This window comes from Ornithodoros turicata, chromosome 1, assembly GCF_037126465.1.
Source record: "Ornithodoros turicata isolate Travis chromosome 1, ASM3712646v1, whole genome shotgun sequence".
NCBI classification, from domain to species: domain Eukaryota; kingdom Metazoa; phylum Arthropoda; class Arachnida; order Ixodida; family Argasidae; genus Ornithodoros; species Ornithodoros turicata.
Genome location: NC_088201.1, coordinates 171,601,513 through 171,673,601, shown reverse-complemented (window position 1 = coordinate 171,673,601; position 72,089 = coordinate 171,601,513). Strand labels below are relative to the sequence as shown.

The window sequence follows — 72,089 nt, the reverse complement described above, 5'->3', positions numbered from 1 at the left end:
CAATACGTTGTAACGTCATCCGGCACCAATCCTAAATCCAATCCCTCAAAGCTTATGCAGCGAAAGACTGTGTCCCTGTTGTAGACCGTCAGAGAGCATCCCTATCAGGATTCCAAAGATGTGGAGTGTGTTTGCCCAGTCCGCTACATACCGCTGCTTACTATCATCCAAGCACACACACACACACACGTTCGAAAGACGAACAGCAGAGATGCTCCCGAGTGTACCGCAGGCGGGCAGCATCGCTTCCCACGTATTTAGCTTTTGGAGTTGGAACTGAAGCACAGCACGCAAAGATTCAGTTGAAGTATCCTGTTTCATTCACAAGGGTCTTCACGTTTTTGTTTTGACTGCGAAAACCCATCACAGCATGCGAAAGGCACTACATAATGTACACAACGTACACTGAATATGAAACTCGATGTCTAAGCTTCAGGTGCTGTTGTGCATGACGCAAACGTCACAAAACGCACACACGCGAACACAACACAAAGCTGGGTACATCTCGCCCGCATAGAAAAGCAGAAATAAGGTCGCCCTGCGACAGCACAGTGAAGCCAATAAAACCTGTAAAATGTCGGTGCCATGATGCGCAATTTCAAAATTGCACAGGGAGAAGCCAAGTAAACAACCAACAAGGCCAGCGCGTGCCGGCGTCACACGTCACTGTCTCTGGCCTCCACGGCTCTCGACCAATTAAATCCCGCTCGCTGTTTTCCCTAGCCTAGGGAGTCCGATCAGCGAGCTGCGCCGACGAAATCGGAGTTTTGCAGTCGTGAAATGCAACTAACTTAAACTGCGATTTGTGACTTGGTGCTCCGTCATGAGATCTCCGTTTAGCGCTAACTTAATCCGTGTTGGTGAAACCGGCCCTGTGACCAACTCTGGAGTTGGTCCTAGTCGGCCGACACCACAAACCACGACCAACTCGAGTTGGTCTGAAGTGGACGCCGACCGAAAACTTGGGAGAGTTGGTGGAGTTCTAGTCAATTGAAGTGAGGAGCATTGTCACGTGACGCTCGAAGGCGTCAAGCGATTTCGTTCCTGCCGTACTACCTAGCATGGGTTCAAACCCTACTTGGGAACATGTGACATTTCTCTTTTGTTATTTACTAGCGCATACAAACATATCAATAAGCATTTTATGGAGATACTGGCGATGTTCTGTCGAAATAAAATGACCTCGATTGGATTAGTGACAGTCGAAAAAAAGTAATCAGCGGTTGGATTTGAACCCATACACTCCAATTTCCGAACGGTTGCTTGTCAGTGGAGTTAGCGAGTTGGTACCTGTGAGACGGCACCGTCTTGAAGTTGGTCATAAGACGTTTGTTCGAGTTGGTGAAGAAAGTTGGCCCGTGTGAACGCCGGCTAAGGCGAACTGTTCTAAAGTGTGGAAAACTGCTGCAACGATTTATAGTTTGAGCATTCCAAAGCTCACGGTGGCCTGTGTTTATTTACTCTATTGGTGGTGCACAATTGATTTCCATAATTCAGCGTCGTTCAAAGCGTCTCATGTATCCGTGGTATCATACCAATCAATCTTTTGCAGGTCTTGAACTGTTTCAGGACAGCGCTGCCGAAGAGGGCAGCGAGGGTCTCTAGTGTTGCGAGGCCCGCTTCAAAGAGCAACTTGAAAAAATGCAGAAATCAGAAGATGATATTGTTCAAGTCAACGAGGATTGCGATTACCCTGCAGAGAGTTAAACTAAAACCGTCCTGCACCGGCAGGCCAAGTAAAGTTTCCAGCATTTTAACGCTTGTGAGTGAGTGTTTTGCTTAGTCTGTAATCTCAAAACTTTACCTTATAACATACCAAAGTGAGCCACTGCACATCATGCTATTAGTCCTGGTTCGGGTAAGGTAGTGGCGTACGCCCTTGCCTGTAACCATCCCCCTGGCGCTCAGGCTCAACTAAGTGCCGGCAGCGCTATCACGTGCTGCGATCATTAACGCAAATACAACATGTAACAAGAAGGCTTAGCCTTAGCAGTCAGCATAATATCATTCAGAATGTTAACCTGCCAGAAGGGTGCTGTGAAAGCTATCCATCTTTGTTTGATTGGGATAGCCTGGGAACAGCAGATTTATTATGTACTCCAAAAACGGAACCAACCGCATAACGAACTCAAGGCAAATCAGTGTGCAACGAGTGACATCGTTTTTGCTTACTCCTGATTTGAGACGATCACATAAGCCTTCTCGCGATCATTTATATGCGTGCCAACTGCTACAAATATCCACGAGAAAATACAAGATAGACGTGGTTCATCGAGGTGTTAGATTTCAAATTACATGTACACCACTGCACATACAATTTGAGCTCGATACGATTAGAGTAGATTGCCATTCCGGACGGATACCTGGGATCATGAAGGAAGGAAACACAGGAGCGGCCCTTCCGACATTTTGCCATTGGGATGGGCGTGCCAGCTTCGCACTGCATTCTGAGATGCTCCTGTCTACCATGTGACCGCTCACGTGACCCCGAGAGCATGCGCAGGCCAGCTGACAAAGCAGACGGCAGGAGTCGTGATTGTCTTGCAGTTATGCTTGCAGTTCAGATATCTGCATTTTTGACGAACGGCGCGCGTCCAGTTTTATTCGTGTGTGTTCGGTAGTTTACCCTCGGTTTACCCTTCTACTACGAGACCGGTCACGGTCTCCAGGCCAAGCACGCAGGACCAGAAACATCATTCCTGGCCACGTTTTGTGTATCTGTTGCTGAAGTGGTAAAGCATGCCAGTAATCAAACTTCTACAACAATGGAGAAAATCAAATGAACTCGCAGCTGTAGCCCAGCGCCAGTTTGTACAGGAACGATTCAAGATGACTCTCACAGACAGGAGTACGAAACAACCGGTAAACTACGTACTTACGAATGAAACCCAGACAACCAGCGATGTCCTGTGGATATCCTGTTCTAGTCGAAACGTCCTGGTCAACTCGAGACGACTTTGGAAAGTCCCCAGAATATCCTGGTGGGATTTGCCAATCTGCGAAAGTGATCCACAACGTACGTTTTGTCAGAACATCCTGTGGACATCCCTAAGAAATCGTTTCAGAACGCGGTCTACATTTACATATTTTTTGTATGTGGTGTCTCCAACGCAATCAAATTTTGCAATTACAGTGGTCTCCCGTTATTGCGCAAACTACGACTGCTTGTCCTATTTGTCACACGCAAAAAAAAAGAAAGGAAACAAGAAGTAATTTTTAAAAATATAGCTTAAGACGAACCACGTCGATCGGCCGATTTGATTGACGCGAATGTCGACGGAGAATTCGATCCTGTCTTCCAGAAGTGAATGGATTCTTCGGAATTTCTTTTAACACAAATGATTAGCCCGTTTCTAAAGCGGGCTTCACCTCACACACGCATGCACTGCGGGGGAGTCAACTTTACAGGCGCATTGCAAGGTGTTGCTTGCATGCATTCGCACAGCCGCATCTTCTTTTCTTTTTTTTTCTCGTCTGATTTTCTTCTCGAATTAAGCTTGATAGTCACGTACTTCGCATTTTACTTGATTTTTTCGCTGCAGAGCTTAGCAGCTCAGTTTCTTGCCAATCTTCTTTGTCTCCTTTGCAGAGACAATGTAAAAAGATGAAGTGTGCCACCTCATACAAAGTTAGAATTATACATAGCATTTACACGCAAATTGTGTGAACAGCATACACAGTTTTTAGATCTTTGCCAACCAAGCAGATGTTGCGACATTGCAACCCATTTTATCAGTGGTTATGACACACTGGAAATTTAGACTCAGCTGTTGTAATCTGAAGCACTTCTGTTAAGCTGAACCCATAAGACGAACAAATTTCTGAGGTCCCTTAGTGTCCATCTAAAAGGGAGACCACTGTACTGAGTCGGAGAGAATTAAAACAGAAAAAAACGGAAACCCCGGTGAGGTGGCACATCAAGGCAGATGTTCAATACAGTATAAAGTGAAAAAACGGAACCCGAGAAAGGGACAGAGGAGTGACGACACGTTCTCGAACACAGCAAACCCTTTAATGACAAGAATCATCTAATTACCCAACAACTTCCGAATTGGTGGCGAGGGGGCAACCGACGCCAGACTTACACAATTTCCCTTTGTGACAATCTCTTTGTATTCCTCTAACAGTCTGGCTACAGGGTCCCGAACAGAATCCAGGACACTTGTCTCGTCGAAAGCTGGGGAACAATTGTTACAAAGCCTAAGATGGGCGACAAGTTTGTCATTATGTGCCAGCTGGCCTTGCCCTTTTGCCATTAAGTTCAATACAGTATGTCTACCTTGTCAATATTTGTACATTTCTTTGCAACGGCCTTGGTGCAAATCCTATCATGCCAGTGATGTGAAGCCAGGTTGCAAGGCTTGGATCACGGGAGCACAGTTTCCTTAATCAAACTCCTGTAACTAAATGAGACCGTGCTTTCAACCATGAGACACAGCTTTTAACAGTTCACTCCCTTCACTTGTCACGAAGAAACATGAACACAGACTTTCCCCCTTTCGCCTGAAAAGGTGTACATATTGTTTACAATGTCAGGGGACAACTGCCCTCAGGCAGTAAGTGTGGGATGGTTTGACCTTGCCTGCCACAGAGGAGTGCTTTCTTGTCTCTCCCAACTTGCAGCTCCACATTTGGCACTTGCACATTAACTGAACACTTCCAAAGGCACGGTTCCAGTATTATGGCATATGTCAGCCTTGTGCAAAGAAAATTACCCAATAGCAACGTTATGTTAGCCTGGGGTACCAAAAACAGACATGCAGCCAATGGACAACTTATGTGAGCTGTGCAGCTTTGTACGACTTCGTCAACATCATTGTCAACGTGATTTTCAACTACCTGCTCTGTTCCAGTGTTCGAACATCCCAGACAACCGATGGCTAGAACTTTTTGTCTGCGACTCATCAGCAAAAGTTTTCTCATATGTTAGGTTCGCTATCCTTTGGCATACATTACAAATGAATCGTGCGCAACGATCAGGACAAATTGCTCCCCTTTTTGCAGATTAGATTTAATTTCTTCCCTTCTATTTTTGCAATAGTAAAGGCAAGTACGAAAAGTCTCGTTGCCGTATCTTATTCAGTATCTGGTTCCAACGTTTCGATGTGTCGGAAGTAAATGGTAGAGTGAAGTGCAGGTCGATCTATCCCAACTTGGTACTTCACCACGTTTTGAATGGTAGTTTTCACGTTTTCTAGCTGAAAGTCACTGGCATCCTCGTTGCTTTAGACCGGTGTTTGACGTGTCGAGCCGTGGCATGACCTGAATATGACAAGAACAATAAGATGACACCAGAAGCCATAGAGAGAGAGCAATCCTAGACTGAACCAATGCTACACAATACGATACACCGCATAGCAGCGCTTACAGTTGGCCTGATATTAAACAGCAGCGTTTAACATCAACATTACTGCGTTTCAATACTATCTGACACAGTTATTGACACAGAAAACGCATCACTTTCCATTTCCTTTTTCCGCGAAATGAGCATGTACGAATCATACAAGCGTAGTGGGAGCTGCCATATTTAATGTTCGCCGCAACGCCCCCACTTTTGTTAGGTGGATATCATATGCGTAAATATAAATTTATCTTTCTTTCCATCTTTCAGTCTGAAAAGAATTCATCAATTTGGTGTTCAAATTATGTTACACATGCTACCTAAATCGACCCGAGAGAGGGCTGAAGGGTAGAAATCAATTGTGTCTGTATTTACTGGCCCTTGGGGATCCAAATAGTGCAAAAAAATTTTAAAAAAATTCTGAGTCTGTAATTATAGCGTAATTAGATGACAACATATGTTGCCATTGGGTCCTCATGCTGTAAAAATTGCCATACACAGGCTTGCAATGGCATCCCTCTCTAACGTTACAAAATCGGTACAAAACGTTTATTACCACAAAATGGGTTTTCTGTCTGGGCTACAAGCATATATTTGAGTCACGGTGGGTTGTGGAATTCAGTGAAACATTGCCTTCCTGCAGCCACACACAAGAACATATTACATTTTTTGCAGCGTATCCGGCTTCTTTTTGTACACTTCTCCCTCCTGCATCGTGCCGAGCTGTGGAGTGGCACAAACTCGGGCAGGTGTAGTGCACTGGCCATTCTGCATGCAGTAAGTGGCAGGGGAACAATCTTTTTCTTTGGAGGCTCTTCTTCTTCTGTTTCACTGCTGTCGCAGTATTCCTGTGTTTGTATTTCCTGAGCCAGCAGTGTATTACAATCTCAAGCTTAAAATCTATAAATTCCAGGATCTTCCGCCTTGGTGTGCCTTCTGCAATAGCTTGGCTCTTGTATTGTAACCAAGAGTTCACACATGCCAGGTCAAGCAGGTGCATCAGCACACGCAATGTCCACCTTCTTGTTTTAGCCCTTGAGGGGTAGAATGACAGCATGCGGTCGCAAAGATCCACACCTCCCATGTTGGCATTATAGTCTCGCACTACAAAAGGTCTCTCCATGTCAATGTACTTGCGCTCCTTCTTGGACCACCTTTTGCACATGTCCCGTGGATGAACACCCGATGATGCAGACACGAGGAGTACACCCTTGTTGTCACACCACTGCACCAGTGCCATCTTCTCGTCTCTCCTGACAAACTGTAGTGATGACCCTCTGCCTCTTTTCTGCAGCTCCTTTTCAGAACATACATGTACAGCCTTGGGTACTCTTGATTTCACAGTTGTTCCTGTAGCAAAAATTCCTTTCTGCAGGAGGGCATCGATGAGTCGTATTGATGTAAACCATCTATAAAAAAACAGCTTGCTTCCCCTGGGTACAGTGCGGCACAGATCAAGCACAGAATTTCGAGACACGCCCAGTCCGTGGTCAGCAAAAGTCTCCTTTCCTGAGTAAATAATGAATTCATACACCACACCATTTGGACCCGCAAGGACAAAATTCTTGAGACCCACAGGGTTAGGTTTTCCGGGCACACACTGTTTAAGCTGCGTTCTGCCTGAAAACGGTATAATTTGTTCGTCGATACAAAACACCTTGGGTCGAGGCAGATTCTGACAAGCCTTCGTAATTCTGTCTATCACTGGGCGGCACCGCCACAACTTGTCCTTGCTCTTCGCATCACTTGTCAGCTTATCCTCATCAACCAGTGTAACATTGCTTCTTATCGAAAAGTATCTCTCCCTGGTAATATTTTCACCGATGATAGGGACAGCAGTGCCTCGCTTCCAAAAATATCTGATCCGAGGGTAGCCCAGGACCGACATGGGCAAGAAGCTCCTGTGAACTTTTTCATTTCTCTAGGTGTAAAATTTGGTGTAACACCTGTCCATTTTAGGACTTTGATATTCGTCTTCTGCCTCTAAAAGTCTCTCGTCTTGCCTCGTAAAAGTCATCCTTGACATACTGTGCGAAAATTCACTTGCTTTCCACCCCATATTTGCTGCACCTTGTTGATCAGCCAGGTTCGATGGGGGGATGGAAACCACAAAGTCAGAGTTCGTGGCATTCCACAGCAGTTGCCTTGTGTCAATGTCGTCGACTACGTCGGTACTATCGTCATCAGACGCGGAATCACTGCTCTCTTCGTTCTCAGCATGTTCTTCTTGCTGGCAAACTTCTTCGTCGGACGCCTCCCCAAGATCTGACGTGTCCGCTGCCGCAAGCCGCTCCAGCTGTTTCTCAGCATTGTCCACTGGAAGCCCTGACGAAGGAGATGATAGAATGCACTCATTAACTAACGAAATACAAGACACTAATTGTTAAAAAATAGTTAAGGTGATAATTTCACTTCCACTCCCATGTTACTAGACCCTCCATCTGAGAGCTCTTCCGCACGTTGAAACGCAGTGGCAACACATGCGCACGCCAAGACAAAGTTCACGTATGACGACCGACATTTAGCGTTTGCGACTAGAAATGGGTACGAATTTGATCCTAGTACGCTCACGTTCCACGCACAAGCAATAAAAAGCGACAGCACTATAGTGTAGAGTAAATATATCCACTTACTTCTTCGTCGGCCGTAGAATGACGCTACCCCGATCATCGCCATGATTGACTGCTCGCGCGCTCCCTGTTGACGCGAGATAGTGTGATGGAAACATGATAGATGGCTGTGGGAACGCTGTCCACAAGCGTTGCCGCTTGGAGTGAGCCTCCACGCCAACTTTCCTTACGGCAACGGGCCAAAACCCAATGGCAACGCTTGTTGCCGTGGGGTCGGAGGAGGTGTGGTTTGTCTGTTTGTAGCGCAATATACTGGGGTTTGGTTTGAATCTTTGAAACTATTTAACCCAGTCAACCACATCTGTCCTACGGATGTCCGGTTATTATCCCAGAACAAACTGCCTGAATCGATGTCCTATAGATCTCCGTAGGATACCCTTAAAGGATATCTAATGTCCCAAAATTATACAATGAACTACGGACGTCGGATGGACAGAGAACGTCGTGTGGGCATCCCTGTCAGAAGACTTCGCAGTGAAATTCGATTAGAATTAGTGCTGCCACTTCAATAAGCATTAATCTAGTGTACCTGATTCACAAGTTGGCGTTATTGGTACTTGTGATCCCAAAATGCAGTTCATTACCGCGACGCATTTTTGACTGGGGTAGGAGATCATGCACGAAATCGAGAGCAGCTCACGGCTGGCAACAGTGGGCAGGCGGCCGTGGCGGTTGGTTTTGACCAGTTTGCCCGTCGATGAGTGTGTCAGCTACACTAGTTGGTGCTTGTGCACGCTTCAGTTAAAGTATCGCTGAAGCAGCAACGTGTACGACAGGTAAGCTATGCAAAAACAGAACGGCGAGCAGACGCCGCTCATAGTCGTCTTCCACAACAGGTCAGGCACCAGGGAGCAATTGAGCTGGCCGCCATATTGCTGTCTCCAGGTTATCACAACACACAACAGCTGAGGACATCAGCTACGCATATGTCAAACAACAAACGGTGTTCGCTCAAGCGGTGGCATCGCTGATCGAGGTGGGTACTGGGTACACCTATCCTGTCAGAGTGCAATATATTTCGGGCAGCGAAGTGTTTTGAGGTAGTATTTCTGATTTGGGTTCAGAGGTTCATTTTGCGTTGTGACGTATGCATCTGCGTAGGTCTAGAACGACGGATGGAATTAACTGACAGTGACAAAATAAAGCTACGCTCAGTGTTGTAAAAGCTATAGCTAGGATGCTCCAGAAAAATCTTAAACCTGTTCTTTTGCAGTGAAGAAGTGAAAGCTGACTTACACGCCAACTACATTCCTCCAGTCTAAGGGACTGTAGCACTCGCAGATGTGCCGCTTTGAAGTTTGTTATTGTGTAATAAACGTTCTTTGTTCTGTATATGCTGTCTTTACTGTGTACCCACCACAAGTAAATAAAATAAAGAAATAAAATAAAATCATATACTACCTGTAGAACCCAATAAAATCCTGCCACAGCGTCCACAGGATAACCACAGTGCATCCCCCTACATGCCTCAAATTATCCAAAATGTGTCCTCTGTCCGTCGGCCAGGATGTCCTGTAGACCGGTTCGGGCGGTAACATTGAACAGACTATGTTTGTACAATTTCCATCCATGGGAAGTTTCCCGACGTCCTGCGGACGTCTGGTTATCCGAGGTCGTTACTCCATAGCACATCCTAAGGTTGTATATGGCTGACTGGGAATTTAGTGTTCTGCATGAACATCGTAAGTTTCAGGCATGCTAACCCCCGGTTTAAAAATATATTTGGAGGAGCACGGCTATAGCACGGCAGTCGATGCCATCGCCCCATCGCCACGATCATCATTATCGTGGTCACACAGCGTGGTGGACAGCTGTGGATGGCGCTGGAAACGAAAGTGAAGTTTGGCGGGCTCGTATGGTCCACTGTCGGGCACTGAGGTATTGCACTTTTTCCTTACAAGTTTTGTTATGAGTTACGGGTCCAAGGCCAAGCGGGAAATCAGTGGTCCACCGTCAATATCGCTAATAACTACAAGTAGCGTTTATATATTCATTAGAAGTTGGGTAATTTTCCATCGAATTTAAGATTAATCCTGCCGTCTGTTCGTGGAAATTATCTGCGATATGTATGGTTGCCGCTGTTGCCGCCTTTGTGTGACCTAGATAACTTTGTGCCTCGCCTCATGCAGTCGGTAATGCTCTGAACCAGAAGTGACTGCAGCGTCTCACCGAAGTGTGCATAATGCCGAAAGCAAAGCGGTATGTTTATGACGCTGCGCATCGTAAGGGTCAGGAGATCTTCAGAGCGTTTCTTGACGATAGAACTTCTCCGATTCCCACGACCAGCAGGCAGCAGCAGTCCTATGCAAATCCCGAGGCCGAAAGCGAATCTGATCGCCCACTTTCGTCAAGCGAAAGTTCACACGACGACGGCGGAGATTGGGGAACGCTTCATCTGCCCATTGTTGATCACCTCCAGATCCGCTGCCCGAGGAAATCAGAGGCCGTGATAGTGAACCAAGTGACGGTACAGCTCAGTTTGATGAACTTAATCGCTTAGCCAACGAGGACTGCTTTGATGAGGACGGAGACAGATTGCTCAGGCTATTGCAAATTTGGGCTGTGAAATATAATGAGACACAGGTGTCTGTTACTGCTCTGCTGAAATGCTTGAAAACCCATCCGTGTTATTCACATTTTCCCAGCGATGCGCGAAGACTTCTGAAGACCCCACGCGGGACTTCGTCCACGGTAGTGGCAATGAGTAATGGACGTCATGTTGTCAGCTCCAGCTAACAGCAACGACGACGAGGCAGTGGCGTCGACTGACTGCTCGTGGCGAGGTGACGATGAAGAGAATGGAAGAACAGACTGGCAGTTCGAGCCTGGACTTGGAACTGGGAGAATAAACCCTGAACACTCTCACGTTGTTGTCTGGTTGTAGGTCCGGGAGAGATTTAGCTGACGCGGTCGACAGGATACCCGACAGGATCACCCAACCTCACGCTCCTGGCAGGACAGGTGGACGGAGTGTTCCGGCCAACCTACGTCACTACTCGGACCACTCCGAAGCAGGGGCAGCACGGCGGACCGGACTTCTCGCCTACCGATCTAAGGCAACGGCAACCACCGTGGGCTGCGTGGCATCGGCTGCAGCAGCAGAATTCTTGTAGTGGCGGACAGGTGGCGAGTCCAGGGACAGGTGAGAACCTGAATTGATTTTCTCCCGAAGGACCAGGTCAATGGTGAGGACGAGGGGAATGGAAAGGGCAGAACAGGGTAGGGATCTCGCGTTGGAAGGGGCACATCAGACTGCATTGTCTCCTGGACATATGGAAGGGTTGACGGACTCTGAGCAGGACAGCATGCGTGGAGACCCTGTGAGGCAGAGTAGTGGTGAGATGGTAAATGCGACCGCTGATCTGGGGGCGGATCGAAGGGACTTGGAGGCGCTTAGGTTGCAGATTGAGTTGCAAAGGTTAAGGTTGGCGACAGTGCAGACAGAGGTGCAGGCTCGTGGGGAAAGCGCGGCTGGAGCTACGCGAAGGCGCATGGGCGAGTACACAGCAGAACTACGGGCTACCTTGCCCCCGATGCCCGATCTGGATGCCTTGGTGCCAGCATGGTTTCGTAACGCTGACGCGTTATGTAATTCCCTGGAAATTCCTGAGTCTGTGCAGGGCGCTGTTATTCTCCCTTTCTTGAATGAGCGGATGCGAGCTTTCGTGGCTTCCCAAACGGCCACAGAAATCCTAACCTATGTGCAGTTGAAGACGTTAATCCTTAAAGAGTTAAGGCTAACAGCGAACACGTACAAGCGTTTATTTAACAGCGCTACGAAGACGGCGGAAGAGTATTGGAATCAGTTTGCCACTAGGGTAGAGACGTTGTTCAGGTATTACTTGGACAGTCGAGGCGTCCAGACGCTGGATGACCTTAGGAAATTAATGTTATCAGACCGACTGAAGGAGGAAATGTGTGCGGAAATGCAAAGGTTTGTCTTGCAGGGTGAAGTAAATCAGTGGCTACGTCCTAGGGAGCTGGTTTCGGCTGTAGAAAATTTCTAGGAGTCGTGGCAGGATTTAGTTCACGCGAGAAGACGCGGTGGGGTCACACGAGATTATCCGAACGGTCATGCTAGGTTGAACAGGGATACCGCACGACCGCGTCGGACAGGGGACAGTGACGATGGGAACCTGAGACGCTGTTTCCAGTGCGGGAGGTCCGGCCACATGCGTAGGGCTTGCCCGGAGCTTCAGCGGGGATCGGAGGGGCAACGGTCTGTATCCCAGACGGGTGGTCCACGGAGGTTAGTCGCAAAGGTTGGGTTCCAGGGTACAGACGGAACAGTTCGGGATCGTGCGGACTGGGTGGACATTGCCATATAAGGTACAACGGTCACAGCCAGAGTAGACTCGGGCGCGGATGTAACGGTGGTGCACCCGAGAGATGTACCAGCGAAGTGTTGGGCACAAGCGGGGGGGGGGGGGGTGTTGTACAGTTAAAGGGTGCTTTCGGAGCTCCGGTTGAGGCAGAACTGCGATATTTGGATATCGCGCTGAAAGGGGAGAATGTGGTAGTGGAAGTTTCTCCTCAATGTAAGATATTGTGTGCGGTTACCAGTGAGTTGTCGGACGACGTTGGTGCTCTGACCACGCCGCAAGATTACGAGGAGCTCAACAGGGTTGTCCGAGGGGCCAAATCTGAAGCGGTGGAGATGGTGGTGATAGAACGCCAGGTGGAGGCAGGTGAAGGGATGGCCACGATGATTGAGTGCGTAGAATTGGTAAGCATTGAAGCGGCAAACGCGGACTTGAAACTGACTTGAAATTTCTTCGGAACTGTCAATAAATTGTGAGACAGTTTGAAGTGTCTCGAAGAAATTTCAAGTCAACCTTGTTTTCAAGAATAACTTCCGTCTTGATCGCCTCACGCCTTTCGTGAAACCTGAAGTTACTTGCAAGAATCACCGGAACAAATTTGTTCCCTGTTCTTCAAACGTTGTTTATCAGGTCCCCCTAGCTTGTGGTTTCTGTTATATTGGCCAGACAAACGTTGCTTAAATGATCGCTTGAGAGAGCATTCATTAAAAGTAAAAAATAAAGCTTCATATTCCGAAACTGCCAAGCATTTGGAGGAATGCTCAGATTGCTTCCCTCTATGGGATGAAACAATTGTAGAGGATTCTGAAGTGGACCCTCACAGAAGGCTTTTGAGAGAGACCCTATGCATAACTTCTAGTGGGAACTGTGTCAGCAACCCATCCATAATCCTCGGTACGGCCTTGAGCAGGCTTCTCGTTCTCCTGAACAGACCACCTATTTTGTCCTCCAACTGGTTATTTCTCTTCCCTCTGTTTGTGTATATATTCTTGTGTGTGTAGTAAAATTTTCAGCTGGGTTTGAGACTTCGTGTTGTGTCTGTCCCTTCGTGTTCCCTAGTCTTGAGATTTTACGTTATGTATGAAGATTTTTGTTTAGGTTTAATTTATACAAGCTTTCTCGTGGAGGACCACGCTTCCTCAGGTGCAAAGTGAAGTGGTAATTATCCAGGTAGAAGTGCCTCAGCTGGCACGTGAATATTTGCGTCAAATTTCTTTTTGTCCTAATTTTAAGGGCAAAGTGCAGCGGTTGTCTTGTAATCATGTAAATAAAGTAGTAAAGGCTCGCTAGTTCTGCCCCTGTTAATTCAGATAATTCAGCTTGTTTGGTAGGCCCCGTCAAACATACATGCATTTGTATTGAACCAAACGCTCGTTAATTCGTATTCGTACAAAATTTGATATGGATCACGTAATGCGGAGCCCATAACACATAATCGGCTCAGCTGGTTGTTCTGAGGAAAAGTGCAGCGCATTCCATTGGGAAAGGCCATCATTCGCTCCTTTTTTTTCCTCCTGTGGTGCATCATCATGTCTCGTAGTGTGCTAACCTTGTCATTCATAAGCTGTGCTTCCGCATTTTCCCTCTTTCCTCTTGACGGAGCACCATTTCCCCTTGGTCGCCCACACAATAACAAATTTTAAGTGATCAGCCGGTGCCTGCGCAGTCACTGTAGTTTTGCTGTGGTTGCATAGGGGCCCGACGCTGCGTCCAGTTGTCTTGGGTTGATGCACGTGCTTCCTGCGGGAATTTTGAAATATGGCTGACATTTTCTTTCACAAACTTGCCACTCCCGCACAGATATCTTACGAAAAACAGCCTTTCATAGACCAAAACAAACCTGCGTATGTGCAACATGTGTTTTCATTTTTCTTACATTTTTGAGTGCTAATTTCGAAAACACGGATAATTTGGAATTTTTTAATGGTTCCTTGGAATTAGATTTAACAATGATTTGTCACCTGTCAACAAAAATGTTGAAAGAATTGCCCGTTCGTCTTCTACTTGTGTGTTCTTGTCGAAGTCAACATATTGTGCCAACAAGTTCCAACCTGTGAATTGTTGTAATTCGCAGCTGAAGTTCATACAGAACCCCGTACGAAGAAACACAAGAACACTATGCCTATGTCTCACGAAGGTAGGTATGCTTTCAAGATGACTCATCAGGAACGAGTTAATCACTGTGTAGAGGAGGTGGAGTTCCTCTACGTGAGTCCCGACCGACGGTGATGGTATGCCACGGAGAGGCGATGACGGTGGCCTATCTCCATGGCCGCGCCGGTGGAACTGAGGCCGGTGCTCAAGGCGGGCGTGGCCATCTTCGTCGTTGTCCACGGCTCGCTACAGTGCCCCCCCCCCCTCAGACGCGGAGCTGCGATAAGAAAGATCGAAGAATCACGCCGACACAGGAGGGAGAGAGCAAGCGCTACCGTGGATGACGCGCACTACTGACCATGTTCATGGCACGGCACAGCACACGTGGCAGGAAGAGGTCGATGAGGGGCGAAGTCGTTGAAGTCGTGGACGGGCGCTGGGGTCGTCTGGAGTGCCGCAACCGGCACGGGAGCGAGAGCTCGTAGGGGCGATCCCAGGAATAGCGAGGCTGCGTTAGCGGGGTTGGCTGCCGAGACGCCGGCTGAAAACGTGCCGTGGCGTCGGCTGCCGTGACTGCCGAAACCGGCAGGCGAACACGTCGCTCTGGTGTCGCGGCCGGCAGCGGATGAGAGCCGAGATGCGTGAAATGAAGCGGTGGGTCGTGAGTGTGCCGGAGGCCGTGAATAGCGCAGGTCGGTCCCTGGAAGCCGTGAAGCGATGGTCAGTGGGCGGATGCGATGATCAGTGAGCGGTCAGGTCTTTGCGGGTCGGTCGGTCGAGCGGTGCGGGTCGGCGGGTCGGTCGGTCGTGGACAGAAGCGGTCGGCGTGTCGGGTGGGAGGCAAAGGGCGTTCGGGATGTGATCGTGTTGAGTCGAGTAATGATGATGATGGCTTCCAGGTATAGCGTGCCGTGGTAGTGCTCGCCGATGGTGTGGTCAGAAATTTGGGATGGTGAAGAGCCTAATTGCGCCGAACATGGTGTTTTTCGTTCGGGTCACCAAATGTAGAAGAGGTGGAGTTCCTCTACATGAGTCCCGACCGACGGTGATGGTATGCCACGGAGAGGCGATGACGGTGGCCTATCTCCATGGCCGCGCCGGTGGAACTGAGGCCGGTGCTCCAGGCGGGCGTGGCCATCTTCGTCATTGTCCACGGCCCGCTACAACTGGTTCGTGAGCAAGTGTGCTGCTACCACATGTCCATGAAGTTCCAGTATTCGCATTTGCAGAGAAATAATTTTGACAGATGGAATCTTGACACTGGTGTGAATGTGCAATTATTAATTATGTTTGACTTTTAAATTATGACACCATACGTTGCATTAGAATTTCAGCATCAAGTGATGCGAATCCTTAACATCATCCGGTTGACTCAGCAACAGCACACCGATGTGCTGGAAGTAATCTGCGGGCAACGAACTACTTGTCTTGATGAGGCATGTGCCTCCACTTCCCTCATCCAGGCACCGTTCAACACGTCAGAGGCACTTGAGAACTTCAACGATTCCTTAAGCGACAGGATACAGGGTCAGCTAGTGAGTATTTTTTTAGTAATCACCTTTAACATACTCTCTCAGTTGGCACTTCTCTTTCTGTATTCTAAACCACTCTTAAGGGAAGCATTATTCGCTGTAACATGTATTTTGGTGGAAATAATCTGATCATGCAAATTGTGTTTTAATATCCCCCATAAAATATATTGCCAAAATGATTTTTTACATAATAAATAAAAATGAAATAAAACTTAAACAAATCTGGAAACTGACATTTTTTAGGGACAGTTTGTTTAAAAAAAGACTTCTGGTTCTGCATTTTGGACAGGTGGCACAAAACAGGAACACTCCTGGTGTTACGTTGCTTAGTGTTACTTTTCTGGATCGTGGATCATTCACATGCTGAAACAATTGCTTCCGATTTCTTGCTGTTCCACATTATGAGGTGTGCATGTTGCCATATTCACAGCAGTCAGAGTATGTGGGTTTCATTAGTGTTTGTCATTAATGCAGGAACGGTGGGCGAGCAAGAGTAATATGCTGTTTTTAGGTCAAACCGCTCATAACAATGCAATTTCTGATTAACACTCAAATTATGATGCACCATAATTCTATCAAAGTGTACTACACAAGTGAAAACCTGCTTGAGTGAAGCACACCTCGTTATGATCTTACTGTAATAAGACCTCTTTGTGATAAGATAGTTCACTAAGACTGGATTACAGGGGCTCATGCAATCATCCATGGTGAAACTCACGTGCTCAAGTGATACTGATTACATCTGCTGCGGAAACATGTACTGTATGCAAGAGATTGGTTTGTGGTTTGGATTATATTGCAACAGAATGACCCAGGAAAGCAGTGAACAGGCACAGTGGTTTGTAGACCAATGTCTCTAGACCACGTTTTCCAGAATGTGTAAAAAAAACACAGGCAATTCTGTTCTCCATAGTATTTTCCTGTACCCATCCAGTAGTGAAGGTCCCTCTCACCTGACTTGACGATGGCTATGGGTTAGTTTAGATACTACCTTGCGGGCTTACTACGCCATTGCTGTGGTAGTGCGCATTTGCTTTCTGACCTATGGTCTTTACAAATCCCACAGATTAATGAATTTGCCCAGTTCGAGGGCACAGACATTGAGCAAGCAACAAGGAATATACTGACCTACTTACTCACTGACTCTGTGGCCATGGAATTTATTTGGCTTGGGCAGAAGGGTAAAAAGAAGTTCAGCCTCCTCAAGTTTCCTTCACTTATTTTTCGTAAGTATCAGTGTGTATGCATACAGGGATAGAAATTGCAGTCCTGCTTGCCTGTCATATTGTATGCATTGTGTGTGTGGTTGGACCTCTAAAGAATATGTACATAACAAAGTATTGGGTGTGACGTAGGCAGAGTTGTGCCTAACTCGTTACAAGTAACTCGTTACTTGGTAACGGTTACTTTTTTTGGTAACGAAGTAACAATTCAGTTACTTTTTCAAAAATGGTAATAGTAACGGAATCAGTTACAAAAATTGGTAACTCGTTACTGACGTTACTCGTTCCTTTTCTTCAGCGCGGGGGAGCACATTTCGGCACTCGTATGGCGCAATGCGTGCAGATTTGACCTGTGTGACCCACGACCACGTGTGACTCAAAGTATTATTGCAGTACCTCGCTGGATGTGTTGTTGACGTGCTGAATCGTCTTAAACGAAGGCCCTTGTCTGTTCTCTTGTTTCCGTAATCTCCGACCACCAGAATGGGCACCGAGAATGAACACCAATTGTGCTATGGCTGCAAAAAAACGCGTTTCGACTTCTCGCCTTTTCCTGTCTTTGCTAAGCTTCTGAGCGCCCTAAATTATGACGCAGCCCCTCGTCTGTTTTGGGGGACCGTTGGTGATCGGTGGAACGAAAACCGGTGTCTTTTCGTGTGTTTTCATAATCTTCGATCACCCCCACTTCGGAAATGTAAATTTCGAGTATCGGCTTCTTCTGAAGTGCAATTCCTCACTAATAAAGAGTTGAATGCAAGTGACGGCATGTTTGTTGGCTCCTTAAACTATGCGACGGTAACGTAAAAGTAACTCGTTATCTGTGAGTAACGAGAACTCGTTACTTTTATACGTTGGTAACGAGTTACGTATTTAGTTATTTTTTTCTGAAGCAATGAGTAACGGTATTTAGTTCCTTTTTTTTGGTAACGGGCACAAGTCTGGACGTAGGGAATGAAAATCCCTGTTGAAAAAACCAGTAAGATTTCAACTGGAAATGTTACTGGTCAGACCGGAAATGCCACTGGTCACACTGGAAATGCCACTGGTCACACTGGAAAAGACTGGATATCGGACTGGCAATACTGGAAACCAGTTGATACTGGTCACTGGATACACTGGATTTTCACTGGATACACTGGAAACCAGTGTACACTGGTCACTGGCAGTACTGGATTTTCACTGGATACACTGGAAACCAGTGTACACTGGTCACTGGCAGTACTGGATTTTCACTGGATACACTGGAAACCAGTGTACACTGGTCACTGGCAGTACTGGAGTTTCACTGGATACTGACTGTACTGGATTTTAACGGGGTACACTGGAAACCAGTCTACCGCACTGGAGTTTCACTGGGACAAGTGAAACTGGCGCTAGATATACTATAATCCAGTGTACACTGATTACAGATCATAGTCCCACTGGAGTAGTGTCCTATAGAGATCAGAGATGTGTTAGTTTTACTCATAACCTTCAAAAAGTAATTAGTCGCGTCACTTCTTTATAATGCATAACGCTAAATCGTTACTTTTGTACAGTATGCAGTTACTGGGTATTAGTCATTACATTGTCTTCAAGTTGTTAACAGAGTTACATTAGCCGTCAAGAATATAATGGCATTATACATTACACGCTGTACGCACACTTGGGTCTCGAAAACATAATGAATTACGCGCTGCCTCATTTTTGCAACGCATTACCGGTAATGCGCTACTTCAAACATGATATTACATGGTTAATCAATTATGCGCTAGTTGCAATCAATCCAAGTAAGTCGCCCTGATATGGAAGCTATGTGGATTTCTGAATCTTTGACGTCGAGACGTCAGCGTTGATAAACGAATCCCAGATGAATCTGGGATTCGTCAGTTTATCAACGCCAGCTCATTTCTTCGCTCCGATTTTATGTCGGCACAGTTCACATAGAATGCGGCCCAGGATGCATATTCCCCACGGCGTCAGTCGTGACGTTGCCCACTTCTGTGAAGTCGACAACAGCGAGCTCTTTCACCATCATCACCACCGTCGCTCAATTAAAAAACAAAAAAAAACAAAACGAAAACACTTGCTGGATTATCGAAACTCAAGGCATTCGTGATATTTCGTTATTCAACGGAATTTGTCGGCTTAATAACATAAAAACCAGCAGTGTTGAAAATTCAAGTCATTAAAGTCACCAAATCGTCGCTTGTTTCGGTTTCAAACCGCTGCGTCTAGCAACCATGAAGAAAGAGCACAAAGCAGCGTTCAGCGGGCTGCTGGCTTCCTCGTGGTTTCTTGTGTTCAACTCATGTCTATGTTATCGTTGAGTTTAATCGGCAAGATATACTGCATTTCGTGCGTGACGTTTGTTGTTGTGTTCGCTATTCGTCTGACGACGCAAAAGCTGTTGTGCCAGTGCCGTGACTACATGCCGTACAACTTGCCGGACCAGCCCGGACTAGGACCATGCCGGTAATGTATTATTTATTCGTTTCGTGTTACTTATTCACGTTAAACTAACACTAAGACGTTGTATTCTCGTCTTTTGTGTTTTTGCGTGCGCTACCACATATCTTCAATGCAGCGGGTGTATCTTCGCAGTATGGGTGCAGGATTCAGTTCCTCCTGCGCTTTGTCTGCATAAATGTGAGAGATATTTGTGTAAAAGAATATGGTGTTTCTCGTTGTGTATGTATGAACAGGAATTCGAAAGTAATCTTTCCGTTTCATTACGTTTATGTCGATTACGGTTGTTGCGTCGTTTCACCGTCAGTGCACAAATGGTGTTGCATTGTAGGATCAACAGATCTGGATGTGTATCATGGGTGGGCAGTTGCAAGCAATCAAAAAAGAAGAGCCTGGTAGTGTCCTGCTATGTTTTGAACTATCCATGTTCTAAAGCATTGAGGCTTTGTTAAGTGTGTCTTTGCAGTCTGTTCCAGTCTCAGAATAGTTATTTTCCACCGTATGTGTTGGTTTATCGACAATTTTTATCGCGCTGCCTTTGGCTGCTGAGAGCCATCAATCACTAACATATTTTTGCTCATTTAGCAAGTGCTAAAGAAGGTCAGAATGAATGAATGACCTTTTTATGCTGGAAATTACATATGTTGACAAATATAAGTCATCACTTGGACAGGTAACAGATGTTTGTTGATTGTTGCTGCACTGACAACAGATAAAACTGTTCCGTTTTGAAATATAGATCATGCTATTACTGCGAACAACCCAGAATCATTTTGTAATGTTTTCTTAATTGATGAGTGCACAGAGTGATTTAGTAGCTAGCTCAACTTTTGAGAAACTCTCACTGACCCTATTTCCTTTCAGAAATTGGTGTCTCATGTCAAGCACACACACAAGAAAAGGCGATGCAGCATTTGCAGCGCATCACTTCACGGTATATGTGAAAGCATACTTCGGCAAATAAGGTGAGCAACTATTCAATGTCTGTAACGTTTTAATTATGAGTGTTAATATGAGTTCCCATTAAGAACAATATTTGCATATTACGTGATGAAATTGTCAAACACACGTCTAGGAATGCATCAGAAGGACACCACGGGACGCTTCAGAGTCTGGATGTACCATATCTGATGAAAATCTTGCACCACAGAGGCTGCTCGATGGATGGATGGATGGATTACAACCCTGATGAAGCAGGGAAGTTCAAGGGAACAACAGGTGCACGACACTATCATTGCTGGACAAAATTGGTGAGTACAATATGCATTCATTGCGGAAATATGTATCCCTTATGGTTACAGCAGTGCATTTATTGTTAGATAAAAGTCATTATTAGGGACTTAATGAGGCGGAGGGCAGCCACCTCATCTCTGTATTTTTCGTGCCCTTATTTACACTTGGATGTTTGCCTTGCAGAGGTTGAACAGAAAGATGCCGCACAGGGAACGAGCATGTCACTCAAACTGTTTGACCAGAAAACCTGGAGCAAGAGGAAACTTCCGCACAAGACTACAAAAAAAAGTAGACTTAGAAGTCCATGTATACGGTGTGTTCTCTTTTTTGTTCTTTAGTGCGGTTTGATTATTAGTACTGTATGTTTGTTAGATAATCATTTCTTAAACAACATGTTTCTTCTTTGTAGGGAGAGCACCTTTGGTGGAAGAGGCTTGTCGGCCGACACTGTTATTTGGTACTTAAATATATTTTATCTATTTATATTACTACACAACAAAATCAGCCAATTTCAGGTATGCAAAGGAAGGACAAGTGCACACCACGCATTCCATCACTTATATTGTGCCCTGGTTCATTTCAAAACCTGCACCGGTTGTCATGCCTCCCTACATGCCATCACACACATTGCGTTCTGTTGTTGACAGTAAGGTTTTATGAATCTTGTTTGCTCATCATGTTGTAGAGGCAGTGAAACCTCCCCAGTACCGACGTTCGTGGGACCAACGCTTTAGTTCGCAAGACAGAGGTGTCCGCATGTGAGAGATACAAGACATTAGGGCCGTTGCTTTACGCCAGGAATTGTACATATAAATAATAGCCTGAAGTGTTGAAAATATCTCGAAGAAGTTTTGAAGAAATCTCGTAAATAAACATGTGCTCTAAATTCATGCGAAATCGAGTGGAAAAACTTCCAGTACGTTAAATGCTCAATTCGGGGAGAAATTGGGCTCAGCTACTCAAAAACTAGCTCTACTGGTTCGGTACAAATGGTTATGTAATTGCTGCCAAACAAGTTAGTGTGCATTCCTACAGATATCTCAGTGAGGGCAATTTGACGGGTAAAAATCGGATTTCACCGTAAAAAGGACACCTTGAATTGGCGGAAGAATCCGGTTAAACCCTGAAACTAATAATTATGCACCTTATGCAAAAAGTTCAAACTAGCCTTGTTAGAGAGAGGCGATAAAGTACCCAAAATGTGACTGCCTTCTCCATGAGGGATATACCATGGTCTGTCGATACCAAGTCACCATGTTAACAGTAATTGTTTTGCTGTAGCTGCTCCTGTGTGCCAAAATCACTTGCCATATGTATTTTTCTGTCATGTGCCATTTATAATTGCTGAACAAACTGGCATGTATCAGTCTCACTGATTGCATTTCGCATTGTACTGTGGATTCCAAAAATTAATTTTGAACCTGCGATATCATGAGTACCCGTGTAAGCTGCCTGTGCCTGCTTCCTGCCTTCACCAACAGAGGGGCACGGATCACTGCAACGTATCATGTCAATATTTCTCGGTCCACATTCAGTTTCTGAGGGTCGAAAAGACTAGGTGCACTTGTGGAGCCTTCATTTACCCTGTTTGGCCGGACTCCAGCATTCGCAGCCAAAACGTCTGGGTGGCGGGCAACAGACATGTACAATACAATATGGGATACAAACAAAACGCAATCATTGTTTGTATCTTGGCTGAAGTATATGGTGTACTGTATTCCAATTGGCAAATTGTATGCATTGCAATAGCTCGTGTTACATCAGCCTCTGAGTCTACGGGCACTTCATGCAACATATTCAAAAGCAACGAAGGATTGTGTGTCCAATATTTTCTTTCGTTGATACTCACTATGTGTACAAATTCCAGATTCACCTTGGGGTTGACAGTTTTGTTCCTGAGAACTTCATGTGCGTACAGCGGGGCAGAATCAACAACAAGTTAGTCAACAATTTGATGCAGCCTTTCTGGACACAAGATGGAACGGCGACTAGTTGCTATTCAGGGCAACCGTAGCAGAGAGCAGGCATTCATGCGCTCGTCACAGGCAACACCAGAGAAGTTGGACTCCATTACATAAGTAAGATCATGCTGCAGTTATTTTATATCATTCAATGAACGGTCAGGTTCTAGCCACAGTCAATTTGCAATTCTGCTTGAAATATTATCGCTTATACTGAACATCTCCCACATTTTCGTTTCAGATGGCATGCCACATTGAGGGCCACCAGACTGACCTTGTAAAAGAAGCAAAGCTAGAACTAGTCAGGTGAATCTTTGGAGATTTGGTTTTGGAGATGTTGCCCAGCAAGGCAAAAACAGAAAAGTGACACAATAAAGAAAATAAATCTGGGAATAGTGAATGAGTTCTTATGTATTTCTCGGTCTACACCACGATGCATGCAGATTAGGGCCAGACAAAACTGTTATGTGCCTCTCAGGATACGACACTGCGTGCAGAGCAGGATTTGCAAAAGCCGATGGGCCTGCACCCATGTGACCACACTGGACTCTCCAGTAAGACCAGTGTCCACACTGGACATTCCAGTAAGACCAGTGCCCACACTGGACCGTCCAGTAAGGCCAGTAATACTGGAATTTCCAGTAAGACCAGTGTCCAGACTGGGTTAATAATCCGGTATAACACTGGTTACTGGTTTCCAGTCTGTCCAGTATACTGGTTTTTTCAACAGGGATTTGGTGAGTTTGTGTGTCATTTCAGTGAAAGTCCCACTTCAATAACAAACACGATTCAATACTTCATGCAGTACAACTCACAGTGAACCACTTTGACCTTTTTATGTCCCAAATTTTCTTAGTGAGCAAGATGATCATTCATCAGTGCAAGCTTTGAGCCCATCAAATCATCTGGTTTGCAAAAATATGCTAATTCATTATGGGCTGGTACTCTTACTGCAGTATGCGCAGGTAAAAATGACAAGCCATTGAGGACCAAACGCAAACACTGGTGGCTCATGCCGCGAAATAAAAGAACGCAAGCTACCACACATTCAAAGTCTACGTCACTGGAATAGCCTTGTCTTGTCTATTTTGACTCAGTTCATGTGTTTTGTCTGTGTTCCCAAACTTAACTATTGCGACATATTAGGAGATGTCTTTTTCAGCAAGTCGTTCCTCGTTTTCTCGTGAATCAGCTTGACCTTGACAGTTCTGCTGTTTTACTACACCTACGTACTTTCTTTTGTATTCATTTTCCTACAATATTGTTGCTTATATTAACTGTGGTCATACTTACTCGTACTAAAATGTAGTTGCATGAACTGAAGCTCTTGCTTCACTTTTCAAACACCACACTTCATGACCGCGAATAAGTTCCATCTTTCGTGTCAAAAGGAGCTCACTTTTGAATCTGTTCAACTTCACAGAAGCCGTGAGAAGAAACAAAAAGCTTTCCACTGCCACACAATGCGAGGTAGAAAACTTCATCAAGTCGTGGCTCCGCCACGCGAAAGAAAAGCATCAAGCACTAAGAAGGCAGCATACTGATGAGGACGTAAAATAGAAAATGAAGATGACAGACAAAAACCCTGCTCCGGTCCCTCGTGTGTACCCTCCTTTAGAGTCGCCAAATGGGTCGCACAGTCGGGCACTGTTATATGAAATCGAACATGGTGCGGAAGTCGCGTCTTTGATATGTTTTTATTCCGTGCCGCGAAGCAACTGTTACTATAGCCGGCGTAGAGACGGGGAGAGATATAGAGAGATGTAGGAAGGATTGCATAAAGGACTGTGAGACAGGCGATTTTGTATGCCTCCTGGGCCGACTTGAGGGGAAAATGCGCGGGCATTCATCTGGAAAGTCTACCGGAAAACTAAAAGAAACCTTCGAACAGCATAGCTGGTACTGGTACTTCCAACCCGCATCACCTCCCAGCCTCGTTGTGGTGGCCTCTTTGATTAAACGTCTATTAAAAGTGGTCTATACTAGGTCTGTAATGGGCCTAGTATAGACCACTTGGTATATTATCTGAGGTCCTTTAAGCATTTTTTTTTTTTTTGGCCCTGTATACGGACAGGATGGTATACAGACAGGATGGTTGTCCAGGTAGAGAGGGGAACTATGAAGCCCCTTGCGCAGGCTTTCTTCGATACCGACTTTAATCAATTTGTGATCGGTTATTTTATTTTCCCTATTTATATAGACATACTACCAGCCCCCAATGGGAGCAAGGCCTGAGCGGACGAACTAATTGTAGAACATATACAACTTGTCAACACAACAAAACTGCAATATGACGCTATAGCTCATTCAACGCCCTCAAAGTGATCGGCGATGACACTAACCGCATGTGCCGGCAGGTGATTCCACTCGAAAAGGTACCTTTTCGAGTGGAATCGCCTGAGAGAAACTAAATTTTAAACAATCATTACGTGGTGAAAACTGTGGGGAATGGTGATAGTACCTTCCCCCAGGTCGCTGCTCAGATAAGTGCACGTATTGTGATGCCTGAACTTTGAATTTACCGTGCACTACCTCGTAAAAGAATTTTAGTCTATTGATTAGTGGGCCTGCTGCTCAGTGTTCTAATCGAGATTGTCTACGTAGACTCGTTATCGATGAGTTCCTTCCGTATGAGTTCAAAATCAACATCAGTGCTATAATATGCATTCTTTGTAGCTTTGTAGCCAAGTCCTCTGCGCATGGATCCTACAACGTGCATACATGTTCGAGTGCCAAACAGACACAGTTATTACAAACTGTCAGTTTCGCAGCAAAAGTTACACGCTTCCGGTTCCATCCTGATAAACTACGGTTTGACGTCTTCCGCCACGTGCCGTCAATTTAGGCTTTCCATCGCATATCATGAGCAATTGTTACTCGTATATATTTTTAATGTTGCGCACAGGTGCAAGGTACAAGGGGGACTCTTATTTGTGTGTGAGACAAGGCCGCAGTCTCGATGTTACTCGGTCGAAGTAGTAATCATTCAGCCCAAGTTTTGCGCAAAAATTCCACGACAAGTATTGCACTTTTTACTTTTAAATTATTTAAAATACTTTAAAGTTACTTTAAAATAGCTCATTTTAAAATAGTGCATAATCTGACTGAATGCAACACTTGTCGTGGATTTTCTACGCAAAACTTGAGTTGTAGAAAAAAAACAACTAAATAGAAAGAAAATAGACAGAGAGATGTCATTTATTTGAAAATCAACAACGCCATCTTGAAGAAATCACTCGACTGGCGACGGGCGACTGGGCATCGTTGGGCACGCCAGTTGCAGATACAGTTGGCAAGTAGTGATGGGCGATACTATCGTATCATTTGATACTATCGATAGCATTTGACTATCGATTGTTGAACTATCGAGTGAATCTTGATTTCGATACTATCGCGATAGTTTTTGGACTATCGATAGTTTCGCGACCGTTGTCAAATATAGATGGCGCTGCATTTAAAACCTCATCGAGCTCGCACGCAATCCAAGCCAAGCTAAAGCGACCCAACCGCGCTGTATTTTGCTGTTGCTCTCCCGTAGACCTTAGTTTTCTCGCGATAAATTTAAGACGAATAAAATGTTTGAAGGGGGTTGTTTTTAAAAAAGATACCCTGAAAATGTGAAATTTACAAATGCAATTCACCATTGCGCTTCCCTCGCAAATTGTGGATATTTTTTTCTTTTGTCCTGCACATTATTGATACTTTTCGTCGCTCGACTATAGTTTGAGACTATAGTTTGAGCCACGGCACCATTCAAGCGTGCATCAGCTACTGTTGTTGCTCAGCGCAGTTCCAGGCCATTATGGAGGTTTTTTAAAGTCTAACCATTAAGTCCCAAATTTCGTAGTTTCGACAGTTCCAAAGACTGTCATGGAACTATCGATAATAAGGAAGATTGACAAAATCAAAGAAATAATTTTGCTTCAAGTGTCAACTTTTGCGCAAGGGATATTTCATTGAACATAAGTAGAGTAGACAAGCGAGCTGGTGTATACGATTGAACGGAAACATCTCCGTGAGTCTGAGGAGCAACGAGGAGGGAAAACTACACAGGATGGACATGGGACAAGACGTCGTCGTCGGTTCTGGTCCCGTGTCCGTCCTGTGTCGTTTTCCCTCCTCGTTGCTCCTCAGACTCAAGGAGATGTTTCCGTTCAATAGGATATTTAATCTTTCGTAAAACGCATTTAGGTTGATATTTGTTCTGCTGCAATAAAAATACGCTTTTGAAAGGGGGATATGTTTATTGAAAAAAAGTTGGACAGGGTAGTGCTGCGTAGGCCGAATTGCTATTCCTTTAAAGAAAAAACAAGCTTTCTGCTCAGAAAAGCAACATTGTAAATTACGAGAAGTGCCAGCTCTCTCCGCTGTTGCAGTCAGTGCGCGCACATGCAATATACTACCGATATCATGTAATAGCAGGGAGGCAAAGCTGCAAAACCGCTCGTGCCTAATGCTCCCGCAGACAACTGTATTAAAATTCAACATCTTTACATGCAGTTTGAAATAAGCTTTATTGCTAAGTCATTTTTTTTTGTCCTGTGGCTCCATCACCACAGTGTATATCTGTGAGTGACATAGTGATATATTTTCACAGAGGCCACTGTTACCCCTTTCGGCTTTCACTTCAGTTCGAGCCTTCTCGGCGCTGCTTCCTTCACAAATGTTATCCATAATTGATTGCAAGTTTTCGCATTCAAAAAGTTACCAATTACAAGTTTCTGGCTGTGGAGAAAAAGTCTAAGAGACGTCACCACTGCTGAAAATAGAAACATAACTGCTGGAGAGTGCCACAAATACCTGACTACAAGGGCATTAAAGCAAAGCATTGAAATGATCAGGACAAGAATCCATATTTGCCCTGTTTGCTCCGGTATTCCGTTTTGCCCATTTATTGCCCTTGTTTCTTATACTCGAAACACGGAAAATTTTCTGCTAGTTCCCAGACTAAGAGCTCCACTATAAGAAATATATACTATACAGAACGGTAAGGAAACAGACGAGCTGGTGGCGGCGAACATCCATAACGAACCCTGAGATTGAAGGGTCACAAAAACGACACATATCTTAACCACCGCTAAAACTTTATTCGGAAAAAGTCCTGGACAAAAGTTTTATCTGTGTTTGGCATTTGTGTCTGTATAGTTTCTGTCCCCCAAAATCAGAGTTTTGTTATGGATTAAGTGTGTTATTATGAAGTGTGTGCAATATTTTCAGTACCTGTAAAGTTTGGCTTAGATTTGGACGTTGATTCTTCAGCCTCGCATTATATACACCAAAAAGAAGATGAAGGTGTTTAGATAGGTAAAGCACTATCAATAAAAGTTATAGCAGCACGACCCCCAAGATATTTCCCCATACATTATCCCGTGTGCAGTAATATCATGTGAGTCAGCTTGATATCAATCTCCGTCTGCTGTTGTTTCCAACCTAAAGACACCAGTGCAATGGAAAGGGTAAACAGCTTTGTTTTTGTTCTTTCTTTATTTTTTTATTTGTTGCAAAGTGTATGCAAAGGCTGAATCTGAAAGCAGTGCAACAAACGTGTATAATCAGCTTACCGAGTGAGTCTCTGGGAGGCTGGGCTTCTTTTTTTTCTTTTTCTTTCTTTCTTTTCCTTTTTTTTGTAGTTTCGTGTTGCGAATAAGGGAGTGACAGAGTAAAAGTGAAAGTGAGCATCGAACTGACTTGACGTGCGAGAGTCACCTGGTTACACCACAACTTTCCGTGCATTTGTTGGTGCACCCATAAGATGCCTCCCACCAAGAAACGTCAACGAAGCGAAATTTGGACTCATTTCGATAAAGTGGGTGGCACAACGGCGAAGTGTAAAATATACTTAACACAGTTTTCCTCGGCTGGCAATACATCTAACCTGCGGGACCACCTGAAGAGAACTCACCATCGCCTTTACATAGGACTGACAACGACGCAGGAAGCTTCAGAGGTGACAATTGATGAAAGTGTAAACGCTGGAGCATCTACATCTTTGCGGTCCGGTCCAGCGCTCTGTGCTGTATCCACATTGCATATTGAGGGCAGTGTAGCAGCAGCTGTTGCCAGCTCAACTGAACGACAGCCAAGCATCAGTGAGTATTTCAACCAGATTTGTGTCATGTTTTCCACTGGTCCGGCCACAATGCGTATCACGGACACTTTATTATTCATGATTGTTCGAGACTGCATGCCATTAGACACCGTCAGTTATGAAGGATTCAAGGCTTTTGTGAGGGAATTGAACCCGCACTGCTGCCTGCCTTCACGACGGGCTATCACGAAGCTACTTGACAGCAAATTCCAATCCGTGATGCTGTACTTGAAGACAAAGTTAGTGCTAAATATATCACTCTGACAAGTGACATCTGGAGTGACACCCTAAATACAAGGTCGTACATTGGACTGACAGTCCACTTCATTCTCTAAGGGAAGCTTGAGAGCAGTACTCCTCCAGTGAGAGGCCTGGCGGAGGCGCACACCGCAGATAACATCAAGAGCGTGCTTGAAAGTATTCTGAGTGAGTGGGGCATTTCCAATGACAAAGTGGTGTCGTGCATCACCGATGGAGCGGCAAACATAGTAAAAACTGCGGAGAATTTGTTTGGGAAGGGAAGGGACATCCACTGCTTCGCGCATATATTGAACTTAATGGCAAGCGAATCACTTCATGCGTGCACGAATGCGTCATCTCTAATCAACGAAGTGAAAATCCATAGTAACTTTCCTCAAACAAAGCGTGAAGGCTATGGATCTGCTGGGCTCAGAACAGAGGAAGAACGGCGTAGCGAACTCGGATGTGGTGAAACCGCTGCAAGACGTGAGTACCAGATGGAACTCTACGTACTACATGATAGTACGATACATGGAATTGCACAACTGTATTGTGCAAGTGCTGATGAACCTCAATGGACCGTCTATTCTTCTAAAAAAGAACGTTGACGAAATCAGTGAAATGGTTTTGCTTCTCAAGCCCTTTGAAGTTGTGACCAGAGAAATTTCGGCGGAGGCATACGTGCCCGTAAGCAAGGTGATTCCTCTCCTCAGGTGCATAAAGAACGGCATTGAGCAGTGCGTCGTAACGACGGAGACTTGTTCGGAACTAAAAGACGTCCTCATCAGAAGCTTGGAGAAGAGGTTTGGGAATGTGGAATCAAACAGGCTCGTATCCATTGCCACCTTGCTCGACCCTCGCTTTAAAAGACTACATTTTGAAAACAGTTTGGCTTGTGCAAGAGCCCTCAGCGTATTGAACGCAGAGCTGGAGATGCCGACTGTTGAGAGTGAATACGCACAGCGACCTTTACCAGTAAACCATGCAACTCCCGATGACATCTGGTCCTTCCACGACAACCTAGTAAGCAAAAATGTGACGACGCAGGAGGACACTCTCGAGGGACTCCTCGACTCCGTCAGACAGTACCTACAAACCCCGGTCATCGAACGCACGGAGGACCCGTTGGCATAGTGGAAAAGAAATAGAGACAGCTTCCCAAGTCTTCACTTGTTGTCGGAGAAGTACCTGTGTATTGTGGGCACATCAGTTCCTTCAGAAAGGGTATTCTCAAACGCGGGAAACACACTGACAGTGAAGCGGAATCGACTAAACGCAAAGCACGTTGAAAAGCTGATACTGATGGGGGTTTGTCTCTTGAAGAGTGAAAGAACGTGTGATGCATGAAAAACATGCTTCTTATGTGTCTTCATTTCTAATTGTGCGATTTTTTAAATTCTTTTCACCGTGTGCATAAGTCTGATCCGTGACTTCAATAAAGACGCTCGATATATCTATATATCACCCGACATATTTCATTTCGTTTTCATAGTCTGTGGTGCCTTTATGTGGGCTAATGTATTGCCTGAGCACTGTATTGCCCTGATGTTATATGAAGCACGAATTACATGTTTGGAGTGCCTTATAAATTACGTCACTGGCAACCTACAGTTCCGAGAACACCTTCAGCGGAATAACGGCTGCGCAGGGCTGATGGCATGTCTTCGCGTTTTTCGACAGAAGGAAAGGGCAAGTAAGCCATTTCTGTTTGTCTTCATCTCTATCAAAGACTGGTAGAAAATACATTGTTCATTTCACCTCATTCTAATCGTGTGAATGAACCCTGTGAATCATGGCAGTTACGTACACAACAAAAACGATCACGATGTGTGCCCATGTTCGCCGCTTGCACGCCCAGCGTCCAACTTTTGCAAGTTACTATCGATAGTTAAAACTATCGATATTCAAATGAGTGGTCGGCTCAACCATCGATAGTACAATCGATATCCTTTGGACGACTATCGCCCATCACTAGTGGCAAGCTAGTTGCAAGGTATCAGACCAGATGGCGCCACAGTCATGTCGATATGCCTTAAAGACAGAACAACAAAATATAGCGGCGGGTAAAAATGGCAACAAGAAAGGCACTGCAAAACAAGTCTAAACATGCGATATCACGTACATAACACTGTTCATCAGAGGGAAAGGCGAGCGCGGAGCTGGGCATCTGGCCGCTTATGCCTAACCGCGGTGTTTGGGCTCATGCCGGTTTGCGTGAACACAAAAAGAGTAGTAGCTCCTGGTAAAAATGCAACAAGACACTGCTAATCAACTATAAACATGCGGCGGTGGAGAAGTAGTCACGAGAACTACTCATGTGGAGAAAAGGCTTGAGACGACCGCAGAGCTATGTAAAAATGCGCCAAGACTAGACACATTGGAGAAAAGGCCTAACCGCTACGGCAAATCACTCACTGTTCACCCGTGGTGGCGATGGAGCGCCCGCTCCCGTCGACAGCCAGGCCACAGCTGACGCGGCCCGGCGACGGCGGAGCGACCGACAGCACGTCCTCTCCCTATGAGAGCCAGCGTTCGACTGACAGAAGCGCCTCTCTGCGACCGCTACGCATGCGCGCGCTCCTAGCGCCGCCTGCGTCGACGCGCGCTCCTAGTGCCAATTGCAGCGACTGCTAGTGAGGAGTGACACGTCGCTACCTGTGAGAGGCTAAGGGCGTTTATGTTTATTCGCTCGGAGCAGAACCCGAGCTGAGCGGAAGTGCGTCACCGAACCGGAAATCGATCGGTCGGGTGTAAAGCGAGGAGAAAATTAAATTCCATACGCGACTGAGCGACAACGGCTTTGCGCTTGCGCAGTATGTATTGCTGTGTCGTCTGCTTCCGTTGGTGTTCGTCGTAGGGCACCGTTTGTGTTAGTGGCTTGAAGGTTTCGCTTCTGTTTTTCTGATTTTGTGTTCCTTCTTTTTTCTTTTTGTACATCATTTCACGTTTCATTCCACGTTGCACGTAGTGTGTGGAAGACGACGACGACCGATTTTCTTGCCGTTCACGCGGGGCCACTCGCGCGTTCGTCCATCACGACGCTGGCTGCAAACTCTGCATCAAAGCCTGTGTTACATAAAGTTTCTCGACATCTGTCAGAGAGTTTTGCATTTTCAAGCACTAATTCCACAACTGGTTCGTGTGGTACGGCGGTCTAGATTGTCTTGATGAAAGCCACCTCAAAATTTCAAAATAGCCGCCGTCTTCTAGCTCAGGAATTGTGGGAAGGATCTGCGAGCTCGCCCTCCAAGCTCCGAGCGAAGCGAGCTGCCTCGGAGGTGACTCTGAGCGAATAACCAAACACAAAGCGGGCGGATCTGAGCCAATTCTCATACGCCCTCGAGCCCGATCTGTGACGACATATCCGCTCCGAGCGCCTCCGGGCGATTAAACATAAACGCCCCTAAGAGAGGAATGAACCCATGCACCCTCTGCGGGCCTGGCTCATTGGTCGTGACGTCAACCCATTGTTCCGAGGCTACATTTTTGTTTTTATTTTACTAACGGCCAACGCAACTCCTCGGGACAGGGCCCACCTGTAATGGAGCCACGGCATGATGACACCACCCAGGCATGCAGCTGCATGGTTCAAGGATGCGTACGGCTGCGCTCTAGACGGGAGACCTATTATTTATTGAATCACTATCTCAAGATTCTTTCCTATATCATACTATATTGATTCCTTATAAACAGACAAACTATTGCAGAAAAGTACATGCATGAAAGCTGATGATAGCAATTAAGCATTTTTATCCCAAAGACGTACAAATCAGACTTACCAAAATCAAGAAATAACAAAATATCCTAACAAGGAACACCATCAGTAACTAATAACAAGGACTAGGTACACAACAAATCAATCCAGAGCATCGGTAACGAGGAGCGCAGAACGATGTGTTCGTTCCGTCCGAGAGTTAGGCAGAGAACTGAATGATAATGCTTTCTTCCTGCTGAATAAAGTCGCACAATTATCCCCTTGTGGTTACTTTGCAAACTAATTTAATCACAAAATTATTAGGAATCATGCCATTGCTACTCCGGTTCAGATCAAGGGTGTGGCAGCACTATCGCCATCGTCAACACAAGAATGATAAACAAGAATATTTGGTGTCAAAGAAGATAAAAGACAGAGCTAGATGCACCAACCAAAGGAAAGCATGCATCGTAAGACGGAACAGGTATGCGCACGTCAGGACATTGCTCAACGAGCAGTGTCACACGAGGAAAAACTCCACAACCGCTAGACAGCAAAGGAGAGCAGGCACAGAGAAGGTACTTGAATAAAGTGGAAAACACTCTCCAGCATCAAACTATTTCTAAACACACACACTCCAGTTATTCCTAGAGTCCTCATCGTAAATCCGCTCGTCACAAAATCTACAGAAACGAACGCCCCCCAGCGGTGATGAGTCACACGTCCGTACCCAGTGGGAGGAAAACTGAAACACTTTTCCACTAACAGCCAACACAACAGCTACCGACAGAATCAAGCCGCGCCATCCACCCGTAAGCCGTTTGTACCCGCGAGAGTCCAAAAGAAGTGAATTCATTGCGCCCCCTGACGGCCCTGACGTCATCCCATTGTCTGAAGGCTGCACGGTATTTGCACGAAAGCCGAACGCAACAGCTCTGGACAAGGTCCACCAGAAACAGTAGAGACGCAGCATGGCTTATCACCCAGGCATGCAGCTGCATGTTTCAAGGACGCGTACAGCTGCACTGGACACAGCGGACCTGTTATTTATTGAATCACTATCCCAAGCTTATTTCCTTTATTCTACAATGATTCCATAAGAAATAGAAAAACTATTGCAGAAAAGCACAAAACACCATGCATGAAAGCTGATCGTAGCAATTAAGCATTTTAATCCCGAAGACTTGCTAAATGGGACTCACGAAAATCAGGAAAAACAAAATATCATAACAAGTAACACCATCGATGGCTATAACGACGAGCTCGGTGAGGCATATCCGTTCCATCTGATAGCGAGGCAGATAAGTGAACAATGCCGGTTTGTTCCTCCTGAATAAAAGCACGCACCTGTCACCCTTGCGGTTACTTTCTGAACTAATTTAATCGCGAAATTATTAAGAATCATACCAGCGCTACTCCCTTCAGATCAAGGACGTGGCAGCACTATCGTCATCGTCAAGACACGACCTCAGCAAGAACGTTTCTTGTCAAAAAGAAAAATACCGAACTACATCCGTCAACAAAAGGAAAGCATGCATCATATGCCAGAACACGTCTGGGCCTGTCAGGACGTTGCTCAACGAGCACTGTCACGCGAGGAGAAATGGCATATTTGCCAGACAACAATAGGAAACAAGCACAGAGAAACACTTCAACAAAGTGGAAAACACACTCTCCAGGATCAAACTATTTCTAAACAAAACAGTCAAACTTATTCAAAAACAGTCCTCATGGTAAATCCATCCAGAAATATGCACACCATCAGCCAACCTCCCATTTTCTGAAGCTACACTTTTTATCCAATACTACACTCCACTGCTACAGACACCTGAAACACAGAGTCACTCCATGACGTCATCACATCCTGTCTGAAGAGGTGTAGAGTGGTGCTAGGGAGCGGCAAAGACAAACCCTCCTATTATTTATTAAATCGCAAGATTATTTCCTTTGTCCTACACTTAATGATATTCACTCTTATATTAAAATTCAACAACAACAAAAAAGCACCATGCATAAAATCTGGTCGTAGCGATGAAGCATTTTCACCCCAAAGACAGAAAATTCCCTCGGTATTTTCAATCAATAGAAGCACAGCAGCAGTAAAATCCTCGCTCATTATGAGAACTGCTACCACTGCTCTTTCAAATAATAACTGAGCCCCTGGAATACTCAACATCATCGCCAGGCTTATGTAATGCATGGCGCTGAACCTCTTCTGTGATCATATACTCATTGTCTGAGGCTACACCTGCAAGACTGCGAACAAAAAGGCGCGAATGCCTGAGGGCAAAGTTCCATTCACGCGTGACTAGCCACTATACTGTCCACTAGACAGAACGCCGTTACGGGAACAGATATATGATGTGATTGAATTCCTACTATATCAATGATTTTCACTATTGCATTGCAGTTTAGAAAGACTATCACAAAAGTTCGTACTACACTTAGTAAGCTCAAGTGTAATTTTAGGAGCCTTAAAATTCTACTCATTATGGAAACTGTTCTATAATTGCGCTATTACTAAGATTACTATAAAAAAGCGCTCCAAGGTTTTTCTCTCTTCCCATTTCAGCCTACCGGGCCCTGTGATGCAGCGAAGCAGGCTGACATCTAAAGTAATTAATTCATCAAATACCCCTGAGGGAAGCTCTGTGGGAGTGCACGATCAAATTATAAACATATGCTCAGCGTGCAGCCACAGAGCTTCGGCTATTTTTCGTTTGTATATGCACTTGCTAGCTTGCACTGCGGCCTTCCAAGGTCGCGCAGTCACCGTGGAACACTGATGTCTTGCCAAGACACACTGTTAGCGCCGACCCAAGATCGTGTCAGTTCCCTGCGCCGGGCTGACGAGCTCCAAGTAGGGCGATACAGCTGTCCTCGGTTGGGAGCTCACGATCAAATTATAAACATATGCTAAGCGTGAAGCCACAGTGCTTCGGCTATTTTTCCTTTGTATATGTACTTGCTGGCATCATTAGAGAAACACTTGCCGTACGGTTGTAGTTTCCCATGATAAAGCGTGCTGAGCGATCTTGAATGGATTCTAGCATATTAGTAAGGTTATTCCTTCCGGGTTCCCAATACGAAGCAGTGTGCTCGAGTTTGGGACGCAAGAGGGATCTGTACCGGTGTAGTTTAACGTTTGAGTGGGCCATATAGAAAGTGCGACGAACGAAACCATGTGACTAACGAATAGTTCATATAAGAGCGACTGCAGAACACAAATGACAGAAGTCAGCGCAAAAACTGTTAATTACTGCCACATTCAATAAATATACACACAGCAATGTGTTGGAAAGAGGAAATGATTAGCCAAATCAGAAAGCTAAGGTACGAACAGGAAACAAGGCTAAGTAACGTAGCAATTAATTATACGTTTCGACATTTTTGAGCCGGAGCTGAAACGTAAGCACGCATGACTCATTTCGTAATCACACTGTCTAGACGAAGACGTTTTTTAAAGATGCAAGACGTCTGTTCATGGACAGCACAATAGAACACCAGATTAACCCCTCTGGAGTGTCAATTACCGTAACCATTCCTACCATCAGCGTCATGTAATTTTTGTTTATTCTTCAATATTGTAATGAGCATCTGAGGAGATTGATTTTCATCTCACACGACAAGAAAAAAGATATTTGCGAATTAGTGTAATAGTGTGAATAGTGGCGCCCCCGGGTTGTACCATCGTCGACCAGCAAGAACGTTCAACATGCTTCAAGTAGTAGTTTTCCTCACTGGCTGCTGTTTCATGACAACTGTCCATGCTGCTTGTAATAAGGCCCCTTTCGATGCCAAGAAAGTAAGTCCACGACCAAGTATGTAGTGTGCATCAGATATTACTACCTTTTCAGTAACATCAGGTTTCGAATATATTAAGTCATTTTCATGTTGAAATTACTGGCTAGTTTGGTCTTGGCAATTCTGACGCGTATTTTCCACTCACGCAACAGGAATGTGTCAGTCTGGCTCGTTCACAACGAGTGCGAATCCGTGATGGTTAAATAGAACGCTGTATTTTTCTAACCGGTCAAAATCTCGCACTTATAAGGATACGCGTTTCGTGGCAGCCTGTCCCCTATAACACCGTCATGAAATTCTACCAATGCTATATAATCGCACGTACATGAGGCCATAGGGTACAGACTTCAACCGAACTGGTATCAAGCATATGTATGTCTGTGCTTGTGGAGCATGCATGACGTTTCGATGGTTATCGAATTGGTGGTACTGGTTACGACGAGTGATTGGATGCGTTACCACCAGTAACCCTTGTTGGAAACAATTTCTCCGAGTGGTAATGCGATAGAGAGGGGTCCGGTCTTCCCAATGATACCAAATGTTTATTGCAGGATAATCACAACTGAAGACAGACAGTCAACTCAAGAATTGGGGTCGCGCGCCTATATAGGAAAAATAAACGGAAGAACGTTCCACAAGCCGTCTCACATTATGAGAACTATGGCGCGCTGCCTATTGACTCGGCCAGCGAGGTCCGGTCGAACCACAGGAAATATGGACGACTTACCCTGGTTCGTAGACGTAATGCTCCCGGGATAAAGATTATATCTGGTCGATGGCGCCTTGGAGACGGGCAAGTCTCAGCTACATGTGGCGGTGTCACCATGATGCCCGCTCCATCGTCACAACTCCTCCACCGTCGACCTAGAGATCACGAAGGCAAGCGCTGCTCCGCTGAGTTCATAAGCGAGCGGGCAGATTCTTTTCGTTTAAAACGGCATCCTTGACTACGATGGGGCTCGATTTCCAAGCAACTCCATGTGGGGGAGAGTTCATCGTGAGCACGCCACGTAGTGGCTATTCCATGAACTAATCCGGTTGCTCCGCCAATTCTGGTCATGATAAAAAAAAAAAAAGAAACAACCAAATGCTTCTGGTCTTTGCAATCGCATGAAATCCGTGCTAATTGCCACCCATTATTTCACGGATCACAAAGCCTCCATTTTCAGGAAAACCCAGTTTGCTTTAGTTGTTGATGTTAGACAGGCATCATGGTGTTTATCTCGGCGAAAACAAATAATAGGGAGAGCTTGAATTCGTGAGACGCATCACTAAATTATTTGCGCGCTTACATCGCAGAGGCTCTGTCACTCCTGCTATAAGGGGTTTTCGATATGTATATAATAAAGCGGTAATCTATATGAATGTAAGTGTCTAAGGACGACAGCCGCCGATTTTTCGTTATATAGCCTGTCCTTGTTCTGGCTCAGAATACGAACAGTCTCTCTTCGAAGTACAGGCGGCTCTCGTCCTGAAGGACTTCCCTTCACATTTTCTTACGGGTTCGCTGGATTTTCAACCCTTCTGCCGAATTTTATAGTTCAGATAAGAGCGACACAAGGGACTCAAATCAGTGAAAAAATTGTTAAATGCCGCCACATTCAAGAAATTTTCACAGAGCAGTGCGTTGGAAAGACGAAAATGATTAGAGAAGTGAGGAAGCCAATGTACGAAAAAGAAACAAGGCTAACGAAAGCAGGAATTAATTATGCGTTTCGGCATTTTTACGCAAGGGAAGAAATGTAAGCACGTATGACTCATTTTATAATCAGACTGTTTAGACGAAGCCCTTTTCTAAATATGCAAGACGCCTGTTCATGGACAGTACAATAGTACACCAGATTAACCAGTCTGGAGTTTCAATTACCACAACCATTCCTACCACGTCATGTAATTTTTGTTTCTTGTTCGATATTGTAATGAGCCTCTGAGGAGATTAATTTTCATCTCGCACGACAAGGCAAGAAAATATTTGCTAATTAGACTAGCCACTACAAATAGTGGCACTCCCAGGTTGTACCATCATCGACCAGCAAAAACCTTCAAGATGCTTCCTTCCCGTAGTAGTTTTCCTCACTGGCTGCTGTTTCGTGGCAACTGTCCACGCTGCTTGTAATAAGGGCCCTTTCGACGCCAAGAAAGTAAGTCTGCAACTTAGTATGTAGCGTGTCGCAGATCTTATTGCCTTTTCAGCAACATCAGGTTCTCGCACCTGCCATACATATCTTACGACACTAGGAAACAACCATCGTTTACTCTGAATACAGTAAACTGAGGTCACTTAGTCGATCAGCTCAGGAGTCGTCAGGATTATCTTTTTAACGCTCTCTTTTTTACAAGCTTTCCTGTTCACTGGCAGCTGGTAATTGATATCACGTATTGGTCAACGTCTTCGAGACACATCGCACCAGTAGTTTCGCACCGCCAAAAATGCCATGCGTCTGGGCTACTGTGAGCTATATGTAAATGCTCCGTCGGAAGCTTTTGTGGAGAACAAACTTGATCCAATGTCGTCTCCGTTCTGCTTGGAAGCGCAGGTAGAGGGAGGGGGGGGGGATAACGTTGGGTAGACGAGCAGGTAGAGCAGTTAGGATTTTACGTAACGCAATGTTTTTTTTGTTTGTTTTTTTTCTGCGACATTGCTGACGCTATTGCGCCAACCTTTAAACGAAGGATAGCGCATCTATTCAGATGCCAAGGGCTCTCCAACTACACATTGGGAAGTGCCGTTTTTTTTGGGGGGGGGGGATAATATGGGGAAGGTACAGCGATCTTGCTCCGCTGTGAATCTACGCCTGTCGCGCCATTTCCTTTCAAAATGCGAGCTCTACAAATATTTTACCGCATCATCCACGCCACCACACGCGTTGTTTACAGCACATAATCTTCCTCCTTTTTGTGACCCCACAAGGACGTCTGAAATACGCTCGGTGCAGTAAATATTGTCCTCCGTCGCCGTGCTTGCAAAGCGTTTAGCTGCTGCTCCATTTCCTTCGAAAATCACTGTCCTCGTGTCCTTAACTTCTGATCCGATGTGTTAGAAAAGAGGTATCTGTAATGTTGCGGAAGGTTTCCAGACACCACCGCAACAGTGATTAGTTAGCCATACGGGACTTCTATCATTGTGCCTTGCAAGAGGAAGGTATAGGCTGCGATTTTCCGTCACTTAGTTTATCCTAGCGCTTCGGCATGCGTAATCTCCTGCAGTCACACAATCCGGGTCGAACATTCCCACAGTAGCTGCAGAATCGCGGATAACTTGGCATGGCCGGTCGTTCACTACCATTCTGCACACATACGGTTCTACCAATTTCACGTCCTGGGCACCACCACTGACATATGGAAACGCAACTTTGTTTAGGCAGTTGCCTACATAATGTCCCAGTTCGTTGCATGCAAAATATAGCCGCTGTCTATAAGTCTCAATCGGCCTTGCAGTCTCGGAAGCAATCGATCCTTTGTTCTAGGGCTTTGGGGGTGGCTAGCCTAGCTTCACCCCCCGCTTCCTTTCTGTTGGCCTGACCTTCCATGCGTCGTGGGGTTAATCGGCTTCCAGGATCTACTTTCTGCACTTCGTTCATTTCCTGATTTGACACTTCTGAAGAATGACGCCGTGCAACTTTCGAAGAGCTGTGTACTCCTCAACGAGCGCTATGGCTTCCTGGACGTTTGTGCTGTCTAACCGATCCTGTACCGGGAACATCGCGGAATGCGGGCACAACGATAAAATTGCTCAAGCGCCAAGCACACACGAGCCCGTCGTAGTTCCCATATACCTTGGTGCTCTTTCACAATTCAGTTAGCTTTGCCTTAAGGTTGTACACAAATTCGGGGGAGGACTGATCTGCCTTTTTGACGGGGGTGCAGAAGTGCTGTTGAAACGCTTCCGTGGACAGCGAGAACTTTTGTAGGAGTGCAGACGTTGTCTTACCGTTGTTATCGACGTCGTCCTTTTTCAAGCGCGCAACTACTTTGGCGACCTCGCATGGGGGTGTTCTCAGAATCTTCGCCGGACAATACTCGAAGATAACTGACAACAAACCAATGTTCTCGTCGATATGGAATGGGTGCAAAATATCATTGATGCTGACTTCTTTTTTTTTTTTTCATTTCTGGGCACTGGTCCACTGGCTCCCTGTGTTTCGAGCCTTGGTTTTCTAATTCCATCTGTTCCAAAGCCAAATCGCACTCGCACTTCTCTCTTTCGACCCGTTCCTGTTCGGCCAATACTCTTTCAGCCTCTCATCATTGCCTCCTATACCTTGAATTATCACGATGAATGTTGGTTTCCGTTTCGCGTGTCCTGCACTGCCTTCTGATCCCTGGAGCAAAAGTAGCAGATCTGGTACGTGATGGAATGTAATTGTTCTGAGGCTGGAACATACAAAGGGTTGAACACAACAGAAGCGTCAAGTTGCCTGGGACAAAACAGTTTCAAATAAGGCAGTCGCCAGAAAGGCCAGACAGCATCGGTATTTGAACCACACCTCTCTCGATTACCGGTCGTGCGTCTCGACCAATTCGACCACGCGAGTTGCTGCCAGGCTTTTCCGACACTGTCTTGTTTTAAGTGCTACTCGTAACTTGTTGAGATCCATGATTCTCCGTCTCCGAGTGTCAATTTCCACTGAGACCCTAACTTTTTTGTATCGCTATAACACTTTTGCGCTTTTTATGACGCAGGGTATCAGATTTTGGCATACCGGCTGCTCACAGTCCGGCCATAATCAGAGCTGACAAACGCAGAACACTTACCCCTGGAGGAAGTTAGGGCTCGGCGGAGTCTATTCCAGCATTGCCAGCCAGTTGTTGTGAACCAGGTGTCCGAGTGGTAGCGTGAGGAAGGTAGATGATCGACGGTCCCGTTTCCATAAAAATGACAAGCGTTTATTGCACCATGATGTCAACTAGAGACAGGCGGGGAATTCAAGAATTGGGGTCTCGCGGTGATATAGAAACATAAACGGAAGGACGACATTTCTAAGCATTATGTACAAGTGCCCGTGCGTCAGGTGCGTTCCACAACCCGTCCTACAGTCTGGGAACTAGGGCGCGCTGCCCATTGTCTTGGCCAGCGAGGTCCGATTGGTCCGCGGGAAGAATGGGCGAGTTATCCCCGTTCGTAGACATAATCCTCCCGGAATAAAGGGTATGTGTGGACAATCGCCCCTTGGAGTCTCAGCTGCACGTAGCAATGCCGCCACTTTTCCTGCTCTGTCGCAACACCCAATTCAAAAACGTCGCCTTCATTGTGCTCATATTTGTCGAACACAGTGCGTGTACGACTTTCATCTTGAAGATCAAGCTATCTGTCTCATATTTCGCATGTACTTGAAATGCAAATATTCTACAGGGGTATCGTCCATGGCGCTGAAATGCCCAATTCATCATCATCAAATAAATTTCTTGTTTGTTCTACTGACAGAGTTATATCCTTCGAATGTTCTAGTGAATCACAAGGAAGGATACAACTTTCATATTTTCTGCTCAGTCCAAAGTCATCAAACAGAATAATCACACAAGCTGCATAAACACTGGAAACCCCACGTTATACTACTGCTTCGAAATGCTAACTCGTTCTAACGGATTCTGCTGTCATCCGTTCGGCAAACAATGTAAAGCAAAAACAATGACAGCGAGAGCTAGCACAAGATTTATAGATTGTAAGGAGGAAAAAGGAGAAGGAGAAAGGTGCTGACAGACCCCTCTCTGCCTGTCTTAATAACAAAGGTTCAACAATGCTGTTTACAGTCTGATGCAGACATTGTTTACTGAATTTTTGGATGGTATGTACACTGGAAAGATAAATACGTTACTTAACAATCTGGGCATTGCAGGGACAAATTAGCCAACAGAAATTGAAAGCATCAGGGCGCGATGAAAATGCAACAAATGAAGAAAAGACATCAGGGCGTGGTGCGCGCTTATAACTGCGCGGTCGTAAACTGTATCTATGGCGGGCTAGAAGGACCCAATCTAGGTTACCATATTGTAGCGGCCACTGCATACTGATGATGATGACAATGAGACTGCATCCTCAATGCGTTGTGCACCGCGCATTGGGAAACAGCCTGTCACTATAGAGTGAGAGACGATGACAGCGACATGACCAGAGGAAAAACCGCCAGTATGAAAAACGAAATCCTACAGGAGGCCCGAAGATTATGAATTTTTCACGGCTTTTATACTGGAGCACAGAAGCTCACTGCAGTTTCGATTTTGGGGGACCCCAAGATTGTGCTCTACTACTTTGCTATGAAAGCATCCATTTTCACTAAAGAAGAATATTATGACAGTTAATTGAAATTTGGACTAATTATTATCATAATATTATCTTTAGGTAGGGCAGTGCATTCAAAATTCTACTGCGACCCACCGAAAATGTGCGATGTCGCGTAGTGATCCGTCTCCCGCACTTTTCTCGATGTCACAAGCTTTTCCATTGCACTGAATGAACAGTAATATACAAACATGGAACTGCTGTTTAATTTGACAGTTAATAATGTCAGGGTGTTCCACTGGAGTATCACAAAAGGGGGAAAACGCACTGCAGTAGGAATAGCTGTCCCTATTCACTAAAGTGAGCTTGTTAGACTTCCAGGACCGCTAGCACGAGCTTTTTTGTGACACCGAATAGTCTGTTTAGTGGCATCTAACGACATCAATTCCGGAAGAAAACCGAAAGACACGAACGAAAACGACAAACCCGCATACACGTCACGATGTTCTCAAGTGTCTGAGTCGTTTGGCGATCTCCCAGGAATCTGTCACGACCTCCATTTCCCCCACGACACCCATGTGGGCCGGGACCTACAGTTTGTGTAGATCATCTCGGTGTAGACCGATCCTGAGGAATAGATGAAAAAATGAGAAATGATCCACGAAGTTGAGAAACTTTTGGCTAGTTTCTCGTGACTCACCGTGCATGAATAGCACTGCATTCTAGTTGGAATATATTACTGTGTGCATTGTGCTGTTGGACGTGTTTGCTTATTGTACTCGTAGTAGTCTTTACGAATTTGTTGCTTGAACCTGGCAGCAGGTTGTGTTTCAGGTCGATTCACTGACTGCTGTCTTCATCACTCTCTAATTTAGAGCATTATTGGACCCGGCACAGGAAAGTACTATCTGGTGAGATCGACATACGAACAAAATATATCCTGTTTGTATGTGGTTCCTCCTCCGGAAGGGACAACGTTCCCCACAGAATATTCGTTCGGGTACAAGGAAGGCAAGACATGGTGAGTACCACAGACGTACCAGCTATTAGGGAGTTTTAGTGCACCGGAAGCTGTTCACCATAACACGCCCGAAAACATAAGCCAATTACACTCTTTTATTGGAGCGAGTGACATCACATTGCTAAGCTTGGACTTGATACGTTCTTTGATCTGATCGTTTTCGTTGAATTCTTCTAATGCGCTAAAAGGCTCAATTACAGGTAGTCATTGGAGAAGGGACAGAAATTAAACGCACATGCAACCAATGTTCCACAAGATGTTCTTTCGCGTCTTGCAGAGGCTGGTCCTCAGGAATTCTTTCATCCGCAACCTTTATTCGGTTAAACTAGAAATGTGGGGCATACATACAGTGTACCTGCTCTCTAAAAAAAAAGTGACGTCATATACATTTAAAGCAGCTATTAGATTGCCTTTCAGAACAGTTCTCTTACGAGTAAAGTTTTCGTCCTCGCAGGACGCAGAGGGAGTTCCACTACACACTACATTCCAGGAGTAACGATGAGTCTCCAGTGACATCTTCATTTCCGTTTGAATCCTACATTAGATTCCTGTTTCTTTTTTTTTCTGTTAGCGCAGTGAAACAACTGTAGCTATGAGCGTACAGATGTGGACAGACGCAGGGAGAACAGCAGGAAGGAGTGTGGGGACACGGGGGCTCATTTATTTTGCATATCGCTATATGCACCTAGAGCAAGTCGACACCTGGGTCAATGGCTCCATCGTGCTTGATGGCTATGAGCCTCAAAGAGAAGGGCAAATGTGTGGTAAAAACATACGAGGTTCACTCTCGAAGCTGCTTCACACGTGGTAACCGCCGCGTTACTATTCGACGAAATTAGCGTGCAAAAAGGGTCTGATGCAGAGACATGCTGTTCCGTAAGGGTGAGGGCATCACCAATTGAGATCATTGGTGCAATAGACATGTAACCAAGACTCTGGAAGAGAATGGTTGCTAAGGCAGACTCAGATGACTTGAAGGAATGTACATAACGAGTCATAGATAAAAAGTCTGTCATTAAATATTGCAATTCCGACTTCTATTACTTTTTCAAATAATAATGCTCTTGAGCTTTGTACCAATTCACACGTACACTGTAAAAATTTCCGTAATTTCACTCACAGATGACTGCTAACTTTGTTGCCGATAAACTAGTTAGCGAAAAGAATCGTTTGGAGTGCACACTGTACAGCTCCCACAAGCGAAAATAATGAGATTTCCATTAAAGGGATATTAAACTGCAGAAAGCACAGTCCGGAACTGTGCTGTCTGCATCCCAAACAGATTTTATGAAGCATAGTTTACAGCACATATGCCGGCAACAGTTAGCAGTGACTTGTGCAGTAAAATTACGGAAAGTACAGTTACAGTTTACTTCGAAACAGAATACTCCGCCATGGGAGGGTGAGGGTGACTGAGCACTCCTCAATGCCACAGTGCAAGCCAGTGAATTATAATGAGGAAAAAAAACATTAAAGAAACAAGTAAATGACACTGGACGTGTTTTTAATTCAAAATTACAGATTAAGATGGCTTCTATGGCTGCACGCAGAGAAACAGATACTCATGGAACGATGCGACAGCACCAGAGGACACGTGTTTCGCCGTGTTTGCGGCTCGTCAGCTCTGGTTAGCTGCGCATCGTTCGGGATTGGCAAACCAGGGGTCACTCAGCGAGGTATTTACACCTGGGAGGGTGACTGAGCACTCCTCAATGCCACAGTGCAAGCCAGTGAATTATAATGAGGGAAAAAAGCAATTAAAGAAACATGTAAATGACGCTAGACGTGTTTTTAATTCAAAATTACAGATTAAGATGGCTTCTATGGCTGCATGCAGAGAAACAGATACTCATGGAACGACAGCACCAGAGGACACGTGTTTCGCCGTGTTTGCGGCTCGTCAGCTCTGCGTAGCTGCGCATCGTTCGGTATTGGCAAACCAGGGGTCACTCAGCGAGGGATTTACACCTGGGAGGGTGACTGAGCACTCCTCAATGCCACAGCCAATGCAAGAGCTGACTGTAACAAGTCGAGGTATTTTTGTAGCGTCAATCTCACTCTCTGGATACGAAGTGGACACTCATGCAGCGACTTTCTAATTATGGCTTCTAGTGGTTTGTGGTCAGATTCGACTGTGACAGTCACTTGCCCGAAGAGGTAATCGTGGAATCTTGAACAACCATGCACGATCGCCAACATCTCCTTTTCGATGTGTACGTACTTTTGTTGCGCTTCGGTTAGGGAACGAGAAGAGTACGCAGGAGGACGTTGCTGCTGGAGGAGTACCGCTCCAACACCGTACTGGCTGGAATCAACCGAAAGGGTCAGTGGCTCGCCGGATTTAAAATAAGCTAATACCGGGGCCTTTGTCAGTGCGTCTCGGAGTGATTGGAAGCTTTCTTCCTGTCTGTTCGTCCATTCCCAGTCCCTGCATTTGGAATAAACCTGGATACGAAATTAATCATCCCAAGAAAGGTTCGCAATTCTTTCACGTTGCTCGGCTGCGGCACAGCCCAGATGTCTTCCACGCGCCGGGGATCTAATGATAGTAAGTCCGGTGTCAGAATTTGTCCCAGGTATTTGACTTGTTGCTGACAGAAGTGGCACTTCTTCAAATTTAATTTCAGATTCAAATCTCGACAACCTTCGAAAAGTTTCCGCAAGCGTTCGTCGTGTTCCGCTTTTGTTCTGCCCCAAACCAGAACATCGTCCATGACGACCTCGACGCCCTCTAGATCCTGGAGTATCTTGCTCATGGCTCGCTGGAAGATCTCTGGCGCTGTACAAATTCCGAATGGCATTCCGCAGAAATCTGTATCTTCCGAACGGAGTGCTCATGGTGCACAAAAATGAGCTGTCCTTGTCTAGAGGGATTTGCTAGAATCCAAAGGAGGCATCAACCATCGAAAAATACTTTGCCCCACTCAAACGTGGGACAACGTCTTCTAACGTTGCCATTGGAAAGTGCTCCCTGAGCAGAGCTTGGTTGAGGTACGCAGGATCCAAGCAAATTCGAACCTTTTCCTTATTTGCTACGACGACCATGTTACTGGTCCATTCTGTAGGCTCAGTGACCTTGCATATCACGCCGTCTGCTTCCATATGGTCAAGCGTGTCTTTTACTTTGTCTTTTAATGCAACGGGAATTCTTCGCGCGGGCTTCACAACGCCTTTGACGTTTGGTTTCAGTCTCATGTGGTAGACTATTCCTTTGAGCTTGCCGAGGCCCTTAAAAACGTCCTCATCAGGCCGAGCAGCTTCGTACAATCCCAACTGGTTGTCCTCATGAACGCGGGTGGAGCGGACCATTCTACTGACCAGTCCCAGATGTTCAGATACCGTTCCACTCAATGTTGTAGGAACCTGGCGATCCACAACGAAGAACTCCGTGCTAAGGTCTTTTCCTTGAAATGGGATATGCAGTTGTATTCTGCCTTCAGCTTTTTCACTGTGTCCGAAGAACGTGCTCAGCGGCACGCTGCATTTGGATGCCTTCTTGTCTGTTATTTTCTTGAGCAGAACTGACGATATCACAGAACAGTTCGCTCCGGTATCCAACCTGCAGGACACGTTTGTTCCCTCGATAGTGACCTTTGCGGACCATATCTCGGTCTCATCAATTCTTTTCGATGATAGCGACTGAAGGAAATAGTCGGCTCTATCTTCATATTCCAGATGTCTTAATTCTTTCTGATGTTGCCTTCTTTGTCTCGGCGGTCGCCCAGGATTCTTCGTTCTGCAGACTGATGAAAAATGATTTTTCTTTCCGCGCTTCTTGCAGACTTTCCCTACCGCTGGACATTGGCCTCCTCTGTGCATACTGTAGCCACACTTGGAGCACGGTATCCTTCCACTCCTATTGTCCTGGACGGCGTTCACTTCAGACTTTTCTTCTTTTACTTTCTTGTCGCTTTGAATTTCTTGGGGTTGTTGATGACTGCGTTCCCGCTGCCTGCAGATTTCAACGACCTTCTCGTAAGGTGGGTTTTCATTGATAAGTTTTTGCTGAAGGGCTTTGTCTTGTGTGCCCAAAATAATGCGGCTTCTTAGCATGCGAGTTTCAAGACTGCCAAATTCACAGGTGGCTGCTAACACCCGAAGCTCTGTTATCCACTCGTCGAAGCGCTCCCCTTCCTTCTGGTCTCTCGAACCGAAAAGGAATTCTTGACAGGTGAGGTTTACTGTGGGCTTGCAATGTGCTTTGAATTTTTCTATCAGCTTCGCAACATCTGTACGTTCCTCTTCACTATCTAAGTGCAGCGTAGTATATATCTTCCTTCCATCTTCACCGATAATGACCAAGAAAGTTGCTGCATGTACCCCCTTTGGTTGAGCTTTCAACCCCATAGCCACAGAAAAAAGTTCGAACTCCCTTCGCCATAACTTCCACGAGTTCCAGAGGTCTTGTGTTGTGTCTAGTGCTTTTGGTGGCGGTAGCAGGCTTGACTTGCCGTGCCATCAGTTCTTATGACTCTTGTTCGAGTGCAGTCGGTGTCCCTGATTCTTGCTTATCCGTGGACGTCATTTGGCATCATCCTACTTGATATCCCTCACAGGAGTGGAGTCTTTGGTTCCGTTCTCTGTGGTCTTTTGCTGTTTCGTCGAAGTTTGCACCGCTGCCACCATGTAACAAGTGGAGGTGAAGTACAACGACTGACAAGAAATGAATGTCGCCCAGTCTGACATGCGCTTAAGAAGGCCTCTGTGCGGAGTCGGTAAACAAGTGGCGAGGGTAACACGCTGATAACGAGCTTGTGGTACGTGATGCTACAGCCTGCTACAATCTTAAGATTACAAGCTTCTTACACGGACGAGCCGCAAACACGGCGAAACACGTGTCCTCTGGTACTGTCGCATCGTTCCATGAGTATCTGTTTCTCTGCGTGCAGCCATAGAAGCCATCTTAATCTGTAATTTTGAATTAAAAACACGTCTAGCGCCATTTACTTGTTTCTTTAATGGCTTTTTTCCCTCATTTTAATTCACTGGCTTGCACTGTGGCATTGAGGAGTGCTCAGTCACCCTCCCAGGTGTAAATCCCTCGCTGAGTGACCCCTGGTTTGCCAATCCCGAACGATGCGCAGCTACCCAGAGCTGACGAACCGCAAACACGACGAAACACGTGTCCTCTGGTGCTGTCGCATCGTTCCATGAGTATCTCTTTCTCTGCGTGCAGCCATAGAAGCCATCTTAATCTGTAATTTTGAATTAAAAACACGTGCAGCCTCATTTACTTGTTTCTTTAATGGCTTTTCCCCTCATTATAATTCACTGGCTTGCACTGTGGCATTGAGGAGTGCTCAGTCACCCTCCCAGGTGTAAATCCCCCGCTGAGTGACCCCTGGTTTGCCAATCCCGAACGATGCGCAGCTACCCAGAGCTGACGAGCCGCAAACACGGCGAAACACGTGTCCTCTGGTGCTGTCGTTCCATGAGTATCTGTTGCTCTGCATGCAGCCATAGAAGCCATCTTAATCTGTAATTTTGAATTAAAAACACGTGTAGCGTCATTTACTTGTTTCTTTAATGGCTTTTTTCCCTCATTATAATTCACTGACTTGCACTGTGGTATTGAGGAGTGCTCGGTCACCCTCCCAGGTGTAAATCCCTCGCTGAGTGAGCCCTGGTTTGCCAATCCCGAACGATGCGCAGCTACCCAGAGCTGACGAGCCGCAAACACGGCGAAATACGTGTCCTCTGGTGCTGTCGCATCGTTCCATGAGTATCTCTTTCTCTGCGTGCAGCCATAGAAGCCATCTTAATCTCTAATTTTGAATTAAAAACACGTCCAGCGTCATGTACTTGTTTCTTTAATGGCTTTTTTCCCCTCATTTTATATATATATATATATATATATATATATATATTGATTCTAGAGAATCTAGAGAATCTCGGTTGATGAAATGGAGGTTCCAATTTTTTTTTTATAAAACGATTTTTATTTAGTTCATGGTCGTAGGCAAATGAGTAGGTCACTGCTGAGCTCTTGGCCGATCTTTCATGCATCTTTGCCCGAAAAGAAACTTCTCCATTAGCGCCACCTGTTTACGAATTATCCAACCGGGGGACCATCGTGAAACAGAAGGTATACTGCTTAGTATTTAGGAATGTAAAGGGACTGTCGCATCCGTTGTTTTCGATTCCGAAACTGTAGTGCCCTGTGACATTGCAGGTAGTATGCAGCAAAAGGACAGAGACGCACATAGAGGAAAACACAACACGACGACTGCAAACTCACAACTGAAGATTTATTCACAGAGGAGAACAACGTGAAAGGTTAGGGGAGGGGGATGTTTATGCGGAAAAAGGGGTCGCTCGGTTTTGAAGGTCAGCGTCCGCAGTGTTCCAAATGCTCCAATTCGGGGACTGTCAGGGCAATGGACGGGCAGCTTATACAGCTTTCCCTTCCAAGCTCGGTAATGAGGGAGGCTTCTATAATTAGTCAGATGTGTTCTATAATTAGGGTCAGTTGTGAGCTTGAAGTCATCGTGTTGTGTCTACCTCTATGTGTGTTCCTGTCCTTTTGCTGCATACTATTCGCAATGTCACGTTACCAACTACCCCAACTATCAACAGTGTTCACGGTTAGCTGCAGACGCGGTTGTGCAGCCGGGAGTGTAACATCATATTCCACGTGACATGGTGGCGTCAGAAGTCACACTGGTAAGCGAAAGTGTGCGAGTTTATCAGGGAACTTTTCACGTACTATATCACTTGCTCGGAGACAATCGCCTACGCAGCGCTCCCATTCGTGTGCCTGCCTTACGTCATGATGATGTTACTATCGCTGGGGATTTCTTAGCTACAGATGGAGCGCAAGCTCGTTTATTTATTATGTGACTATCTTGGAAGATAAGCGTAGATAAGGTCACCGTGGAGCGGTGCCCAACTTTAGCGTATTGGTCTCATGTACACGTTTCCGGCTGGGATAGTCCCTTTAAGTCGCATTAAGGATTTTTAGAGGTTTCCGTTTTTTTTCGCTATTTCCATACGCCTCAACAACTGTTTAACATTGCGTAGGCGTGGTGATTCAGTCGATACAGGTGGTAACAAAAAAATAAGCGAGGTAAAGAAACATTTGTAGTTCATGAACATTTTATTTTCTAATGTTGCAAGTGTCTGCCTTTAGGATATTTGTGAGAAAAGGGTTTGTTATAGAGAAGTGTTTCGTGTTCTGCGGTTAGCAACGCCGTGGGGTACTGATATTTCGGCTTTTGCTTTGCAGGGTACAGAAAAAGGGGACAGTAAATGGCGAGGGCCCAAATATTATTGACAGTGATGCAGGTAAGTCAGCCAAGCCTGATGCAGTAGACATCATTTAAGGTATTGTTCTCTGTGGAAGTCACACGGCGGCGCATAAAAAATTGGGTTCGAACTTTCCGATATACATTGTTGTTTCCCTCTCAACGAAATTGTTAATAGAGCTTGTTAGTATACCGTTACTGGAAGCTCGGTATACTACCGCGTCTACCGTAGCGGATTAACAGATGAGTTTCTGAGCCACACACGCTGTCTTTGCTTCGGGTAGGTACGGTAACTTAATAGTGACATTACTAAACGTACACTAAATTTACCCAATATCCCGCGCGTTGAAGCCTCGCGCTCGAAGCGTAAGAGTTTCTACATTTTTCAAGCAAACTTCCCAATCGGCCACCGCTGAGCCACTGTCAGAAAATCCAAGGCGATCATGGCATGCCAGACCACCGCTATGTTCACGTGGCGTCGCGTAAAGCTTCGGGCCTTGCTGTTTTCCAAAATAATCGTGAGCAATCTCTGAGTACAAGATTAGTACCGTTGGATTTGGTTGATCACTTAACGGGATTTCTAGAGTGAACGGTGCATGTTGTTCATGTCACTGATCTCAACCGTACGACAAGACAGCAAAATCAATCTATGTCGCGAACCAGCGCTTGATTGCGACATAACAATGACAAACTTTTGAGTACTGAATTGTTCGTCCGTAAGGAGGTCCAACCACCGACTTAGAATACGATATAAGTTTACCCTGAAGTTAACCTTGAATAGCCTATTTGTTAATAAACAATATGTTCTTTGGTCTTATGAACTACTGCTGTCCGCGACTTGTTCATTTTCAAATGTATGGCCTCGAGTGTGTTAATGTGTCAGCAGGATGTTTCACTTACCAGGTTTAGGTTTATTTCAGTCATTGGGGCAGTCAGTATTGGGGGCATTGAAACAGAAGGCCAAGAAGCGTGTCAGCGTCTAAAGCCCCGAAACAGAGAAGTTTTGAGCACGTTTACAGTTTACGTGCCATTTCATGTGGTGTTTTACAGTAATGCACAAAACTGGGCACTGGAATGTCTGGTAGAAAATGGAAGGGTACATTGAAATAAACTTAAAAGAGACAGAAGCGGAAGACCAAAATAAGAAAAGCGGGTATCATGGCAATAAAAAGGAGACAAAAGGAGAGAACCACAAAGACAAATCAAGTTCGCGTATCTCTGCCTACATATTACACTCTTGGGACAGACATACTCGGATACACATACACTAATACAGACGTTAGGCGAAATAAAATCCAGAAATAGTACGCTGTAGAAAGCTCTCATTAATCATACGGACACAGATGTGCCTCCGTATTGACTTCTCTTAACGTATGGTAATATTTGTGAAGAGAGGGAGTTTTATGCACCACTTCACCTGCGTGGTACAGAACAGATTTTTACGCACAAACAGATAGCCCTCGTTGTCGCATTAGTCGTTCTAGGCCAACCAACCTTCAGAATGGCCTGCTGCATGTTATGCGGTCAAGAGCGCCCCCTGTTTGTGCAAAAAAAAAAAAAAAACTCGGCTCTCCTGTGAAGAGGTGCTAGGGTACGGGACTTTACGTCTACATATGCACAAAATACGCAGAAATATTATGATGTCAGGAATGTTGTTCCTGAAGCTTTTGCATTCGTTGGAACTGCAGAAATTCCCAAATTGCCTAAAAAAGCCCTAGAGATGGACATGCCTTATTGACAGTTATAACGTGCATTTACGCGAGCACTCTGACATTTTTCGGTGGTCACCATAACCAACCTCGTATATAAAGTACACACACACATGAACAGTGCTGGACAAAATTTTACAGAATACGCTGCTGCGCAATCCTTCCTGAGAGTGGCACGCTAGCAACGAAATTCCCCATACGTTCCCGGCGTGCGTTCCCATTCGCTGGTAGCGCGTCACACTGAGGAAGGAGCGTGTTTTGTAAACTTTTGTCCAGCACTGTACACATATGCATTTTTACATGGCACCATTAAAACATGCTGTTTTGCATCGTGTAGCGTGTAGACGAAAACACGTGTGCGACGGACTTCTGTGTGGTACTAACGACTCCGGCGGCTGCCTCGACCACGCCCCTACACCGCAGTTTTGTCCACAGTTTGACGGCTGAACTTCACCACGACTGGCCCCGTCCCCCGGAAGTTATGGACCGCGACTTCACACTAATCGAGCTAAAGGCAGCGTTGAAGCTTGTGAACGACGCCTCGTCCCCTGGGCCCGATAAAATCACCTATGCCGCCCTACGAAACCTTGACGGGTGGTCACTCCAAGCTCTCCTTCATGTCTATAATACGTCTTGGCAACAAGGATCTTTACCACATACATGGAAGGAGGCATTGGTTGTTCCCATCCTGAAACCAGGCAAGCCCCCAAATTCCCTATCCTCCTTTCGCCCGGTGAGTCTGACAAGCTGTATGGGGAAACTGATGGAGAGAATGGTTTTGCATCGCCTCGACTGGTGGCGTGCGTTCCCTCACGAAATGGCTGGATTTCGTCGCCACCGAAGCTCCATGGATCCAGTTCTCGACCTAGTCTCCACAGTTCAACATGCTCGAGCCCATCGACGGATCGTCCGATCGGTCTTCCTCGACATCAAGCGCGCATATGATACCGTCTCGCACATTTGTGTGCTGCACGCCTTGCGCTCGTTTGGAGTATCCGGTCGGCTCTTCATCTGGCTCCAAGACTTCCTTACGGACCGAACTGTCGCTGTCCGTACGTCCCAAGGCCAAAGCCCTCAGCATCCTGTTCCTCAAGGAGTCCCCCAAGGAAGCATTCTCAGCCCGACACTCTTTAACGTGGTGATGGCCGGCCTACAATCAGTAATTCCTCGCAAAGTGTCGTTCTCCGTCTATGCAGATGACGTCGCCCTTTGGACAGTAGGAAAATCACGCCCGGCTCTCCAGCGCCGCCTGCAGCTCGCTTTAAACAATATCCATACGTACCTCACGCACCTCGGAATGGACCTTTCACCCGAAAAGTGTGTCGAGCTCCCTTTCACGCGTAAAGCTATGGCCAATTTCCCTCTTTGGCTTGGCTTAAAGAAGCTTGACCCGGTACGCTTTCACCGCTTCCTTGGCGTGGTAATTGACTCGGACTTGCGCTGGGCTCGGCACATTAAACATCTTGAAACTAAAGTGCAGCGATGGCTCCCCGCAATTCAACATCTTTCTGGCTCAGGATGGGGCTGTGATCAGCGTTCCCTGCTCGCGGTTCACGCGGCATTGGTGAGGGCAACTGTGCTTTACAGCCTTCCTATTCTGCACAGGATATCAACAACTTCGTTAAATACACTTCGGTCCCTGTTTGCTCGAAGCCTTCGTCGATGCCTCGGAGTTCCCAGAATGGCTGAAACACGGCAAGTACTGGCTGAAGCTGGTGAGCTCCCGATTGAAGTTCTCCGTGAACGGGAAACGGCTCGGCACTACCTCCGTTTCCGTGCTCACATTCCCCGCCACCCGCTACTCAGGAAAATTCGATACCGCCCTGAAAGCGACTTCTATCGAGTAGCGAAGAGGACACGCCAGACTCTCACTGGCTTCATAACTAAGGACACTATACCGCCGAAAGCCCCCTGGTCTCTAGCGGTACCGCCCACTTTTGTACGCCTCCCAAACCTTCTGGAAGGAAGAGATCAGGTCCCCCCTCAAGTCCTCCGAGCCCATTTTCATGCTCTGGTAGGCGCGAAGTTTTCTACGTTTACGGCAGCATATACTGATGGCGCATCCCAAAACAACAAGTCCGCCTCAGCCTTCGTCATTCCATCCGAAGGCGTCGTGCACGGAAGACGCCTCTCACATCCAACCTCCTCCACAGCTGCGGAGCTCTATGCCATTCATTTCTTTCTACAACACATCGCTGATTTTCCACCCCGGGAATGGGCAGTCTTTACAGACTCCAAATCTGCCCTTCAAGCAATTGAAAATTCCGGCATACGAGGCCCATCCGCACCCCTAGTCACAGACGTGCTAATGGCTTACCACACTATCTACGCCGCAGGCCACAGGCTAGTTCTCCAGTGGGTTCCAGCCCACTGTGGTGTCGTGGGGAACGAGCACGCCGACAGGGCCGCAGAAGCAGCACTCTCGTATCGGAAACGGACCCGTATTTTTCTGCTGAGAGGAAACCGCCGTTCCATTCTGCGACGCCTAGTGACACCCCTGGCTTCCCGCCAACGGACAACCGACATTCTTCCCCCCTCTATGTTGAACAGAGTTGATCCCACGCTCGCTTTCCGCATGCCACGAAACACCTCTCGTCAAGATGCTGCATTAATCCACCGAATGCGCCTCGATGTGGCCTTTACAGCTCAGTGGCGTTACCGCTTGAGGCAAGTTGACTCTCCCACCTGCTGCCACTGTGGTGCTCTTGAGGATCTGGAGCACATTCTTCTTCATTGCCCTCACTACGAACCTTCCCGAACCACACTCTCCGAGTCTCTTCCTCAGCTGGACTCTCGCCCTTTCTCCCTATCGAAATTGCTTGGTCCCTGGCCCAATCCAGCCCAGCAACGCTCTGCGCTCAAAGCTCTTCTGGCATTTCTGGACACCATCGGACTTCGATCATTATTGTGAAGGGGCTCGTTATTTTATTCCCCCTATTCCATCCAGCAATGGGGTAAAGTATCGCCTGTGGCGATGAAACTCCCCACTCTCCAAGGTCTAAAATAAAGTTGTTGTTGTTGTTGTTGTTGCTATTTTGCAAGTTTTTAATGGTGCCCGAATCGCACTCTCCGAGTCTCTTAGTCAGCTGGACCCTCGTCCCTTCTCCCTATCGAAATTGCTTGGTCCCTGGCCCAATCCATCCCAGGAACGATCTGCGCCCAAACCTCTTTTGACGTGTCTGAACACCATCGGACTTCGGTCGTTGTTGTAAAGGGGCTCATTATTTTATTCCCCACATCCCCACCAGCAATGGGGTAGAGTATCGCCTCTGGCGATGAACCTTCCCACTCTCCATTCTCAAAATAAAATTGTTGCTGTTGTTGCTGTTTTGCCAGTACCGCAAAAATGTGCGCTGCCTCGCTGAATGTTATTCCGACGAATGAGCCAGCTACCTAACTTCTCTATGTCGTGTGCAGACAACTCTTCCCTGTGCTGTTCGTAGCCTTCGAGAACGACGCTCACAGACAGCAATGCTTCATTTTCCTTTATTTCTTCATTGTTATCAAGCACAACTTGAACTCGATGACTGCTGCGTGCGTTCTGTTTTCAGAAGCTGTTTCTGAATGCTACTAGTGCTTACCGAATCCACTGCTTGCGTGGCACGAAGCAGCCTAAGAGCAGTCAAGTAGCTTCGATGTGTGGCTGGAACACGGGTTTCGGGCCGATGATGGCAAAGCAAGGGCATGGCAAACGTTCAAAAAAGCAGCCACATGGCACCGAAATATGACCTGATATGCAACCATATGGCGCCAAAATATGGCCTAATATGCAACCGTCACATTATGTGACGTCGTCAGGGGACCGTCATATTATGTGACGATCAGGAAGAAATATGCCGAAATCGGCAATTTTATGATACACGATACGTTGTAAAATTGTGGCGTTGTGATTGGTAATGTGTGGAGAAACGTTAGGAGGTACGTTAGAACGCAATAAAAAATACCCTTATTCTATAAACTGTCCGGCCCTGAAAGAACCGTTTTCCTTTCTTTTTTTTCTTTTTTTGTGCTAGGCGGCTAAGGCAACAGTGTTGAAACGCCGTACACTGCCATTGAGTATTGCATATAATTATCAAGTATGTTTTCTGTTAACAGGTTTTGGGGTTACTAATACCACATTGGTTTACTCCGACTACAACGAGTGCGACGTTGGACTTTTCCACGGAGAGAAAGTTGGGGGACCATGTAAGTTATTTTCTTCTTCTCGCGTCGTCTAGTATATTGAGACCAAATTATTATTTCCTGGCCCATTATTACACGGCAGAGATGCAGTCACATATGTACTTTACTAAAGCAGTGCAGCATCGGAATCAATAATAATCATCACCATAATAAAAAATATATCGTATTGCAACTACGTATGTTACCTTTACAACATGGCGCTCTCAAGTTTCACTTTTGCCCAGCCTCTTGGGGTGCAGCAAAGTATTGGCCACAGTTACGTAACAGATTTCGGGACTATACTAAAGGCGAACGATGGGGTAAACGGCCTCACTGTGAACGGCCAAACAACGCCGGTTTGTCTGGTTCGTGTGTCCTTGGCTTGCATGTCATCCACGATTCTTGAGCAATATATTCCTCGAACTAAGCCACATCGACGTTCATAAAAATAAATTAGGATTCACGAAGCACCAACATGAGAACAAAACATGTAATCTCGGGCTTTTAAGGCACCTTACTGTAGCTGTCTTTACATGAGGTGCAACATTGGCGGAGCGACGGAAAAGTGAATGTTATGCTTCTTTCATACTTCGTCGCACCTAATGGAGAGACATGCAAACTATTCGAAACTCGCACGCGGAATTGTGAAACTCCTACAAAATTTGCACTAACAACGTACCTCCTATAGGATACACCGAAGAGAACATTGATACCCTTCTCTTTCTTTTTTAAAGTTCGATGTAGGTTTTCTATCGTAAACTAAGGATAGTATGAGATACATTGTTTCTGAATGTGTGTTACACAGCCACTAATGACTGGTTACATAGAGTTCATTAACTATTTCATTAGGGGCTTTTGAGCAAAAGTGAGACTGCGGAATGGGAGACAATCCGAGGTATGGGTAGCGAAATCGTATCGGTAGGTACAAGTACAGGCGCTCTGTCTGCAGAAGACGATCGACCACCGCACGTGTTGGTGGTCGATGCTTGCACTGATGGTAATGATAATGCGTGACATTACGTCGCGAAACAACGACTTATCCGAAAACATGCAACGTAAATGGAAACATACACTAACCTGCGAAATATGCTGTTCCACGAACTTTATAACAGATACTATGGCATTCAAACGTCCTGAAACCTTGCAGATATCCACTGGCAGAAGTTCGACAAACCCAGCAAAAAAAAAAGAAAGAAAAAACAGGAAAAACAGAAAACATGCAGATCCGCGGTTTTTTAATAACATACAAAAAGACATGTGCAGTTGGATTCAGACCGTTAAACATGAAACGTTAAAACCGCATCTGAAGTCACTAGCGTAAAATAATTTAATATATTTAGCGTCGGAAATATTATTGTGGTTTTGATGATGGTAGCGTATTATATCCGAGCGATCTGCCTACTTGCCTCCCGGCATCTTGCTGGGTGTTGGGGGGGGGGGGGGTATTCTCTTCTGTGTTGTATGAGTAGAGAAGATGCAGAGGTACTACACTGTATGCATATGAACTATCTACGGTACATGTCACTGTACAACTTTCCTTCGCTGGGAAGTTGTTACCATTTTCTGTTACCCACACACGGACATAACCACGAACACAATGGACAACTGTCTGCTCTTACTCCGTGAGTATGTGCCAAAACGCGAACCCCACAGGACAGCCAAAAGGCCGCAATAGCATCTCTGAAAAGCGTTTTTTTTTTGTTAAATAAAATGTTTTACTGTACTTACTACTCTATTATTACTGCTCTATTACTATAGTACTCTTATTATTCCATTTTGCTCGTATTTTTCCACAACATTTGAAATGTTCTGCACTTATTTCTTAACGGTTGAATAAAAGTGTAATGGCTCTTAACATGTCGCTAGCAGAATTAATATAATTTATTTCTACACTATATACTACACTCTGTATTACTTCTTGTGTAGTAGATCCATTCGTCACGAAAACGACAGGTGGCTGCTTCGGATGCACCTTAAAACGTACGAGCTGCATTGGGGTCACGTTATGCCACATCTGGGTCTGATGCGTGCAAACCTGACGAAGAAAAACTTTGCTGCATGGGGAACACGAACTATTGTAGATCAGCGGATTCTAACATGGACTGTTCTAAAAAGCGTTTCAAATTATTTCAAAGTCACTCTGTTGATGCTGCATTATTGGCGACCACAACTCACCATGGTCCTACGCATCACATGTATCCGTGATTTCATATCAATGCTTTGCAGATGTTGAACTCTGGAAGCACAGCGATGCCAAAAAGGGAAGCGAGAGTCTTAAGTGCTGTCAGAAGTATTTCAGGAAGGAACTTGAGAAACAGGGGAAATCAAAAGAAGATTTTAAGAAGGTCGACAAACATTGCAAATACCCTGCGTAGGATTCAAGCAAGACCTTCATGTACGGACATGCCAAATAAAGGTTCCTGTATTTTAGCGTCTGTGTGTTTTGCTAAAAAACTACAATCTCAAAACGGAACGTCACCCCATTACATCACATAGCTAACACCGCAATGCATGTTATTGGTCCTGGTTCGGGGGAGACAGGGGCGTACCCCTTTTGCTGTAACCATTCCTACACGCATCACGCAGAAAGCAAATTCAGCCCTCTGAAGCCGGCCCAGGCACGCTGATCGTATCAATGGGGGATAAGAAACGAATCGCGAATTGGGGGAGAGTTGGTAAAAGTTCATTTCGGAAGCTGTGGTACAGGATAGGACAAAACACATTTAGGAACAATGGGATCAACATGACTGCGCACTCTCAACAAAGGACGGTCATTTAGGACATACATTGTAGGAAATGCAAATGTGAGCCTTGCTTTGCTGGTCTTGTGTAGGAATGCGGAGAAAACCGTGCGGAAGGAAATAGGAGTCTCTTATGCCTGCCATGTTCTGCGTTTTGTGTCCTCGTCTGTCTAACTACGAGGTAAATACCGGAAGTTACGTTGGTTAACATTCCCTCTCCGCTCCTCTGCTCGAACCTGCAGCGCGTTCGGCTTCTGCACGGTTCCTCCGGCTTGGAGGTGGAGTGAGGGGCGGTGGGACCCGCTCGAGCTTGGTGTATCGGGACGAACAGTCGAATACACTATATTGTTAGAACTAGTCATTGCATCAGAGCACCTTGCCTAGCTTTGCCGAACTTCGAAAGAAAATAAAAATGAAAAGTGAAATAGCCGGTGTGCGTGGAATGACAGACCGTTGAAACTGCGACTCGGCCACAAAATCGCCACAAAGGTTGTGGTATATCGGTAACCTTTCAGCTGTGAGCAACATGTGTACCGAGCATCTCCCTCCAAAACAGCGCATATTTTATTCAAATGAATTTGTTATGTAGCGGGAGCGCAGTCTCTCTGAAATGAGAGGTCACTCAGAGGAACACTGGGCTGACATCACCCGGCGTCTTTTCCCGGCACTCTTTGTTTTGACCTGCTCGTGTTTTCGAAAAGAACCGTTTCAAAAACGTGTTCGTTTCCATCCCGTTGCAATCGAGACTATAAGGGCCGGTTCAATATGGTGCATGCGGTGTTGTAGGAAAATATTTCTCTAGACGACGGCAACGACGACGGCAACTGCGTGGAGTGTCCTTCTTGTTTTGTTCGAAACGCAAGGGTGATAATGATGATGAAGATTCAGAGTTTAATTGCGCAAGGGCAGCTTACTCCATAATGCGCCAAGACAGATGTTGAGTATGTACTTAAACTGAAAGTATAATGATTATATTAAAACCAAAGAGAAATCAAAATAGCAATGTGAAAGTAATGGAACTGATTACAGTTTAGGCAGTTGGCCGATGTCCTTAAAAATTTTAAAAACACGTATGATCGGTAAGAGAGGTACATCCCCCAGCAAAAGACAGGGATGAATTAACAACTGAAAGTGGTAAAGCTCATTAAAATAATGATGGCGCTCTACCTCGTAAAGTAGGCATGTAACGAGTAGGTGGGTACAGTCAGCTGCTCCCCACAATGTATGCATTGTGGCGGCCCTTCCCCGCGCAACAAAAAAACATTGTGTCAGATGGGTATGGCCAAGCCTAAAAAGACTTAAAAAAATCCCCTGGGAGCGGTTTTCAACTCCGCAATGGAAGTTTCCAATTCTCTGCTTAATGAAGCCGAAATTTATTTTGCGGCTGTGAGGCTTGCTCGTTTGAAGAGCACAATATTTTTGGTAGTGAGGTACGTCCGAAATCTATTCCATGCACGGTTTTGAGGTTTACGAGCGTCCTCGGACTCACTCGTCCACTAGGGCTTTGGTCGTCGCGGTAGATGGTGAGACGTTTGTGGTATCGATTGAGTAGCTGCTTGTTGGATCACATTCGTGATTAGTTTACTGTCTTCCTCAATCCTTATCTCATCAAAAGGAATTAAAGGGACCGAAAAGTGAAAAATAACCCCCATATTTTTGCCCACTATCGTGTACAACATCGTTGTTTGATAAGACACAGAAAGCATTACTTCTCAATTCGGCATATTTTTTACGTATAAATATTTTGAAATTGCCGGAACATGGACGGTGCTGCCAGCGAACAGCGAAAAAGAGCAACTGAAGTTTCAGGTCCAGGGCTCCCAGGGGTTGGTCAACCCTTACCACGTGAGAGTTAATTTTGTAGAGATCATAGTTGACGCACATTATCTTAGAGCTAAACGCCATTTTAAAAATGACGCTCACTTCCATAGCTTTTACGTTAATGATGCACTCAGCTACTTCGCCGCTACCCTCTACGATCCGCCGCGACATCTGCAAGGCCATCTGTGTTGTCGCGTTTATTGTTTACGTCGTGGGTGGTCATGTTGGTCGCGCGAAGCAGGAAGTATAAGTGAATGACATGTTCGTGGCCGTTGTGTCACTTATTCGAGAGACCCACATATGCCTGGTGTAGTTTTGGTGTTGGGGGATGCAAAAATAATGTTCGTTCAGCATCGGCGGCGGACATTTTCTACCACAAGATTCAACAGGAGAGTGCGCGAAAACGAATGTGGTTCGAAACACTCGGTTATTGGATGTAGCGGTCGTGTCATGTGTGCTGAGCTCATTTTGCTGCCGATGACTACGAGTATGCCGTAGAAGGCGAATTGTGAAGACGTAACGAAGCACACTGATGCTCAGTACCCAGTGATTTTGGTTCACCGACGTGACGAGTTCAACACAACGTCTTAGGTACGTACAGGCGTCACACATGTATAAATTATAATATAGCGATGACGTATTCCATTTAACTTATGTTATCCTGCTTGTCACGTACTCAAAATTGTCAACATCAACAAATTTAATTTTAGGGGCCTTCCAGTGTTAAAGTGGCGCAAGACTGCTTCGTGTGTGTTCGATCCAGGCATTCAAGTTGACATGACAGAAATATCTGAAAGCAGGTATGCAAAGTCCACAGATGGAAGCACCGGATTTGTTGCAGACTTTGTGACATTTTTTGGAGTCTTTGGACAGATGCAGAACACTAGCATGACGTCAACAATAGGAGAAGAAACCGATGAGTACTACTAATTTGTTTGAAGTGTACAAGAATACTTCCTGTTGAGGTGTAGTTATGACTTTATGACTAGGGAACGCTAATTAATTTTCTAGAGATACATCCTCTACATTTGAATGCCCAATGAAACAGCGAACGTTCATTGTCTTTGAAGCCCCACTATTGGAATTGTTCAATGTGTGTCAGAGCTGTAGTGAGCAATGCAAGGTTACCACATCATATTGGTCCTAAATTTGCAGAGTTCCCCTATCTCGGACGCAACTGTCATTTCTCTTTATTGCTCTTCCGATCCTACCTTCTCAGAGATTAGTGTGGTTCACCATACACTGCATCGGCACTGCCTTTCCCTACTTATGCTTTCGGTTTCTTGTTCTGTTGCATAAATCTTCACTTGAGTTTGCAGCCATCACGCTGTCTATTGTGTTTGCCCCTCATCTATATTGATGTGCTATAACGGTATAGCACATCAACATGCCAACAACCTACCAATTACCACCAAACAACCTTGCCTAGTCCTACTTTTGGATGGAAACTACACGATGTGGTAACATCCACGGATATAAAGCTTTAGTCGACGGAGATTTGCTGTTTTTGTACAACCTTCATTGTACATTTCTTTTGTCTCACTTAGCTTGCCTGAAGAAATGTTCTCATCTCCATCAAGATGACAGGTCATTGTTTGATCTGCAGCATTATTGTTCCTGTAATCTTTTCACCAAGAGAGAATACAAAAGTGAACAAATGGTAAAATATAACTACCTTGTTAAAATCAAAAGCAAAAGGCAAAACTGTTTATACATGTCTTGTTTATTTTATTGCAGGCTTTACAACTCTATCAAGTACGCCAAGACATCAGAGGGTAGGAAGTCCTCCTCTGTTTCCTAAATCCCTGGACAATAAAAAAGAAAGATATAATTTGAGTTGTGACAAAACGTTGCTTCTGCTCTTATATTATATTTCAATCAAATGTTACAATACATTTGTAGTGTACACTGAAGCCAGTTTCAATTTGCAGGGCTGTCAAAAGTACTTAACAAAAGTACATCTCAATTACAGTAACACAGAACTTATGCAATAAATTATTTAGCCATTTTGGAGTACTATGCACACCAATGGTGCATGGTTAACTTTGAACCCAGATCAAGAGTTAATAATAATTGAAGTCCTTCTTTACAAGTGTTAGTTGTGACGTGATAATGAATCAGTTACAAGTACTCCGTTTAGCAAAACAGAGTTAACTCAGTGTTAAATCCCAATCTTGGTTCAAATATTAATTGACATTTGGAAACGTGGTCACTAAGAAGTATACTAAAAGGTTATGAACACAGTTCAGCTGAATGACACTGATGAAAATTATCTTACTTACTCCTCACATATACAATTGAGACAAGAGTATAGCCTACAAATACATCTATGCCCACAGGTTACTTAACCCTCCAGGAAAAAACTAGTAATTATAATATGCTGGGACAGCAAAGAAAAAGCAATGAGAAAAACTTGCAGCAAGCACGAAATGAAAATATGCTGACATGAACATTTCTACAAGTCTGCGCAGTGATGGGAAAGCATCCCTAATTGGGAAAGCAGATCGAGATCCAGTGGAGTACTTTCTCGGAGCACTCCATATCCATCTTGCGAATGGAAGATAGGTGGTATAACAGAATTTCCTGCTGAAATAAGAGTTTTCCGTCCAGTTTGCCGTTCAAGTACCGCGTAAAGATCACACCGCGCTGCCGTGTATGTTGCCATGCTCTTCGGTTTCTCGGATGTATGTAAAAGACACTTGCAGTACTTCGGTGTCAAGGCACAGTATTTCGAAATATTCGCTAGTTCTGATGCAATTGTCTGTCTGCCTTCCACACGCATTCTCTACCTCTCGGCAGCAAAAACCGTAGTATCCGTCCGTTGCATTTGACACATGAACACCTGCATGACGAAAAAACAGCGCTTGTTTGGGCTTACACAAGTGCTTCTCCCTGATACATGCTTCCTGTCGCATGCTTCTGGCCGATGTACTCCAGCACTGCGGATGTTTAAATAAGGGGATGACTTCTTGTGCGGTGTGCTGCACAGCAACAAATAATAATGTTATATTTCAGTAGCCGGGAAACAACGGCTTCAGTTGATGCGTTAATGTCGCAGCTCACCAACAAAGACGTCCGGGGCGTCTCTCGAGAGGTCTGCAAGCAAGTGAACTGTGAATGCACGGAATGCATCTATGTGAATGAACTTTAAGGTGAGCCTTACGAGATACCTTGAGTCCTTGGTTTAGAGCTTTTGCGAAGTTCGGTATCGACAATGCTTTTGCCATTGTGCGTATGCGACACTTGTGAAAACAAAGTCTAAAGATAGGGAAAGAATCGGAACTTTGTGAACACGCAATTGTTATAGGCATACCCTGATGTTAGATGAACCGTTTATGAACTGCAAGGGGAGTCATGTTGCCACGTCGGCAGATTGTCCGAAACTCAGGGAACAAAGACGCGTAGCCCGGGTGCGATCTCGCTCTACGAGCAGCTACAAAGAAGCCCTGGAAGTAGTCAGGAAGGCTGAACGCAAGAGGAAGCCAAAAAAGAAGAGTGCACCTGCCCCGCCAAGTATAACGGGTTCACGCCATCCGCCTACCAACAAAGAAGCCCCTGCCCCCGAGAAGCATCCGTCGTGGGCGGACAGCGACTACCCTCCGCTCCCGCCGTGCGATCCTCGAGCGGCCGCTTCAAAGCGCACAGCGGCTAAGCATCCTGCACCTGCCATGCCAAACAACGCCCAATCCCCGTCCCCTTCATCCCGTGCCTCCCTAGACCGAACAAGCGGCGGTGACGTCGCATCGGTCATATTAAAACTGCTGTTCGCGGAACTTAAGGCCATAGTTACTGCGTGCCCTAACTGTACCGTTCTCCCAGATGTTCAATCGATCCTAGGCCTTGAAAACCTCATCGCCCCCATTCTCCTGGCGGATCAGAGTAGGAAATGAACTCATCCAGCCTCGACCTCACCGATCAGAACATAACATCGGAATGACAACGCACTTCCAAGAGACAACGGTCTTCCAATGGAATGCGAGAAGCCTCTTGTCCAAAGTGTCCGACTTCCGTCAGTTCACCTGGCGACACAAGTTTCCTCTTATGTGTATATCGGAATGCGGAATTCGGGTAGAGTTTGGACTATCGAACTGCGTGACATTCACCTCCAGTCCCCGTGGCGGGCGATGCCGATCCGCGTTGTTTGTTCGGTCGGACATTCCAGCCATCAAGAAGGATATTATTACGGGCAGACAGGGCGAATACGTATGTTGCATCGTGCGCATAGCCGACCTTGTCCTTACAGTGGTCTCACTTTACCTTCCTCCGGCGGTCGCTTACGATACTGGGGACCTGGCCGCAGTACTGGACAACGTCCCGCCTCCATATCTTCTTTGTGGCGACTTCAACGCTCACAATGTCATCTGGGGCAGCGCGCACTCCGACACGCAAGGGGAGCGACTGGCAGCCCTGTTCGAGGAGCGAAACCTCTTAATCCTCAATGATGGCTCCCCTACGTTCCTGAAGACAACGTACCATTCCTCCTGCTTGGACCTCTCTGTTGTGTCAGCTCCTATAGTACATCGCTTCAGATGGCAGGTGGGCGCTGATACCCTTGGAAGTGATCATCTTCTTGTCCTGATCAGCATGCAAGGTTCGCGAGTACAAGCCCACTCCCACACTGCTAAAAGAACGGATTGGCAATCCTACAGATGCATGCTTGAATCTTCTCTTTTAGACTGGAGGCCCCAAAATGCCCCCGACTTCTGCGACGTGGTTGCTAACGCGGCGCGCGCTGCGACCCAGGTGCACCGCATACCCGCCAAGTTCACGTCCGGCGTCGCGGAGTATGAGAGGCTGCGCGCTATCCGCTGCCGCGCCCAGCGACGCGCCCGCCGCACACATCTCCCAGTCGACAAAAGTGAAGCGAGGCGGCTACAGAAGGTGATTCATAGGCATCTGTGCAAGCTGACACAAGACCGTTGGAGAAGCTTCGCGACATCACTGTCTCCAAGAACACCCATGTCTCGAATTTGGTCGGTGCTCAAAGGGCTCGCCACTCCCGTTTTCCAAAGACATCCTTTCCGCTCACTATCGCTTGCCACTGGGTGCTCTGAAGTCGAGGTTGGAGAGCAGTACTGTGCCCGCCTGACGTCGACACCTGCCGCTCCTCTCGCGTCTTCCCTTGACATCCCTGTAGCCCTTGAGTCCTCCACAGATCCGTCATTGGATGCCCCATTTTCGCTTACCGAGCTCGAATCTGCTATAGGGCTCTCGCCTGTGCACACGTCGCCGGGTCCTGACGGAGTCACCTACAAAGCATTGCGGTAACTCCCGCTCTGTGGCCGCCAGCTCCTTCTGGGCCTCTTCAACGAAACTTGGCAGGCCAGCTCCATCCCGCCGCCCTGGAAGTCCGCGATGATCGTGCCTATCCTTAAACCTGGCCAGTCCCCTCACCACATCGACTCTTTCCGGCCAATCGCACTTACAAGCTGTGCAGGGAAAGTCATGCAGCGGATGGTCCCATCTCGCCTGAACTGGTTCTTCGAAGCCTCGAACTTCTTCTCTGAAGTCATGGCCGGCTTCCGTCAAGGCAGGTCGGCGATAGACAACGTCATCGACATTGTCGCTAGTGTACAACAAGCGCGATCGGAAGGGAAGCTCACAGCAGCGGTCTTCCTCGACGTCAAAAAAGCATATGACAGCGTGGTGCACAGCACTGTCATTGCGACGCTCCAAGAGGCTGGTATTGGGGCCGCCCGCTCGCATGGATTCGGGACTTCCCCGTTTATCGCACCTTGTTTGTGCGCACCTCTGAAAGGGACACCGCACACTACAGAGTTCTGCGAGGTGTCCCGCAAGGGAGTGTGTTGAGCCCATTGCTGTTCAACGTCATCATGGCCGCTTTACCTGCTCAACTAAGTGAACATGTCAACATCATAATATACGCCGACGACCTCTGCATCTGGGCCTCCTCCACCCTTTGGGATGTAATCCAGCGTCGCTTGCAAGGTGCTTTGGACACTATCGTATCTTACCTCTCCGACCGTGGTCTTTCTATCTCACCTAGCAAGACTGTTGCCATGGCATTCACCCGCCGATCCTTCCGCAAATTCCCCCTCCGCGTTGACGGCCAACGGCTCGCCTTCGTACGTCATCACAAATACCTGGGCATAACCATTGATAGGGAGCTGACTTGGTCCAAGCACGTCAAGGCCCTGTCTACCGCGGCGACTACCATCGTGAACGTCCTCCGACGCATCTCTGGTTCGTCCTGGGGCCCATCATACCCTGACCTTCGCCAGGTGCATACCTCACTCGTCCTAGGGCACCTGCGTTACAGCTTACCGGTATTGCACGGTCTGAGTTCAACAACAGAGCGCGAACTCTTGAACATCCAGGCGCGAAGCCTTCGAGCGTGCCTTGGTGTCCCCAAAACGACCGACACCTTCATGGTCTTGGCTGAGGCGAAGGAGACGCCAGCCCACGTCCTACGCGACATGGAGACCCTGCGCGTTTGTGCGCGGTACCGCACACGACATGCTGCCCACTACCTACGGGACATTCACCAAATATATGAAAGCTCAGCTTTCGGGGCTGCTGTTTGGAGACTGGCACAGTCTCTTCCACCCTCTCCGTCGCGCCTGCTATACGCTCCACCTTTGTGGACCCTCGAGCTGCCTCCGACGGACCTGCATATTCCCGACATGCCCCGCAAAAACGACACTCCTGTCCTCGCTGCGCGCCAGTTTGCTCTTGACCATTTGAACTCTGTCCACGGTCAGCGGAAAGCAATTTTCACAGATGGCTCGGTTGTGTACGGCGCGTCGTCTGCAGCTTTCTACATACCTCACAGCGACACTACGCAGACTTGCAAGCTGCCGCATGAAGCTTCATCCACCGAAGCGGAACTGACAGCCATCTATGAAGCGCTCAACGCCATATCCGGTTCACAGGCCGACTCGTGGTCTATCTTCACGGACAGCAAGTCAGCATTGGAGACCTTGGCGTCGTACCGGTGCAGTGCTATTTGCGATCTCCGCACGCTTGTAATCGCCAGGTACAACGAGCTCTTGGCTTCCGGCCACAGCGTACGGCTCCAGTGGGTACCCAGTCACGTCGGGTTGCCCGGAAATACCCGTGTCGACATTGCTGCGAAACGTGCCCATACCACGGCTGCCTTGAGTCTCAGCATCCCGCTTTCAATGTCTGCCTGCCTGCTCCAAATACGTCGCTTGCGCTCTCGCTGTGTCCAAGATTTCACAGAACGTGCCATCTCGCCCAATACATTTCTGCACTCCATCGACCCAAAAATGCAATACGTCCCTCCCCCAAGCATCACGAGGAGGGAGGCGTCCGGTTTGTGCTGCAACACAAAATCAACCACGTAGTACATATGAGATTTCTTCCTCTCCAGAATTTCTGCATCATTCTTCTCCGTTTGGTAAACTGTGACTCTTTGGTTCAGTTTCAAAAGGAATGTTCACGGCTTGTATACTAAATACAGGGTGTCTCACTTAAGAGTGACCCCTAATTATTAAAAAATGTACTTGAGAAAAAATTGGAAACCTTCTGCGTCATACTTGTGAAGTATTTTCGCCCTAACAGGTGGTTTCCATCAGTGTACCTCATTAATTTGTCGAATTAGCATAATTGAACTAAAAAATTCCCAAGGAAAGTTCATGTTTGTTTGAGCTAATTAGAAAGCCCGTGGCCGCAACACTCCATTTCAGTCACAATTACAGGATCTTTCGCAATCTTTCCACAAAAATTTGACACCCGGAAACACGTAAAAACTGCCGAAAAAACCGTCGCTCATCAAGGGGCGCTTGTTCAAGTTGCCCCGCCTAAAGTATGGGGAGGAGGAAAGGACAACACAGGAATCAACACATGACATACGATGTCGGTGATTAGCGGTAACAGATGACTGCGAACAGATAAGCTTGCGAAGAGAAAATGCGTGATTGGGCCGGTCCCCGCTCGCACTTTTTGTCTCTGTTTTTCTCATGGTGTTTTCATGTTCAGTGGGAGTGTCTTCGGGCCTGGCCGATAGGGCCGCCACTGATGAAATCCGAAAACGGGCTTGCAGATATGTCAAGTTTTCGGGCGTCGAATTTTTGTGGAAAGATCGTGAAAGATCCTGTAATTGTGACTGAAATGGGGTTTTGTGGCCATGGGCTTTCTAATTTGCGCAAAAAAAAACGTTACCTTTCCTTGGGAATTTTTGAGTTCAATTAAGCTAATTAGACAAATTAATGACGTACACTAATGGAAACCACCTGTTTGGGCGGCAAAATGTTTTATCTCAAGCTGATTTTTTTTAATAATTAGGGGTCACTTTCAAATGAAACACCCTGTATATAACAGCGAGCGTTTGCAAATAATACGACATCCCTGCGTGTATATTGTGATATAAAAACGAGGTATAACAGGAAAATATTAGCACCTTTCACTACCAAGTATTGTACTTTCTAAATGAGTCTTATATATATATATATATATATTGCACATATTGCATATATTGCATTGCATAGCATATAGCATATTGCATAGCATATTGCATAGCATATTGCATTGCATATATTGCACAGGTTCCATGACAAGTCACTGCCGAGATGGACCTTGAGCTGTTTTTGGGTGAAGAGCGCTCTATTACATGTGAACCAACGTCTGACGATCGCGTCTCTTGGGAGGTGGACATCAGCATTGAAGCTGCGCTCATTTTGTGTTTAGTTGTCTACTACATTTTACCTCTCGCACCCGTAATCATATGAACAGTTGCTTGGACTTCTTCTCGTACAATGGTCCTGCAAGCCACACCGTTTGAAGAGGTTGGATGACCGGAAAAGCAAGGAAGATTATTGACATGATGTAATCCGCCCTCTGAGTGAACTTAAAAGACTTTATAGATCTGAAAGAGAGAGAGAGTTGTGATACGCAATTGTGATATATCTAAACCAGAAAGTGATACATATGTAAATGCAAGCCTACGCACCACAAATGAATGTCTGTCTTTTTTTAATATATCACCTGGTGTACACCCTCTGCCTTACTCGTATACTGTCACATTCAATAATCCGTGTGAACATTTTAAAATTCTACGAGTGCACAATAGGCAACGTAGTATTTGAGACTTTGCATTCTCTAGGTTAGGGGACGGAAAGGTTGCACAGTGTGGTTACCAGAGTAGCCATATTTCATATGGAGTAATTAGGTTAACTACGTGGATGAAAATACTTAGGTACTTCCCTGTAGCGCCACTTTTGTCATACTGTTGTCACTGTTATGTTTTATTGACTTGCCGTAATGTCTGAGCACATTCTGGTGTTTCATGGTTGCTCGTGGTGTTGTAACACGGATGTATTGGCGTCCCGAATACACCATGGCTGTGAGCCGAGTGAAGTCAATGAGGTCAACCCACGACGCGCATTATAGCCTCCGTCGCTGCTGCGCCATTAAAATACTAATCATCATCATCACGACGCGCACTGCTGATGGCGCGCTATATACGTCGGAACTGGGACGCTGATACGGCGTCATGGCATCTGAGAGTCCCTACTCATTTTCGACGCTCAAGAAGCGTCGTATTATTACGCGTAACCATGTCCCAGTAAACCATAGACGTCCCAGGGATGTCCATGGAATATTGTAAGCTGAATATGTGATATCCCTGGGACTTTCTCGCAGAGCCTAGGAACGACCATGGGACGTCCGCGTAGTTATGCTTTTACCCCAAAACGGATGTCCCACGAACAACCATGGAATGCCAATGGTAGGATTTGGGACATAAATAAGACGTCGTGAACCATGCATATTTTTCGCGAGTAAAAAAGCACTACAAATATTAAGCCTGAGACAAGTTTATATGCTGCATTACGCCATCCTCTGACGGGATATATCAAGATGCTTTTGCCACTCTGCATTAAGGCTATACGCTTGGTCACTTGGTGGCAGTACAAGATTCATCACAGTACAGCAACACTGTGTGACGCGCAAGCAGATGTGCTGAACTTCATCCGCCTCACTTGGGTAACTTGGGAAAACACACAGTAACGTCTATTTGTGAGCAGGATGGAACATATACTGATATAAGAATATTTTCACGTATGTTTGTTAATGATATTGTGGCGTAACACATTTGTACCAGTGACGGAGATGTTGTCTTTACAATTCCCATGTATCTGCTTCAACTGAAAGTATACCACACAACATTCCTGGCATCCCTTCCTATCAAGTACAATGTTTTTAATTCAGGCTATCCCCCAACAACACCGAATATCCTCTGGACGTACAAATTCGTTAGGACATCATTTGTATATCCAGGTGATATACAGTGTTGTTGTTGGGGTCGTCTCTATAATGTCAAACAAGTCTCTCCTGGAAAACCCTGGGATCGTCAGGCTGCTTTCTATGGTATATTCGAACATCCGGGATAAGATATCCTGCCGACATGCCAGGGCCATCTGTTGTTTGCTGGAGTAAGCCCAAAACGCAAATATCATTGCGCGACATCCCATAGAGATCCTGTGGATGTCCAGATATAATTCGTGACCTTGCAGGGATGTCGTTGGGATATTAATGGTTTGTTGGGGTGGCGGTGGAAGTCACCGTTAAAAAAGGCCTAT

General features: G+C 45.9%; 2 protein-coding genes across 3 annotated transcripts; both read left to right on the top strand.

Moving 5' to 3' along the window:
• Positions 1 to 10,788: 10,788 nt before the first annotated feature.
• LOC135378798 (uncharacterized) lies at positions 10,789 to 23,184 on the top strand. 2 transcript variants are annotated; one of them, XM_064611894.1, is made up of 7 exons: positions 17,421 to 19,596; positions 20,455 to 20,555; positions 20,666 to 20,840; positions 21,007 to 21,136; positions 21,233 to 21,280; positions 22,691 to 22,901; positions 23,026 to 23,184. In XM_064611894.1, exons 1-6 carry the CDS (start codon positions 19,591 to 19,593, stop codon positions 22,705 to 22,707), a joined length of 477 nt encoding a protein of 158 aa, XP_064467964.1. In that variant the 5' UTR covers positions 17,421 to 19,590; the 3' UTR covers positions 22,708 to 22,901; positions 23,026 to 23,184. The 2 variants fall into 2 exon arrangements, with proteins under 2 accessions (XP_064467965.1, XP_064467964.1); XM_064611895.1 differs by lacking the exons at positions 17,421 to 19,596; positions 20,455 to 20,555; positions 20,666 to 20,840; positions 21,007 to 21,136; positions 21,233 to 21,280 and adding exons at positions 10,789 to 11,113; positions 14,368 to 15,922; positions 16,986 to 17,145.
• Positions 23,185 to 37,562: 14,378 nt separating this feature from the next.
• LOC135389931 (uncharacterized) lies at positions 37,563 to 59,400 on the top strand. Its single transcript, XM_064619982.1, has 6 exons — positions 37,563 to 37,620; positions 38,624 to 38,751; positions 43,706 to 43,851; positions 51,077 to 51,135; positions 56,900 to 56,989; positions 59,192 to 59,400. The coding sequence occupies exons 1-6, from the start codon at positions 37,563 to 37,565 to the stop codon at positions 59,338 to 59,340; spliced, it is 630 nt and encodes a 209-aa protein (XP_064476052.1). The 3' UTR covers positions 59,341 to 59,400.
• Positions 59,401 to 72,089: the final 12,689 nt, after the last annotated feature.

What these genes read in the sequence shown, in the direction of transcription:
- LOC135378798 (XM_064611894.1), top strand. An exon ending in ATCATTGCTGGACAAAATTG is followed by an intron (nt 20,841 to 21,006) that starts GTGAGTACAATA and finishes TTTGCCTTGCAG; the next exon opens with AGGTTGAACAGAAAGATGCC. An exon ending in CTTAGAAGTCCATGTATACG is followed by an intron (nt 21,137 to 21,232) that starts GTGTGTTCTCTT and finishes TCTTCTTTGTAG; the next exon opens with GGAGAGCACCTTTGGTGGAA.
- LOC135389931 (XM_064619982.1), top strand. Translation starts at nt 37,563, where the DNA reads ATGGGGCTCGATTTCCAAGCAACTCCATGTGGGGGAGAGTTCATCGTG. An exon ending in GTTCATCGTGAGCACGCCAC is followed by an intron (nt 37,621 to 38,623) that starts GTAGTGGCTATT and finishes TGGCACTCCCAG; the next exon opens with GTTGTACCATCATCGACCAG. An exon ending in AGAGAAAGTTGGGGGACCAT is followed by an intron (nt 56,990 to 59,191) that starts GTAAGTTATTTT and finishes AATGCTTTGCAG; the next exon opens with ATGTTGAACTCTGGAAGCAC.